The sequence below is a fragment of the Lactuca saligna genome, chromosome 7 (assembly GCF_052625555.1).
Source record: "Lactuca saligna cultivar CGN05327 chromosome 7, ASM5262555v1, whole genome shotgun sequence".
Lineage (NCBI taxonomy): Eukaryota > Viridiplantae > Streptophyta > Magnoliopsida > Asterales > Asteraceae > Lactuca > Lactuca saligna.
The window spans coordinates 122,708,917-122,781,005 of NC_136423.1; the positions used below are offsets into that span (position 1 = coordinate 122,708,917).

At 32.5% G+C, this 72,089-nt stretch overlaps 2 protein-coding genes across 5 annotated transcripts; one reads left to right on the top strand and one right to left on the bottom strand.

Annotated features, from left to right (window-relative positions):
* Positions 1 to 20,732: 20,732 nt before the first annotated feature.
* On the top strand, positions 20,733 to 27,602 carry LOC145004595 (putative serine/threonine-protein kinase At1g09600). 4 transcript variants are annotated; one of them, XM_078963542.1, is made up of 9 exons: positions 20,733 to 20,868; positions 20,963 to 21,250; positions 21,319 to 21,915; positions 22,017 to 22,301; positions 22,383 to 22,706; positions 25,591 to 25,818; positions 26,021 to 26,121; positions 26,205 to 26,490; positions 27,071 to 27,602. In XM_078963542.1, the coding sequence occupies exons 3-9, from the start codon at positions 21,445 to 21,447 to the stop codon at positions 27,266 to 27,268; spliced, it is 1,893 nt and encodes a 630-aa protein (XP_078819668.1). In that variant the 5' UTR covers positions 20,733 to 20,868; positions 20,963 to 21,250; positions 21,319 to 21,444; the 3' UTR covers positions 27,269 to 27,602. The 4 variants fall into 4 exon arrangements, with proteins under 4 accessions (XP_078819668.1, XP_078819669.1, XP_078819670.1 ...); XM_078963543.1 differs by adding an exon at positions 26,878 to 26,931 and having other exon boundaries at positions 20,733 to 21,250; positions 27,071 to 27,202; XM_078963544.1 differs by adding an exon at positions 26,878 to 26,939 and having other exon boundaries at positions 20,733 to 21,250; positions 27,071 to 27,199.
* Positions 27,603 to 54,682: 27,080 nt separating this feature from the next.
* Positions 54,683 to 56,529, bottom strand: LOC145004276 (ras-related protein RABA2a-like). Its single transcript, XM_078963169.1, has 2 exons — positions 56,232 to 56,529; positions 54,683 to 55,322 (listed from the first exon to the last, which is right to left on the bottom strand). Exons 1-2 carry the CDS (start codon positions 56,394 to 56,396, stop codon positions 54,837 to 54,839), a joined length of 651 nt encoding a protein of 216 aa, XP_078819295.1. The 5' UTR covers positions 56,397 to 56,529; the 3' UTR covers positions 54,683 to 54,836.
* Between the last annotated feature and the right edge of the window lie 15,560 nt (positions 56,530 to 72,089).

The window sequence follows — 72,089 nt, forward strand, 5'->3', positions numbered from 1 at the left end:
GGGGTGACAACACATGTTTCGGGGATTCCTCAGCAATATAAGTCAAATAAGGCAACCATGAGGGGGATGGAATACAACGAATGAACACCCAAGTTCATTAACACCTACAGGTTATGAGCCTGCTAGCGTTCCACTGGACTGTCTAGAAAAGCCCGTGGTCGTCATCTAAATTCCGCTAGATGACTGGATCAAAACAACATCGAGGCCTCTCATCTGTTTATTACACACCAACTATCTACCCATGTTCTACCCAACATATTAGTAGATAAAAATATATATTTTTATACATAGTTTAAAACCTGCATAGCATTCTCATTCAATACATACTCCAAAACAACAGATGAGACACATACACATACCACGTATTTCATAGAGAATAAATCATATCTATGAGATAGAAGAAAGTGAATATACATTCACGCATATAACAACAAAATATACACATAACACGTATTTTATATTAAATACTTGATAATTATGCGTTAGATGAAAGTAACCACACGCTCACACATATAAACAACAATATACTTAGTACACTCAAATCATACTTGTATTATTATCGTGTTTATGAAAGGTAGTATACACTCACATGATCAGAAGATGATCGGACAACACTACGACTTGCAAAAGAAGTAATCCTCAGCAGATCTGGAAGATCTCTACAAAAATCGAACTTCTCGCGGGCAGACCTTCGGCTCGGAAACCGCACTTCTCGGGATCTTCGGGATCTCGAGACTTGCTTCGGGACTCGGGAATGATACCGGGGCTTCGGGGTGGCTTCGGGGGTAAAAACGCAGAGCTTCGGCACGAAATGGAGGAGAAATGAGCAACTATGCCCGGACCCCTCGCATCCTATTTATAGGAGGCTGGGAGCTTCATTTACGCGGGGCGTACTGGCGTCCGGAATCATCACTGCATGCGTCATCCGAAGTGTCGACACTCTTCGCTGTACGTGGGGCGTACACGAGTACGCAGGGCGTACTCCGGATGAGCCCGGTGACTCGCCTTCGGATAAGGCCGGATTTAATAATTAAATTTAATTATTAATTATTTAATAAACTTCGGAAATTCATATCTTCTTCATACTAACTCCGTTTTCGACGTTCTTTATATCCACGCGAAGGTGAGACTACGCTCTACAACTTTTGTTTAGACTCTGTTGGCTAATTTTGAATTTATTTTTATTATTTATTTTTAATAGTCCGGAATAGAAAATTTCGTTATAAATTCATAACTTCTTCGTTTGACGTCCGTTCTCGCCTAACTTTTTGTCGCTTTGATACTAATAACGAGATCTTCGATTCTCGTTTAGATCACTAAGGCTAAATATCGCTCTAACGTAAATTTCACTTTTTACGTCATTCAGCATTGCCGGTTCTGTCGCGAAACTTCGACAGGTCATAACTTCTTCGTTATAACTCGGATTTCGGCATTCTTTATATCTTCAGAAACCTTGTTTCAACTACTACAACATTATCTAAAGATATCAAGTTTATTTTACACTTAAATTTTGACGTTTATTTTTATTCTTAATTAATCAAACCACATAATTAAGCAATTAAACACAAAACACATAATACTCAAATAATACGCTTCTATTATTTCAAAACGGGTTACAAAGGTTAACCTAGACTATTACATTGCTAAAAATGGCAAGCCCGAAAACACAAGCGTTACACAGCCGAATCTTCGACACCCATTTCTCCCCTATTTCCTCTTTTGAACACCTCTGTAACCCTAAAATTGCAATTTCGTTATTCACAGTTGCATATGAATATGGATATGGAGATGGAGGTTTCACCATTGGTGTACCTTTTTACGTAGATAGTGTAGTGTAGTGATTGATCTTTGTAACCATGATCGATTTATCTATCGGTGCCAAGAAGTGAGAACGAGGGAGACAAAGGTAGAGGACGTTGGAAAAAAGGAAGCATGATGGGTCGTTGGGGGTATGGGTATTTATTGCTTTTTACTTTTCTTTTTAATCTAAAAATAATAAAAATAATAATAGAAAATTAAAAAAATAAATGAATAAGGGAAAACTGGACTTTTTATGTCCGGAATGATGAAGCGTGTAAGTTTTAAACTAATGAGGGACGATCCGAGTTAATTTTTAAAATTTTGACTGAATATGCATTTTGGCCCCTACATGAGGGATGATTCGTGTAATTTATTCAAAGAAGTAAAAAATTTGTTGGCCCTTGGTCCACTACTATTTTCGAACAAAGAAAAGTAACACTAAAACTATAAGGGGTTGAAATTGTATATTTTAAATAAAAGAGGGACTAATTTTAGTTAATTTAAATAAAAGTTTTGGGAAATCCATTTTTTTTCTTCTGTTTGCATACACGGGTTGGGCAAGGAAAAATGAAAATCCATCAAAATAAATTATAAGTCTCTTGGTCGGCTGGTCACAAACGAAGGAACAACGAAAACAAAAAAAATACAATGGTGGTGGTGAAGGACTTACGTTGGTAGAGGGGTATCGATATGGTGGTAGTGGGCGGCAGTGATGGCAGGAGGGTGGCGGAGCTGCGATGGCAGCTTCATTGCCTTCGGTTCCTTTCTTTTCCGATGAGCTCGACGAGAAGGAGGGTAAGAAGGGTGTTTGGGTGGAGTTTCCTTGCCCAAAAGAATGGCTAAAGAATGGTATAATTGTGGTGGTGGTTGATGGTTCTTGGTGGTATCTCTAAACCAAAAATTAGAGAAGGAATAGAGAGTAAGAAATTGAGAGTAAGAGGCTAATGATTTTGTAGTGAGAATGAGGATTCTAATGGTTCCATTTTATACTCAAAAAACATAAACAAAGAAGATGAAAGTGGTGGTGGATGTGGGTATGCATGGTTGGTCCAGGTAGTGCTTGAATTCTTGGTCCAGGTAGAAAGTTTTAATCTGGACATACCCTCTAATACGTAGGTTTTGACTTTCACAAAAGTCCAAATATAACAACATGAGATAGAGAGGGAGAGAGATGAAAGGAAGTGATGGGTATGCATGGTTGGTCCAAAGTGGTTGTGACAACCCAAAGTTATTCCGTTACATTACCCCGTTACCGTTAACGGAATATTTCACTGTATAAAAGTTCCGTTAATTAGAGGTCGCCAATTAATGAATATTTTATTTATTTATGTCGTTAAGTCGTGATAAGAGAAATAAAAACTCGTAATACACATTTCCATTTAGTTGGAAAAGTTAGTTTTTAATATTACGACCACTAAATCGGGTGTGACCAAAAGCCACATTAAACGACAGTATCGGGTAGAATATCACTGAGCTCCAACTCCCACCCATATATAAGGGGGAGTAAACTTCATTTGAGCCTTTTCCACCCTCTCTCTCTATACTCTCTCTCTAGACTCGTTTTTGACCCGAATCCGCAACCAAACGCTTCCAAATCGTAAGTCCACTTACCCTAGCTTGTTCTAAACATTATGACTTGTGATTATACCCCAAAATTCGACCATATAAGCTGTCAAAGAGGAGTTTACGGCCCAGGAACACTCTAGGGCCGTAAACACCTTAAATGTGGCCAAAATGACCCGAACTTGTCCCATTGAGCCTAGGAACCAATTAAGGAATTTGTCCAGGAGTGTTTAATCATCAAAACATAGGTTTTTAGGGCATAAAAGAGAGTTTACAGCCCAAGCACATGCTTAGGCCGTAAACACCTCTTAAACTTGTCAAAATGCCCCAAAAACACTCCCAAACCACCCTTAGGCTTCATACATAATTTAGGGACTTGGTATTTTGGGTTTAGATCAATTAAACACAATGAAATGAAGGGGTAAAAGGAGTTTACGGCCCAAACATGTTTCAAGGCCGTAAACACCTTCAAACATGCCAAAATGTTGGTTTTTATTCCCCAAATGGCCTTAGACTATTACCATAAAATGCTAGGAGTGGTTTAAGGGCTTAAAACTTCATTTAACCCATGATATAGGAGTTCACGGCCGTGAACTCCCTTAGGGGTGGTTCATGGGCCGTAAACTCCATAATGGTGCCCTTAAAGACCTTAAACTCATTCATACTATATAGCTTTGGACCTAGAATAATTCCATGAACAAGATAGAGCCTTAAAACACACTAGAACCCCCTCACCATGAGTTTATGGCCGTAAACTCATGGTGAGTAGTCCCTGGGCCGTAAACTAAGCTTTGGGAGTTTACTCTGGGAGAGTAAACTCCATTCCTAAGCCATACACACCTTTAGACACTACCCGGGACACCCCAAACAGTTGACCAAAGTGTTTTTCCGCTCCTTAGAGTGCGTATACTTGTTTAATTAGTATTAAATATACTAATTGTATGTGAAAATATGTTATCATATGTTAAATAGGTCATTGAGTGTGTTCGAGTCTTTACGTGACACCGAACACCCAACCGGCACCTCCGTCAGACCTACTTACACCAGGTGAGTTCATACCCTTGAATGAACCTTTTAATGTTTTTACATGTTTTATAGGGGGGGAATACAAGTTAAACATGTCGGTTATCATATCAATCACATGTGATTGATAACCCGCATGCACGAGATTTTACCACACTGTACACTGTTTTACCGAGTAGGATACTATAATGGTTTTCAAAAAGGTTTTCAATTGTTTCAAAACTCTTACTTGTACTGTAGTATCTAAAATCATTTCAAACTGGTTTATAAAGGTTCCAAAGATTTCTACAGGTTTTCAAACTTATTTTACCAAAGAATACCAAAATGTGATTTTCCTAAGTATAAAGGTTTTCCAAGGTTTTCGTTAAATTTATCTTTCACGTCGTATACTTAAACTTGTTAGTTACCCCTGCTTCATTTTCACTTATTGTAAACTTCTACTTGATAACGCTTTCACTTCTTGATATGCTTATACCTGCTATTGCCTTTATTTCGCTTATACTTGTAGTCATTTATACTTGTTAGACGTTTCTACTGTTGGGTTTTAGCCATAAGAACTTTCCTATGTGCGCATGCAAAACCCTATTGCTTGGATCTAGGCTTTCTAATAAACATGCTTTTGAATCCAAGACTTCTAATAGCTAATTAGGTCAAATAACAATATTAAAACAGATCTAGAATCATACCTTTGAGTTCCTTGTTGATCTTGTTGTCTTGGAGCTTCTAGAGTCACAATTGTCACTCCTCTAATGGCTTACAAACACCAATAGCAAGCAAGATGATTTAGGAGAGTGGAGAGGGGAGGAATTCGGCCAGAGTATCCTTGCTTAAGGTTGTATCTCGAATTCCCTCACCCATAGGGTCTATTTATACTTGTAGACTCCTTAAGGGTTTCACCCTAAACCCTAATTGGATAATCTTCTCTTAAGGCTATCCAAATCCATTCCATAGATAACCATATGGACGATTTGAGCTATCCTAAAGCTCTTAGAATCCGTCCAAGGTCCATCTCAATGGATTTACAGTCTAAAGTCTAACTATCAAACAATTGACAGTTTATACCCTCTTATTTAATTAATCTCTTTAAGTCACCAAATTAATACCAATTAATTTATGACTTATATTAATCAAATAGCTAAATATTATTCCTTATAATATTTATCTCTCTTATACAAATCATCCTTCAAGTTGCTATGGTGAAGGCAACCCAAAAGGACCATGCACCACCGAATATAGTTATAGCCTTAGACACTATTCCAACATCTACGTATTGGATAAGTCTAGTAACTATACAAGTACAATACGGTTTGCAATCGTAGCTCTTCAAAGACGCTGTCAATTCTGATCTAATCAATCTTGTCCTTTAGATAAGGGATCGTACAGTCCTCTGTTAGATATCATGCTGACAATCCTATGGAATGGTTAGTCTAGCATTTAGATTTCTCGATCTTCGATTTATTTGACATAGAACTTAATCGAACACATCAATTCAGTTCTGACCGGGCCCGGCACATAAGTCAAATCAAATCATCGAGTGGCCAAGATATCTCTTCTATCCTCTTAGGATAAAATTTACAGATAAACTTCGACTTATATGCATTTACCTATTCATTAACCAACTATACACAACAATGCGTTTTATAACAACAGGTTACTGATGCGTTTTCGCATTATCAATGCACAATCAATTAACAAATAATAAACCCTATATCTAGGTTTTAAGACCATATGATATTATCGTCTTGCGATCACCTTTTATATCGTATTCCATAAGGTGATTCCAGCAAGCGCGGGTTTATTCCAATGCTCAAAACCAGTTCATAAGCACTCATGAACGTTGCAGCAACCCTTGCTATGTCTAACACCATTTAGACATTCTACACACCAATTCATGACAATCTTCATTCGTATCTACTCCCAACATATGAACGATTGTGGACCATTTGAATAATTCGATTATTCCTAATAAACTCAATTATTCTGGAAGTCAAAACATGCAAAGTGAAACAATAGTTAAACAACTAACATGTGATAGTAACTTTACTCATAAATGAAACTCCTTTATTTAATCATCAAATGTTAATTACATTGATCTATTATACGTTTCTAATACTATCTAATCTATGCTAATATCATCCTTCAGCCCAATGCTACTAGCATGCTGCAAGTGCTTAACCCTACTCAGTCCCTTCGTAAGCGGATCTGCTGGGTTATCTTCTGATGATATCCTCTTCACTACGAGTTGTCCTTCTTCTACACGATGTCTAATGAAGTGATATTTTCTGTCGATATGTCGAGATCTACCATGATCCCTCGGTTCCTTGGTCAAGGCAACCGCACCTTCGTTATCACAGAAAATCTCCATGGGCTCCTTTATGGCCGGCACAACTCCAAGATCACCGATGGAGTTCTTCAGCCATATTGCCTCCTTCGATGCTTCGCTCGCTGCGATGTACTCTGATTCGCACGTTGAATCAGCTACGGTTTCCTGCTTGGAACTTTTCCATGTTACTGCTCCTCCATTTAGGGTAAAAACCCAGCCCGACTGCGAACAGTAATTGTCCCTATCAGTCTGAAAGCTAGCGTCACTATACCCTCGCACCTTTAAGTCATCACTCCCTCCAAGGACTAAGAACCATTCTTTCATCCTCCGAAGGTACTTAAGGATGTTCTTCACCGCAATCTAATGTGCTTTGCCAGGGTTCCCTTGATATCTGCTAACCATGCTCAAAGCGAAGGCTACATCAGGGCGAGTACAAGTCATAGCGTACATGATTGAGCCAACTGCGGAAGCGTATGGTACTCGGCTCATTTCTGCTATCTCAGCTTCGGTACTCGGACTTTGAGTCTTACTCAACTTGGCATTTCCTTGTATCGGTAGTTCTCCCTTCTTTGAGTTTTCCATACTAAAACGTTTTAGTACCTTCTTCAAGTAAGTATTTTGACTAAGTCCAATTAGTCTCTTACTTCTTTCTCTTACTATCCTTATTCCCAAAATGTAAGAAGCCTCTCCGAGGTCCTTCATAGCGAAGCACTTCCCGAGCCAGGACTTAACCTCCTGCAAAGTCGGAATGTCGTTTCCTATGAGTAATATGTCATCGACATATAGAACGAGGAAGCTTACTATACTCCCACTGGCTTTGACATATACACAAGATTCGTCTTCGCTTCGTACAAATCCAAACTCTTTGACTTTCTCATCGAAGCAAAGATTCCATCTGTGAGACGCTTGCTTAAGTCCATAAATGGACTTCTCAAGCTTACACACTCTATTCGGATGCTTTGGATCCACAAACCCCTCTGGCTGAGCCATGTAAACATCCTCAGCCAACTTTCCGTTAAGGAAAGCGGTCTTGACATCCATTTGCCAAATCCCATAATCATGAAATGCGGCAATTGCTAGCATCACTCTAATAGATTTAATCTTCGCAACTGGTGAGAAGGTCTCATCATAGTCAACTCCGGGAGTTTGAGTAAAGCCCTTCGCAACCAATCGCGCCTTATATGTGTGTACATTCCCATCCACGTCGGTCTTCTTCTTGAAGATCCACTTGCACCCTACGGTCTTACGTTCTGGCACGTAATCAACCAAATTCCAAACTTGGTTATCGTACATGGATTGGATCTCGCTATCCATCGCCTCTTTCCATTTCGCAGACTCCGGGCCTGCCATGGCTTCCTTATAGCTATTAGGTTCATCAAGATTTACTAGTGTACCATCACTAATATACGTGTCCCCTTCGGTAGTAATATGAAAACCATAAAACTGGGGATGAACTCTAACTCTATCGGAACGTCTAAGAGGTAAGGATTCGTCAATCGGTTCAACCGGAGTTTCCTCCTCGGGTTGAATGCCAGCGGTAGAGGTTCCTTCATCTATCGATTCTCGAATCTCTTCAAGTTCAATTTGCCTCCCACTGTCTCCTTGGCTTATGAGTTCTCGCTCTCGGAAAACTCCTCTCCTCGCAACAAAGATAACATTATCTTTTGGTCTATAGAAGAGATATCCAAAGGAAGTTTGCGGGTAGCCGATGAAAATACATCGCTCACTTCGAGGTTCAAGCTTGTCGTGAGTATCTCGTCTTACGAAAGCCTCGCAACCCCAAACCTTGATATGTGCCAACGAGGGAGCTTTCCCCGTCCACATCTCGTGAGGTGTTTTGGCAACCTTCTTAGTTGGGACTCGGTTAAGGATATGGGCGGCAGTCTCTAAGGCATACCCCCAAAAGAAGATAGGTAGTGAAGCACGACTCATCATAGAGCGAACCATATCCAATAAGGTTCGATTACGCCTTTCTACCACACCATTCAACTGCGGTGTCCTATGAGGCGTCAATTGCGAAACTATTCCACACTCCTTGAGATAATCGTGGAATTCAAGACTTAGGTACTCTCCTCCTCGATCGGATCGAAGCATCTTGATTTTCCTGCCCAATTGATTCTCCACTTCATTCTTGAACTCTTTGAACCTTTCAAACGTTTCTAACTTTTGCTTGATTAAGTAGATATACCCATATCTACTATAGTCATCGGTAAAAGTCACATAGAAGCGGTTCCCATCCTTTGTGGTTGATCTAAAAGGTCCACATACATCGGTATGTATTAGGTCCAATAGTCCCTCACCCCTTTCACAAGTACTCGTGAAGGGTGACTTAGTCATCTTTCCAAGTAAACAAGACTCGCATGTGTCATCTTCCCTAAGGTCGAATGACTCCAACACTCCATCCTTTTGGAGTTGGGCTATGCGTTTCTTGTTGACATGTCCAAGACGACAATGCCACAAGGATGCTTTATCCATACTAGTGGAAGAATCAATATTCAAAACATCATTTCCTAAGTTATCAACAATCATAACAGTTTCATATATTCCATTACATGGTATAGCTTCAAAGTAAAAGACACCATTTAGATAAGCCAAAATAGAACCATTCTCATTATTAAAAGAAAATCTAAATCCTTGTCTATACAAACCATGAAATGAAATGATGTTTCTAGCCATTTCTGGCGAATAGCAACAATTGTTCAAATCTAAAACTAAACTATTCTTAAGCACTAAAGAATACACTCCAATCTTGGTCACAGGCGACGATCTTCTGTTCCCCATGATTAGATTGATCCTTCCTTGCTCCACATCCCTACTTCTTCTTAGTCCCTGCACATTAGAACAAATGTGATAACCACAACCGGTGTCAAGAACCCAAGAAATAGCATGATTAGAATCGTTAGATTTGATTGCATATATACCTGCGAAAGATGGCTTGATCTTTCCTTCCTTGATGGCTTGCAGGTAATCCGGGCAGCTTCTCTTCCAATGTCCTATCTTGCGGCAGTGGTGGAACCCTGCCTCCTTCGGGTTAGAGCAGGGCTTAGAGGGATCAACTTTGGTCCCACTAGAAGAGGAACCATCTCGGGCTTTCACCTTTCGATAGTTATTTGAAGAAGCTTTCCTCTTCTTTCCCTTCCCTTGACCAATAGCCAAGACAGGAGCAGCGGATGGATTGGGAGTTGGTGCAACAGACTTGTCCTTGAAATTGCTCTCAGCAACCCTCAAGAGACCTTGGAGTTTACTTAGAGTGACCTCCTCTTTGTTCATGTGGTAGGTCATCCTAAATTGATTGTACATCGGAGGCAAAGAGTGAAGCACCATGTCGATCGCCAAATCTTCGCCGAAGTCAACATTTAACTTGCGAAGGCGGTCGACATACCTTTGCATCTTTTGCAAGTGCATGGTAAGAGATTCTCCATGACCCATCTTGGCGGAAATCATGTTAGTGAAGATCTCGTAACGCTCTTGTCTCGCGTTTTGGTGGTACCTCTCCAACAAGTCTTGATGCATTTCATATGGATACATGTCCTCGTAGGACTTTTGGAATTCGGAGTTCATGGTGGCGATCATGATGCAATGTACCTTCGTTGCATCTCACTCATGAGTTTCAAAGGCGGTGATTTCGGCGGGAGTAGCAACTTCGGGGTTGATTTTGTCGAGCTTCTCGTCGAGGACATACTCTTTATCCTCATAGCGAGCAATGGTGCGAATGTATCTTATCCATTCGCCAAAGTTCGTTCCATCGAAGGTGACCTTTTGGCAAAGGCTCATCAACGTGAAAGAACTAGCAGCAGCGTTGTTTGCGTTTGACATCTATAGAAAGGACAAAGATTGATTAGAATAAGAATCCCTAATTATCACCCAATAAGAAAAATTAGGGCTAGGATCCAACAATAACATTTACATACTAGAAAAGGGATGCCGTAATCTAACATGCAAATAAATTGAAGGTAAGTGAATGACGATTCACTAATTCTCCATCACAAAACTTAAACTTTTAGTCCTAAGTGTTTTTGAGAATTCCTAGGTTCGGATGAGATTCATTGAACTATTCAATGGCATGTTTAAATCTCGATATGCCCCTCTTGTTTGTGACTGGGATGCCGAGGATCACAAAGCGGGTGTGAATTACCATGCAAATTCACATGGTGCCTTCATTGTAACGATCACCTATTCGATGTGCCGGTAAACCACACACGCTCCATCGAACTATGATGAACAATGAATCACCCTTTGCCACCTTCGCTTAGAACCAATTAGTGTGCCGGTAAACCACACACGCTCCACTAACATCTTAGCAAGGTGCAAAGTGTAATTTCATGGGATTGCATCAATTCACTTTTCCTAAAGTAACTAAGATTGGGAAATTTTAAAAATTTAGTTACTTCGTATTTCTTATTATACTTTTAATGCGAGGATGAGGTTGCCCTATCCTACCCGTTCGGCTAACGACCCTCCACCAATCAAGCAAGCGGTGGGTGTGAGTGTACACCCATTAAGCGCCATTTTATAGGCCGCAACCTTATACCCACCTTATAGATTGGCTTCGTGAATGAGGCCTACTAATGGTAAGACTAGCATTTAGTTATACATATATATATTATACTATTAATATCATATTAGTATAGGGTTGTATTTTAAACCTTTTAAAATCTAGGGATTGAAATTTAAGTTGTCTAAATTAAAACTTTTAATCACAAATATAAATTTCAAAACCTTAGGGTAGGTTTTAAACATTTAAAACATGGAGGATCAAATAACAAATAATTTCAATTAACAATTAGTATCATAATTATCTTTATTTGATTTATCTTTGATTTCTTTGAAGATAATTACCAAAATAATCAAAATAATTAATTAATTATCATATAAGGAAATTAAATATTTAATTAGTTGATAATTACCTTTAACTAGATCAAGATAACACTTATATTTATCAAAAAATCGGATTTATATTGATCTAATTAGTTTATGGAAAGTTTGGATAAGATAAACTCAAAGAAATCCCGAATCTAGCCATTCCTGACGCCTGGACTCGCCGAGTGCACAAGGGGACTCGCCGAGTCAGGCCTACTCGACGAGTCCACCTTGGAACTCGACGAGTCAGTGACTCAAAACCCAAAAATTCGAATTTTGCAGGTTTGTTTCAGTTATTCAAGCAACAATTTAAAGAAAACCAATCTAGGCTCTGATACCACTGTTGGGTTTTAGCCATAAGAACTTTCCTATATGCGCATGCAAAACCCTATTGCTTGGATCTAGGCTTTCTAATAAACATGCTTTTGAATCCAAGACTTCTAATAGCTAATTAGGTCAAATAACAATATTAAAACAGATCTAGAATCATACCTTTGAGTTCCTTGTTGATCTTGTTGTCTTGGAGCTTCTAGAGTCACAATTGTCACTCCTCTAATGGCTTACAAACACCAATAGCAAGCAAGATGATTTAGGAGAGTGGAGAGGGGAGGAATTCGGCCAGAGTATCCTTGCTTAAGGTTGTATCTCGAATTCCCTCACCCATAGGGTCTATTTATACTTGTAGACTCCTTAAGGGTTTCACCCTAAACCCTAATTGGATAATCTTCTCTTAAGGCTATCCAAATCCATTCCATAGATAACCATATGGACGATTTGAGCTATCCTAAAGCTCTTAGAATCCGTCCAAGGTCCATCTCAATGGATTTACAGTCTAAAGTCTAACTATCAAACAATTGACAGTTTATACCCTCTTATTTAATTAATCTCTTTAAGTCACCAAATTAATACCAATTAATTTATGACTTATATTAATCAAATAGCTAGTTGGTAACCAGAGTCTCCTGTAGGGAGAGCGGACATTGTGTGTATAGATCTATACGGGATTGACACCCCCGCACCCTGACTGCTAGCTACAGTCCACGGCCCACCAATCCAAGGGGTGAAATGTCATAATTTATAGACGCTTGTAGGGCGCAAGTACTATAGTGTCGGTTAGTATGGTTACGAGTATCCCAGGTTGCCTTATAATTCATGGCCTTAAGGTAATGGTATTTCACCAACAATTTACACTGTATGCTGGTAACTCATTTCAGAGTCACATTGTTTTGACCTTGCAAGATGTATCGTTCATTCGATATTGTCTGCGGTCTGTATTCTCTGTTTTGACCTTGCAAGATGTATCTTTCATTTGATACTGTCTGCGGTCTGTATTCTCTGTTTTGACCTTGCAAGATGTATCTCTCATTTGATACTGTCTGCGGTCTGTATTCTCTGTTTTGACCTTGCAAGATGTATCTTTCATTTGATACTGTCTGCGGTTGATACTGTCTGCGGTCTGTATTCTCTGTTTTGACCTTGCAAGATGTATCTTTCATTTGATACTGTCTGTGGTCTGTATTCACTATTTTAGACCTTACCAGTTGTACCTTCCATTTGGTACCTTCTGGGGTCTGTGTCTCCATTTGTCAGACGGAACCAGGCGTGTCGTACGTTCGATACTCTCTTAGAGTCTATGATTCCTTTACCTTAGTCTGTAGTCCTCACTGCTGAGGCATATGTTATTTCCCTGACTTCTCTTGCTTCCTTTAATAATCAAATTCAGTATTTTGATAATGATAACGATTAAGGGAAAACTACTTTTTACCATATAACTCCGTCCAGTCTTGGTAGAAGGCTGCTTTTATTAAAGAAAATATAAGATTTTCTGGAAGGAACTCTAATACACTGTAAACTCTTAAACTACTACATTATAAAGTTATTTGAATAAAATGTTATTAATTACTTATGAACTCACCAGCATTATAAAAATGCTAATACTCTCTTTTCAAATAACTTGTATTCTCAGGTCAGCATTAGACTGGTACAAACCCGGAGCTGTTGATGAAGATAGCTTAATACCATGCTGTTCTTATTACATTGTAAAAATGTGAACCATGTAAAACTATTACTATTAATGCAATGTTTTGTTGTACTTTGATTACTATAATTCATGTGTTGTGATACTTGACATGATGTCATCCACCCCAGAACGTTTCCGTCGTTCCAGTTTTGGGGTGTGACAGTGGTCCCACATGCCCAATTCTCTGAGTGTTAAAGTGTTTTTGGCATTAAAATGTTACAAAAAAATGGCTTCGATGTGCATGTCTAATTCCTGACATCAAATAATTTTTTCGAAGCCTACGAGTGACGGATTTTAGTTCAAGGATTCCAAAACCTCGAACATTTTAGTTTTTCAAATTGTAGATCTCTGGGATATCACGTTTAAAAACCCGCGTCTAATTGGTCTGAACGTCTGATTTTTTGACTTTTACAAATACTTTTACTAAATATATATCGAGTATGAAATCAAATGTTAGACCATAGTCTAAGTCCAAAAACGCTCTTGGAATTTCCACCTAAGGTATGCAAGTGCCTCAACAGATTAAAACGATTTATACAGATCGTGTAAAATCAGTGTTATGACAGTTTGGTTTATTAAAACAGTTGGATCTTTTGCATACAAACTCTATTTTGGACGTTCTTTATATTTCCGGACTCAGGTGAACATGTACTACGAGACTAGAGTGTTTGCTTCGCTTACAAACGCCTAATACGAAATTTTATTTTTTCAGACGTATTAACTAGGGTTATAGTTTGGTGTTTGAGATTTATTTGGGATCTCCCGCAACAAGAAGTAAGGTATCATTACATATTCTGTTGTAATTATAATGACACTGTATATCGGCCAAAACATTAATTAAAACTTAATAGGTCAAGTTACAAAGAGGTTTGCATGGAACTGACTGTTTGCATATTTAGACATAAATTCTAGGATATCACACATGCCTTATTTCCATCAGGGATAGACCCTTCCTCTTTTTAAAAGGATTTTAGAATATTCCAATTAATCTTTAGGAATTAAATAAAATTCTAGTCTTTGAATTAATTAAAACCTTTTAATTAGCTCCAAAATAATTTCCAATTTATTAATTGCTTTATAAATTAACAATCTATCTTCCTTCATTTCCTTATTGCTAATTTTGTTATGAGGCCAACCCAAAACGACCATATTATTATTAGAAATGTTACCAAACAACTAATGACCTTGGACATATATTCCAAAACATAATAGATTAGTTTACTTGATATTCAGTTCCCAAATTGTATATATGAAGAAGAAGCTTTCAATTCTCTCTAATATTATGTACAATGGGTTTACGTAAATTGGTTACAACACAAGAGTAAAAAGCAATGGTCCTAAATGGTCGCCTTGTTGAACCCTAATGGTTGACCATATATGCCTATCTTCCAAATATAACCCCGTTGCACGTCCATCAAAGATTTATACCCACAAAGAAATAATAGGGAACCTCATCCTGACCTCATGAAATAAGTTTGATTTGTTCACAAAATTAAAGCCACTCGAGAAAATTCACTATAACCATTGCTAGAAACCTATCGTCATGACGTTCACTCAACACCTTGTTAACATTATGTAATACACCCTCAGCGCCAACCGACATGCCTACCCCTTTCGTTACCAACACCTTTCATGGCAACCTTGGAAACCAAATGCCTCCATAGAGTGTTCTTTATAGATTCTGTCAAACACAACGACCATATTCCCTCTAGCCACAGATTAACCATTATGGTGATTTCACATAAGATATATGTGGCAACAACAAACTCCTCTCTAGATAGAGCATCCAAAATGTGTTGTGCTCTCAAGCCCCCTCTCCTATACGAGGTTCTTTTAGGAAACGATTTAGTACAACCATTAGCATTGTAAATCTCTGTTACAAGGGGATACTTGAAAAAAATAGTACTCAACATGGATGAGTGACTTGTATGAATGTTTAGACTCCAAAAGCCTTAGTGGTATCACCACTATATGGAGCAACACCCGAGAAATATAACATTTTCAAAGTTTTTACGGTTACATTAATTTTTCTTGATGCATTAACAAGTCACTTTGATTTTCTTCCGTTTGTATTTTAGCTACTTATTTCTTTCTTATACATGTAAACAAAGAAAAGGCGTATTGCGGAGACAAAGTGGATTACTTCGAGACCAAGTTTTGTTAGTTTCTTTTGAGAATTGAAGCCCATTCTTATTAAGTTTACGGGAGAACTGCAAAAAATAAATAAATAAATAAATAAATAAAATAAAAAAAATTATATATTAATCTCATAATCGATTTAATCATTATATATATATATATTCAATTAAGTTCCAAAAACCGGTAATTGTATTCAATTTGACCCTTTCACTCGGTCAACAAGTCATCTAACTTTTAAAAATTATACTTTTGGTACAGATTTCAATTTTTTTTACAAATTTGGCTCAAAATTTTCACTTTTTGCCCAAAATTTAAATTTTATTACAAATTTGATCTAAAATTTACCCTTTGGCCCAAATTTTGGAACTTTGTTATGAATTCATCATAAGTTAGTTTTTTTATAACATTTTTTTTTTATCAAAAACAAAATTGAATATATTTTTTCTTTATAAAATCATATTTAAACAAAAAAAATTATATATTTTCACATAAAAATCTTATATTTTCTAGGATTTAGGTCATTTTTGGTCACTTAACTTTTGGTTTTGTACTCATTTGGTCACTTCAATTTTTTAAGTTTTAAAAGATCATCAAACTTTATGCTTTGTGCTCATTTAGTCACATAACTTTTGGATTTGTGTTCATTTAGTTATCTAATTTTTAAAATTATGTTCATTTAGTCACTAAACTGTTAAAATAAAGCTATAAAAATGAGCATAATTTTAAAAGTTAGGTGACTAAATGAGTATAATTTTAAAAGTTAGCCAACTAAATGAGCACAAATCCGAAAGTTAAGTGACCAAACCAAAAGTTAAATCACTAAATGAGCACAAAGCCAAAATTTTGGTGACCTTTTAAAACTTCAAATAAATTAAGTGAACAAATAAGTACAATGTAAAAAGTGAAGTGACCAAAAATGACATAAACCCTATTTTTTATATAAAAACTTTTTAAAAATATTTTATGTATACGAAATACCTAATTATAAAAATAGGTGTATATATATATATATATATATATATATATATATATATATATATATATATATATATATATATATATATATATATATATATATACAAAATGTATTTTACAAGAAAACATGTATACGAACATATATTTTATTATAAATACATTCTGTAAAAGCATATTTATATGCACCCCAAATAAGTGTTTGTATACAGTTCTTTTGTAAAAACATATTTATATATTTTTTTTATAAACGCCTATTTTATAATAAATGCATTTTTATTCAAACACTATATAAAATGTATACAAAAACATATTTTATAAAATATATTCAAACATATTTTTATAAACAAATGTATACAAACATGTTATATATATATATATATATATATATATATATATATATATATATATATATATATATATATAATATATATATATATATATATATAACTTTAAATTTGGTCCATGTAGTATGTCAAAAATTGAAACTTTGGTACAAAAAGTTTTGAAGTTGCACCATGGTCCAAAATAAGAATTCTATTGCATGTTTGGTCCAAAATTGTTTGAAAATATTTCAAATGACGGATTTGCCCTTTTAATTTTGTTTTTTTTTTCATTTTCTTTTATTTCCAACAATTAAAGAAAATTATAAATTAAAATACACACACTCTCTCTCTCCACTAAAAAAAACATCTCAAAAATATGGCTCTCTCTCTCTATCCCCTTTTCTCTCTCGTTTATGGCCTTCTGAGGATGAATGCAAAACATGAATCTAAAAGATTTATAGAAAAAAAAAAGATGAATGAACAGAAGAACATGAATCTGAAAGATTTATATTAAAAGAAGTTGTTCTTGAGCAAAGAAAATGAAACCAAGAACCACAAACACACTCGATTTCAGAATTTACAAAAAATACAACTTAAACAACTACAAACATGAAGTCAAGAACCACAAAGAACATGAAAGATCTACCCCTTTTTGTCTATGTACCTAAGTCAAAATTTATTTCCCTTCATCCTTTCATCATTCATACAAACACACCCCGATCTCAGTTTTGATTCAAATTTAGGGTTTCGATCGGGCTCTCATCTATTTTTCATATTTCCTGGATAACAGGTTTGGTCCTCCTTTTCTAATTGATCACAATCCTTCAATCTTTTTGAATTTGATGTTGCAGATCTATCATTTCTGGAACTGAAGCTCTATCAAGAAAACAATGTGTGTATCTGTATGTTGTGTTCTTGGGTCACAAGAATCCTTTGTTCCACTACCACTAGAATTACCAAAGCCCCTTTGATCTGTTACCGATTTGGTAGGGGAATGAACAGAAACTATAGAATTTAACGTTAGTGCACCATCGATGGTGAGGGGATGATCACAGTGACGAAGATACAACTGTTTATTGGAAGAAAAACTTAAGAAACAACCACCATCTTCCGCCTCCATTACAATCTTCGGGTAATCCAACGACAAGGAGATCTCCTACGATGTCCCATTCCGTCACCAACCCAAAAAGGAAGGAAACCAATGACAACCTGCAAGTATTTCGAGGGTTGGTGAGGGATAATACCTTGGCTACAAACCCTTTTATTAGTTCTTCGATTATGAGATCGGGTGAGGAAGAAGATGGGGTTGGGAAAACGAGAGGATATTGGGTGTTATTTATTTCCAGACTTTTAGATATGAACGAGAAGATGAAGTTCAACCACTAGAGATTGATTGAGTGTCCAAATTGTGTATGTTCTTGAGAGAGATTTTATTTTTTATTTTTAAATTATTTAAATACCAAAATAAAGAAAGAAAATAGAAAAAAGAAATGAAAAGGGAAAAATCGACTTTTCAAATGTTCCAAGGACCAAAAACCCAAAAAAAAAAACCTCGATTTTGGACCTTCCTTGCAAGCTGGAAACTTTTTGGACCCTATCCAAAGTTTTATGAATACCACAATAACCAATCCTATAGTTTTGTCATATATATATATATATATATATATATATATATATATATATATATATATATATATATATATATATATATATATATATATATATATAAACATGCTTTTGATAAAAAAAAATCATTTGAGAAGTAAATTATCGATAACTAAATTATCCTTTTAAATGTATACTCTAAATAATAGTTATATAAGAATTAATACCATAAAATAATAACTCATTCAAAATTCAAAAGAAATTTTAATCACTGATAAAAAATGTTCGTCTTCAAATTAAAAAAAACAAAATTTATTGTTATACAAATTTTTTTTCAACTCACACAATATTATATTTTTGCTTTAAACCCAAAATAATATATCAAAATGGGTTAATTTCAAAGTTATAAGTTACCATCTTCCAAATCAAATTAGATTTCACTGTTAGGAGTTTACTCTTTTATTACATTCGTGTCAAAGTTGAATACTCAATCATATATGTTACCGAGTATAAATAATATTGAAAGAAACTATTCACACATATCGTTTGGCATGAGTAAAAGGCTATGTATGTTTGTATGTGTGTGTGTGTGTATATATATATATATATATATATATATGTGTGTGTGTGTGTGTGTGTGTTTGTTTGTATACAAATATATTTATAACAAAATAGGTGTTTGTATAGATTTTTTTTTGTAAAATATATGCTTGTATACATTTTTTTATAAAAAGGATTTTTTATATATTTATATACTTAATAAATACATATTTTTAAAAATAGGTATTTCATACACAAAAAAGTTTTTTTTTTAAAATAAGTTTTTATATAGAAAATATAAAATTTTTATGTGAAAATATGTTTTTTTGTATAAATATGTTTTTTTATAAGAAAAAGCATATTGGAATTTTTTTTTGAAAAAAAAAATTATAAAAAAAAAAAACTAAAGTTATGATGAATTTATAACAAAATTCTAAAATATAGGTCAAAATGGTAACTTTTGGACCATATTTATAATAAAATTTAAAATCTAAGTCAAAATTGTAAATTTTGGATTTAATTTGTAAAAAAAATAAAATTTAGACTAAAAGTGTAATTTTTAAAAGTTAGTTTATCTGTTGACTAGATAAAAAAATCAAATTGAATACGATTATTATTTTTTAGGAGTTAATTGAATAAAAAAATATAAGTATTAAATCAATTACGAAATTAATATATAAGAACTTTTTTATGGTTTACCTTAAATTTAGTAAGTAAATTTAATAAATTAAATACGGCGTCCAAAATATCGAGGATATTTTATTGAATGAGAACATAACACTCTTTCTTATATTTTAAGATTAAGGACTTGTTTGGTACAAAGCTTTTTTTTAAGTGTTTGGGAGTTTCTAGTTTTTAGTTTTTCATAAAACGCTTTAATTTAAACAAAAATTTTCATTTGACAGTACGAGCATTTAGTTTTTAGTTTTAACAAAACGTTCTGATTCTAAAAACTACTTCATGTAGCGTTTAACAAAACGCTCCTAAGCTTTTGAAATAAATTACCATTAAAAATATATTTATATATTTATTTATTTTTAATCAATTGTCATTTTATAAAATTTTATATATTTCAAAAGCTTCCAACTATTTTTACCAAACATTCATATAACAAATAAAAGCTACAGCTTCTAGCTACCAACTAACCGCTACCCGCTTCCAGTTTACAGCTATTTTTTATAAATACGCCCTGATGAAAAAGCACGGAATATATATTCCTCTATTATTTTTTGAATATATTAGTTTTAAGACTTAACACACACAATTTGCTCATGACCCCAAAACGTCAAACAATATAAGCTTTAAACACAAGTTGATTTGAAAATATAAATTTTACGCGTAATTCACCCATGTTTTAAATAAAAATGATAAAAACAATAAAATAAACATTGATCAAAAGCAATTGTTCGAGCATTGCATGTATAATGCTTTACATGGATTAAAAACTCGTGAAACAGGGAATTTTGGGGGAAAAGCTACAGAATTTTGACGCGTGTACAGGTCCCTACACATTGAAACCCCCATGCATAAACCTTCCTTCACCTTCACTAGTACACACACAGCGATATTCATTCATTTGCACACTGCTATACCAATCACTCACTCGCATTTCAAGGTTTTTTTTTCTCACAGATCCGAGAATCGCTCCTTCGCTTTTCCTCGAACTCAACGCTTTAATCTGAATCGCTCCATTTCAGGTCTTTTTTATCACGATTTATGATGAAATTGTGTCGGGGATTTCTCAATTTTCTCAATTTTAGTTTTTTGAGTTTTGACCCATTGAATTTGTAGAATTTTCCGGGTCATCCCCTCTGCAACCTCGTAATTCTCCATCATTCGTCTGAATTTCAACATTTCTTCAATTTTTTTGTCTGATCCGGGTTTCACTTGGATTTCCATCCAATGCGTCCACGTTATGATTGAAATTTCTTTGGAATTGGGGATCTCAAAGCGTTATGTGTAGGTTCATATCTGTTGGTTCATTTTAGTGAATCTAGGGTTTTGATCGGAAGGATTAACGATTCAAGCTGTTCCACTTTAAACATTCATTATGGAATTGGGAACTTTGGGGGTTTCAAGGTATGAATCACCTTTTCATTTAGAGATTCATGTATACATTTTATCTAAATGACTTGATTGGTTCTTAGGAGAATGCCTATCGGATCACAGACGTAGTTCCAAACTGATTAGAATTTGCGTATGGTATCCATTGAGGGTCTGAAGTGAAATCAAGTTTCCTGTTCGGAAGCAGGAAACTACAAATTCGACTTATCATGGGATGCATGTGCTCGAAAGGAGTTTCACCCAACGAGTATTCACACAAACACCCTAAGAAATCATCTAAACGGTGGTTTAGATCTTCAAGAAGGGGTGAAGTAGTGGTGGAGGTTGATAACGGTTACAATGGTGCTAGTGCTACTACTCGACTTATACCAGAGGGTAATGAAGAAAACGTAGCAGCTTCAGCACTAACATTGTGGGATGATGATGATGGTGAGAAGAAAGACGTAGCCTCTCAGAAGTCCAACATGCAATTAATTCAAAGACCCGAGAAGATTATTGAGGGAAATGGAGGAGGAGTACATGTACATCAGCCTGGAAATTACAAAATATATAGCATCAGATATGGAGTTGATGAAGTGCAAGCTGCTGGTGGATGGCCACCATGGCTGACTGCTGTAGCAGGGGATGCAATTAAAGGATTGTTACCAAGAAAAGCAGAGTCTTTTCAGAAAATGGACAAGGTCTGAATCCTGAAACCCTTCTCTCTTCTCTTCTTTACTTTAAATTGTCCCTGAAAAGAGTTAAAGAGTACATTCTTTTCTGTTACATGGGTTTATTGCAGATTGGACAGGGGACATACAGCAGTGTATACAGAGCACGTGACCTTGAAACTGGGAAAATCGTTGCACTAAAGAAAGTAAGATTTTTAAACAAAGATCCAGAAAGTGTTCGGTTTATGGCTAGAGAGATAAATGTTCTTCGTAAGCTGGATCATCCAAATGTGATGAAGCTTGAAGGTTTAGTCACATCAAGAATGTCTGATAATCTTTATCTTGTGTTTGAGTACATGGAGCATGATCTTGCTGGGATTTCAGCTTCCCCAATGATTGAACTTACTGAATCACAGGTATCTTATACTATTTGTGTACAAGAAATAGCAAATTATAATTCGGTAGTAAGAAATCAATAAATGAAATCATTCTTGCAGATAAAATGTTACATGCAGCAGTTGCTTCGTGGGCTTGAACATTGTCATAATCGTGGGGTTCTCCATCGTGACATTAAGGGATCAAATCTTTTAATCGACAACAATGGGAATCTTAAAATTGGTGATTTTGGGTTAGCGACTTGTTTTTGCATGAATCAAAATAATAAACAGCCATTAACAAGTCGAGTTGTTACTCTGTGGTATCGACCTCCTGAGCTTTTACTTGGAGCTACAGATTATGGAGTTGGTGTTGACTTGTGGAGTGCTGGTTGCATTCTTGCAGAACTTTTTGTTGGCAAGCCCATAATGCCCGGAAGGACAGAGGTATTTTTTATTCATTATATTCTCACTTTTGAAGGGTATTTTAGACATTTCATCACCCTTTTCAATTCCCAACACATTAGGTACACCATACTTTGTTCCAAAATCATAGAAATGGTGTAATATTTGGTACAAACAGTAATTGCTTTTCAATCCACTGCACCATATTTAACACCAAAAAAATATTTTTGATATATGTATTTCTAAAACAACCTCTTTTTTTTTTTTTTTTTTTTACATAGTAGACCCACTCCTTTGTTACAAACTTACAATAACTTTTTATACTTTTTATATTATATTATGAAGAGTAAATTACACGAATGGTCCCTATGGTTTGAGGTAATCTGCGTATTTGGTTCTTAATTTATTTTTTTTACTTGGAAAGTCCTTATTGTTTGTTTTTGTTACACACTTGGTTCATACTGTTTGTTTTTATTACGCGTTCGGTCCTTATTTTACCTAAAAAGACTGTTATTTAAATAGGAAAAAATTGTGGGGTAGGTAAGGTGAGGTGAGGGGTTGAGGTTGGGGTGTGTTTATTTAAATAAATTAAAAAATCAATGGTAAAATAGTTTTTTAGGTAAGACATGGACCAAACGCATAACAAAAACAATCAGTATGGACCTTTCGAATTAAAAAAATAAATTAGGGACCAAACGTATAAATTACCCTAAACCATAGGGACCATTCGTGCAATTTACTCTATCATGAAACAATTATAATCAAAACAAACCATTCGTATATAATTTGTTGTCTTAATATTAAAATAACCATCTAAATAGTTTTGAAACATAAAAATTAAAACATATTGCTATTGCATATTAGTAAATAAATTTTAACATAAAGATTAATTTTAGTATAAGCAAGTATGTAACAGTTTAATATCAATATAATATATGATATAACGTAACAAGTAATGTCACAAAGTAAAATCTTTTATTTTTTGGTTTTGGTGATGAAGATTATTTGTGTAAGACAAAATTACAAAAATGGTTCTTATGGTTTGCTAAAAGTCACAAAGTCAGTTCTTATTAATTTTTTTTGATGTAAATAGTCCTTGTGGTTTGAAAAACTTGCACGGATGACCCTTTTTACTAACGCCGTTAGTATTCAGCCGTTAGGGACTGAATTCGTAAGGGGATTTTCGTCTTTTCAAGTATAAAAGGACTGAATTTGTGATACTTGGTAAACCATAAGGACCATTTTTGTAATCCGTCTAAAAATAATTTAATTGAGTGGAGGAGGATTTGAACTTGGGACCTCCTCCCCTAATCCCAAACCAACCTAAGCCTTATACCAATAAGCTGCATCCAAATTTGGTTTATAATTCTGAAAAATAAATTATATTATTTAAAATCGCAAAAAAGGATAAATTACAATTTTTTTACATAATTTTTTTTAATAAAACAAATTGTACTTTTACCGTATTGAAGAAAAAATAAAATTTTACAATTAGTTTATATTTTTTTTACGTTTTTATTTTACGTAAACTATTTTTTATTTATTTGAAAATATGTTTTTGTACAATACGCTATTATGTTGTTATAATCTTATACTATACTTTTATGTTACGTTAACGTCTTTAATTGGTTTAAAGCAAAATTACAAGTATTTTTTTGCGTAAAAATATTAAGAACATGATAACATAACGTAAAAAAATACTTGAATATTCGCTTTAAATCAACTAAAGATGTTAAGATAACGTAAAAATATATTTTATGATTTTAACAACGTAATAATATATTATATAAATATGTATTTTTTTAAATACATAAAAAAACATAATTCACATATATATATATATATATATATATATATATATATATATATATATATATATATATATATATATATATATATATATATATATATATATATATATATATATATATATATATAAAAGAAAATGACACATTTTTAAGATTAAGTTTTTGTATAATATGTTATTACGTTTTTTTATGTATTTAAATATTACTAAAAAATGTGTAACTTTTTTTTTATATATTTATTTTACATGAAGTATGTTTTTATGTATTTAAAAAATACATTTTCATATAATACGTTATTACGTCGTTAAAATCATAAAATATACTTTTACGTTATCTTAACATCTTTAATTGATTTAAAGTGAATATTAAAGTATTTTTTTTTACGTTATGTTTTCATGTTCTTAATGTTTTTACGTAAAAAAAATACTTGTAGTTTTACTTTAAACCAATTAAAGACGTTAACATAACGTAAAAGTATACTATAAGATTATAACAACATAATAACGTATTTTACAAAACCGTATTTTTTAAATACGTAAAAAAATTATTTTACATAAAATAAAAACGTAAAAAAACATATAAACTAATTGTAAAATTTTATTTTTCTTCAATACGTAAAAGTACAATTTGTTTTATTTAAAAAAATTATGTAAAAAAAATGTAATTTATTTTGTTATTTTTTTTTTTTTTTTGCGATTTTACATAATGTAATTTATTTTTCGGAACTATAAACCAAGTTTTGTTGCAGCTTATTGGTATAAGGCATAGGTTGGTTTGGGATTAGGGGAGGTTCCAAGTTCGAATCCTCCTCCATTCATTTAAATTATTTTTAGAAGAATTACAAAAATGGTCCCTATGGTTTACCAAGTGTCACAAATTCAGTCCCTTTATACTTGAAAAGATGAAAATGCCCTTACGAATTCAGTCCCTAACAGCTGAATACTAATGACGTTAGTAAAAAAATACTAACGACGTTAGTAAAAAGGACCATCCGTGCAAGTTTTTCAAACCACAAGGACCATTTACATCAAAAAAAAATAATAGGGACTGATTTTGTGACTTTTGGCAAACCATAAAGGCCATTTTTGTAATTTTGTCTTTGTGTAAACTATTTACAGGTGGAACAAATGCATAAAATATTTAAACTTTGTGGTTCACCATGTGAGGAATATTGGAGAAAATCAAAGTTACCTCATGCCACTATTTTTAAACCAAAACATCCTTATAAACGATGTTTAGGAGACACATTTAAAGACTTGCCTCCATCTGCTTTGAATCTTTTGGATTCCCTTCTTGCAGTTGAGCCCAATAATCGTGGATCCACTTCTTCTGCACTACAGAGTGAGGTACAGTTGACCACTTTGACCTAAAATCTTCACTAAACTACAATTTTCATCCCTGTATTTACTTGATTTTTCGGTTTCAGTCCAAAAATGAATCTTTTTTCTTTTTTCTTTTTGGACCCTATTCATAATGTTTTTTCTCCCTCTCACCAAAATGTAGTTTACTCGGATTTTTGTATAATGTTTTATTTAATATTCAATGTAGTTCTTTACAACCAAGCCACTTCCTTGTGATCCTTCAAGTTTACCAAAATACCCTCCAAGTAAAGAATATGATGTCAAGCTACGAAATGATGAAAAAAGAAGGTAAATATAATTTCATTCTATTTAAGTTTTAACCAAACAGATGAAGATCCATGTTGATTTTTTTTTTTTTTTTTGGTTGGCAGGAATAAATTCGGTTCTACAAAAGCACGAGGATCAGAATCTTCTAGAAAAGATAGAATAAAATCAAGACCTTTTCCAGCACCCTATGCAAGAGAACAACATCATCAAAAACCTCATCATAGTAGTAATGTTAAAAACAGTCCTGAAGATACAGATAATGTCGATGATTATAATAAACACCACAAGGGATCCAATTTATCCAAGTTTTCGAATTCACATTCAGGAAAGTATCACCAATTAAACAATGCTGAATCATCTTGCAAGAAGCGTGAAAATCCCCCTGGAAAGGTATCTAAAACATCTCCCCTCTATGAATTCGCATGTAACTAGGGTTAGGTTCAAATGAGAATTACACAATTACACAAAGGTTTGATCATTTTAATTTTTAAATCCGAAAGCCCTGATTTGAGACTTTTGATATTATTACACATCGATTAAGGAACATTCTTTGAAAATCGAACCCTTGTTTTGGGAAAATATTACAACATTTGATTATTTTGATCGAGGGTTGAGATCACTTCTCACAGTTCTCAACATTTTATGCATTCTCATTTGAACATAAACCCTATGTTATGTATAAGTGTATTTATGCTATGAATATAAGGAATAGTGATTAAGTACATGTATGTGGTGTATACAAGCTTGTATATAAAACATGTTTGTACAATGTGACAGGGATCGAGATCATGCATCATGTTACATGGGAGACCTATTGGTATTTAACCATAAGTAAGAGGGTAAAAAGTGTAATATTATTCTTATTAGGTTAAAATTAAGACATTCTGAAGCCATAATAACATATTAACCCTCATTTTTTCCCCTATAGTAAGTAAGAGGATTTGATTTATTGAATTTGTTTTGATGGCAGGGATATGCTCCAAAGAAAACCCGGATCCATTACTCTGGGCCATTACTTCCACCTGGTGGCAATATGGAAGAAATGCTCAAAGAGCATGAGAAACATATTCAACATGCTGTGAGAAGGGCTCGTTTTGACAACAAGTATAGTAAAAGGGGGTATCATGAAAATTACAAAAATGATCAAAGGGAATTGTTACTTCAGTAAAGTTTCCCATGTGCCCTATTGTTCTATGCAATTTTGGTCAGGATTTGGGACTTCAAGTTATGGTTCATATGAGAATGAGAAATGATTTGAAGAGAAACAAGTTTTTTTTTTTAGAGTTTGTACAGATTTTACACGAAAGGTTATACTTGAGAGATATTCATGTAAATAATGAATGGGAGAATGCCCTAATGAGTAAATAAAGAGTATAGTGATTCATGGTTCACAAAGAACTATCATGAAAAGTGTTCTAGAGAGGTTTATTATTAGTTTAAGTATGAAGTTTACGATTACATTGAGATTTTTATATATAGAGCAGTGGTGATAAGGTCCAAAAGTAATCACTCTCCATAACTTAAGTGTTTTTTTTAATGGAGACTTGAATCTTCAACATTTTCCACAACTCAACAAGTATGTATTTTTAGAATGGTCAACTGAACTTGTAACCATTGGCTAATTTCTAACAACACATGAGATCGAAGGATCATAAATTCACATTGGTTTAACAAGACATGATATCGAAGGATCATAAATTCACATTGGTTGATCTTAAAATAATAGTATTAGTCATTCCTAATCCTAGCAATCAATTCCAATCCTTAATTTGTAACCCTAACCTAGTAAATTTAAAAGGAGATTTTGAGACCAAAAACTATTCATGGTGGAAGGTGGTCGACTATAATGAGAGTAAAATTCAAATGTTGATCCTACAAATTAACTCTACATGTTAAGCCAAATCATTAATCTTACCTCTCATAATCTTAATTGAATACTAGTTAGGGATAATCACTAAAATGATAAAAATGTGAGGTCACATATCATGAATGTCTATCTTTCTCGTATCTATCACCAAATAATTGTCCTTGCAAAAAACTTTAGTTTTGCTAATTTATGATATATCCATGGAAATCTTGTTTTTCTTCCAAAATTTTATATTTACTTTTGCAATTTTTTGTCACAAAACTAGTTTCTTTAAAAAATTTGCGATTTTTTTTTTTGCCAAACAAACAACAAATTTGATGTTAGAAAACCGAGGTATAGAATTATTTGGATCAATGAGAGTTGTGAAACACTTTGAGTTTAAAACATTTCGAGGATACACTCGAAAACTTCTAATCGAATAAAACTCATTGTTTGCAAGAAAAGAAAATGTAGAAGATGTTATGAAAAGTCTGGTAAATTTTGGAAAATCAAATTAACAACGGTTAGTAGCTTTGTCATTTTTTTAATTCTTAGCGAGACTAATAAAACTAAGGAGTTGTCTGATACGCCTCACATTAGGTCCGATAAGAAATTAGATTCAAACTGTTTGATACACCATTTAGAAGCCTCTGCTCAATCTTGTGATTTGCCTCTTACTAGGTCAATTTCAGGGCTTTAACTCAAGCAGCAACTATCAAACAATCTCTAAGACTAATTACAAATTTCTTTGCTACACTCTTTAAAGAGCCATGGATTTTTTCAAAATGTTTAATTATGGTACAGGTGGTCCATAAAACAATATTTTGTTGCATTTTTGTCCTTAGACCATCTAACTTGACGATTCAACCCTTAAAAAGAATCTTATACATCCATTTGATTAAATTCATAGATCTATAATCTTTCAAGAAAAATGAGTCTTTTTTAGGAATAAGAAATATAAAGGAGACGTCACAACCTTTACTATTTTTTCTGGTCACCTCAAAGTCTTTACTGACTTGAAGATATTTATTTTTAAGATTTCCCAAAACTCTTTTATGAGCTTGAACATAAATCCATTATGCCCAAGGATTTATCAACTCCACAACACCAAACCGCATATTGATTTCATCTAATGAATACTAGGCAACCAAGAAATCTCTATCATGTTAGGATAGTTCAATAAAATTTTGATGGATGAATTCTCATTTTCCTTTTAAAAATCCATGGATGTATCAATAAGATTCGTCGAATATTATCTCCCTTGTGATTACAATCTGGAATGAATGAAAAAAATCTGGAGATTTTATTAGACACACTCAATAATTACCTTTACCTTTGGGTTCTGAACTCTATTAGGTGAAAGAGAAACTCACGATATTACACATGGTTATCAACACCAACACCAAAATTTCATTTTATGAAGATTGACTTTTAATTCGGAATCAATGAAAAAACATCTAAGGAATCTATTAATGTTGATTAATTTTAGCTCCGACCATTTACTAATGAAAGTAATGGAGATACCTTGGAAAAGATGTTGCACACAAGATTCCTTCGTAGAAATGATCAAGGCTTCCATGGCAAGAACAAAAAGAAAGGATAAGAGAGGGTATCATCGACTAACTCCACATTTTTATTGGAAATTCAATAGTGCCAAAACCATTTACAAGAATGTAAGCACGACTAGAGGACAAACAACCCTTAATCCAATTTCTCCATTTCACAATAAAATCCATATATTCTAAAATGGAATCCACAAATCCCCAATTGAGCGATTCAAACAAACACCTTGTGAAAATCGACTTTAAAGATTAAAATATGTTTTCAACCTACAAATACAATTCATTTATAATAAGAGGACCATCAAGTATGCTCCTCCCTTTCTACATAAGTCGATTACTCCAGGCTCACCATTTTACCAATAAATTTCTTGAGATGCAATGTAATAGCCTTAGAAAGAATCTTATACATACATTTGATTAAATTCACAAGTCTATAAGCTTTCAGGACTCATTCAATGATTGCCTTTGGGTTCCGAACTCCATAAGTGAAAGGTAGACTCATGAGCTCACAACATAAAATGCTAGCAAAACTTACTAGCCTATCGTTATCAACGTCATCACCAAAAACTTTACTTTTATGAAGATAACTTTTATATCGATACCAATGAAAAAACATTTAAGGATTCTATTAAGGTTGATTAAGTTAAGCTTCCGCCATTCACCAATGAAAGTAACATCATCTGCGGAGATGAGATGAAAGAGGTCCGTTATTAGGAAAGGAGTTGAACAAAAGGTTCCTTCATAGAAATGCTCAAGGCTTCCATGGCAAAAACAAAAAGAAATCATGAGAGAGAGTCTCCTTATCTAATACCACACGCTGTAGGAAATTCGCTAATGGCAGAACCATTTGCAAGGATGGAAGCAAGATCGGGGCACAAACTAACCTTTAATCCATATTCTCCATTTCACACTAGAAAGCATTTGTTGCAATATGGAACAAAAAAAAGCCCCAGTTAAGCGAGTCAATTGCCATTTCAAAATCGAATTTAAAAGTTTAAATTCTTCTTTTTAGTCTTTTTAGCCCACGAATACAATTCATTTAAAATAAGAGGATCATCAAGTATGCTCCTCCTTTCTATATAAGCTGATTGCTCCAGGCTCACTACTTTGCCAATAACTTTCTTGAGATGCAATGCAATAGCCTTAGAATGAATATACATACATACAATTAAATATTTAAATTCACATGTCTATAACCTTTCTAGAAAAATGGGTCTTTATTTTTAGGAATAAGAGATATAAAGGAGGCATTAGAACCTTTATTGGTTTTGAGATGTAATGCAATAGTCTTTAATGAAATTAAAGACATTGATTTTTCAAAACTCTATAATGAGCTTGAACGTAAATCCATCTGGCCTAGAGACATTATCAACTCCACAACACCAAACTGTATTATTGATTTCATCCAACGAATATGAGGTAAAATCTCTATCATAATGGGACAGTTTCATAAAAATTTGATTGATGAATTCTCGTTTTCCTTTTAAAAAACCATAGATGTATCAATAAGCTTCGTGAATATCATCACCCTTTTAATTACAATCCGAATTGAAAAAAAATGGAGAATTTTATCATACCCACGCCATGTCATCCATGTGATAAATTCATATATTGCATTAGTAAGATAAATCATGTCTAAACAATGAATTGGTATTAGTCTAACAACATGTAAATCATCCAACGTTGCTTTTGGAGTCGGCTAAATTATGTTTTATAGCGGAAAGGCGTCCTAATTCGGTTTCTCATGGGCCTAGAGATCTTGCCCCAACACTCAATCAACTCTACAAGAACTTATGATGCTTTATTCAATTGTTACCAACTTTAAATTCTTACAGGGTCATGATTCATTCCTATGGGAAGTCAATCCAAACGGCGAATTTAGGGTCGATAACATTTGGCAACTGATTGATAGAAAAATTACTTTGACCGATGGAGATACAATAGTTTGGTTAAAAACAGTACCGCTAAAAGTGTTATGTTTTATATGGAAAGCGAAACTTAGAAGAATTATGTACCAGAGACCTTGATCAAAATAGGTGTTCGCATTCATCCCACTAGTTGTTTATGTGAATGTGAAGAAGAGACCATCAGCTGAAATTTTGTTCAATCGTCACTAGATTGGATCCTCAAGTGATGCGGGTTTACACAAAGACGTTTCACAAAGGTGGCGGAATTCCTCAACTTTGCTGTGGGATGGGGTAATTCTCCAAAAAAAAAAAAAAAAAAAGATCTTTCTAACTATCTTTTATGGATTCATATGGCGAGAATAAAATGTGAGAAACAAGAAAGTTTATAAAATTGTAGTGCAGTCCCCTATCTTTTATGGATTCATACGACGAAGATGGAACGCGAGAAATAAGAAAGTTTATAAAATGTTAGTGCGGTCCCCTATCTTTTATGGATTCATATGGCGAATACGGAAAGCGAGAAACAAGAAAGTTTATAAAATGGTAGTGCAGTCCCCTACTATTGTAACGGATAATGTAAGTTTTATTGGTGTATACATGGTATAAACCTAGGGGAAAGAATACAAACTATAGATGGACCGACTAGTGTTGCTCTAGGGATGTCAACGGGACCAAACGGGAACGGAAATAGCTGCCCCTGCTCCCGCCCCCGAAATCAGTTGTTGCCCCCGCTCCCGGTCCCGCCCCCAGCTCCCCCGTTTACATATCCCCCGGTCCCACCCCCATTCCCCCGGTTCCCCCGATTTATACGCTTAAAATTCGTTTTTTTTTTTTTTTTTGCTAAACAACTACTTTAGTTTAGGCTAAAAAGCTTATTTTTAATAACTTTAAAAGTTTAAAACATAATCTTTTAGAAACTAAAAATTAAAAATCCAACAGTAATAATTCAACATTACAAAAACGACAATTCCAACAATATTAAAAATATAAAATATGACAAATCCAATATTACAAATATAAAATACTTACATATCCAAAAAATATGATCAATTTACTACCTCTTCAATATCTATTAATTGGAAACGGGAAAATGAAACCTAACCTACACCTAAAATTAGAAAATCTATTTTGTATATGCATTTTATATTAAATATATATTTTTTTACATAATTGTACAACCGGGGCCCCCGCGGGAGTACAGGACGGAAATACCAACTCCCGACCCCGGTCCCGAAAATAAACGGGGTTTAATTCTGCCCCCGCTCCCGCTCCTGTTCTCGATTTTTTTAAAAATTTAGTCTCGTATAGGATCGGGGTCTCACAGGGGTTTTTGACATCCAGCTCTCATTTTATTTGTTTGCGTGTAATATGTACTAATTACCTTGTTTTGTTGCCCTCTTTTAGTTCCTTGCTAGTCGTGGGACCTGTTGTTTATATATATATATATATATATATATATATATATATATATATATATGGAAAAGTGAATATACTCTTAAGGGTATATAAGCTTAGATACCCAAACTCACCATACTACATTGTTTTGTATCATATATATACATTATAATTATCCAATATTCTTATTAATCAACTTCTAACTTGAGTTAACTCCAAGATTTTAAATAAAATTCATATTTATCTTCCTTTTACATAATTTTAACTTTCAACTATAATATATATAGCCTAATAGGTGTTCGGCAAAAAAAATGTGATCTAAGAGGAAGATAATAGTGAAAATTTGAGAATATTGAAAGTAAATCAAGTTATGGATTGAAGTTTAAGAAATTATGATGATTATATTAAAGAAAACGGCGTATTATGGTGGGTTAGGGTACCTAAACTTATATACCCTTAAGGGTATACTCACTTTTCCCATATATATATATATATATATATATATATATATATATATATATATATATATATATATATATATATATATCTATATATATATATATATATATATATATATATATATGGGTAAAGTGAATATATCTAACAACCTTATATAAACTTAGGTACCTAACTTCATAATACTACATCGATTTGTATCATATTTACAATGTAATTGTCTATGGTTCTTAAATTTCAACCCCATAACGTGATTACTTCCAAAATCTTTGGACTTTCACCAATATCTTTCGTTTACATCACGTCTTTCTATCGAATACCACCTGATGGGCTTCATATCATAGCGCTACAAATGAAAGGATGTAGGAGAAATATAATGATGAATTTCCGAATTTTTTTGAAGTAAATCAAGTTTAGGGATGAAGTTTAAGAACCTTAGATGATTGCAATGAAAATTTAATGTAAAATAATGTACTTTGATGAGGTTAGGTACCTAAGCTTATATAAGGTTGTTAGGTATATTCACTTTACCTAAGCTTATATATATATATATATATATATATATATACTAGCTGTATACCCGCGCAATGCGGCGGTAACAAATAATTTCTTTTGGCAATTAGTTTCATTCGACAACAATTTTTTTTTTTGCGTAATATTTTCAGGCAACGATTTTTTTTGGCACACCATTTTAGGTTAATAGTTTCCTTTCAACGAATATTTTCTTTTTAAGAAACATGTCATCGATTATTTAATTTCATTCGGAAATCAAACCATCAAATTCACTCCAAAACATAAATTAAAAACCAAACATTAGGGAACCTAAGTATTAGACAGGTGGGGAGAGAGATGAGAGGATTAGTTATCTTTCGATTTTGGTTCTTGTTTTTCCGGCACAACCATTTTATTTTTCGATGGGCGACAAATAGTTATATTTCAACATCTATATTATCTATTTATCATCAATATTTATTATGAATTAGAACCCGACATTCAATCCCCCTAACTTTTTTTTAGAACGGTGGGTTAGTATATGACACCTTGTTAGACACCTTGTTAGTCAAGATCTCTTTGTTAGTAACTCCTTGTTAGACACCTTGTTAGCCAAGTAGGTTAACCCAACTTGTCCCTAGCCATGCCTTATGAATAGTAAATTTTGTGACTTTAGGTTTTTGCCACAAATGTTTAGTGAATTTGACTTTATCATTGAAGTGAAAACTTTTACATTTTTGTGTTTTGATACTTATATATTAAAGTTAGCCATGCCTTATGAATAGTAAAACTTTTACATCTATAGCGACATTGGCACTTTTCGTCATTGCTATAAAAACTTTTACGTTTTGCCGTTTTTTCCATTAGGTTTTTGCCACAAATGTTTGGTGAATTTGACACTTTTCATCAGTGAAAATTATTACATTTTTGTGCGTTTTTGCCACAAGTTATTTTTTATGATTTTTTTTAGTCATTAAAAATTACAAAACCATATCGACATTGTATTTTTCAATTAGATCCATATACACTTCTACAACCCTTGGTTTTCTTTTCATCCTAGGTGGTAGTTATCGGCTTTACATATGTTTGTAGTATCATATGTGAGACAACTATCGAGAGTACTTATGTGCGGACGAAAACCAGAAATGTTATATCAACCCAACCATTTTCCATTTGCAAGTTGTGTGCCATATGCTGGAGATGGGGTAGATTTGTCTTTTGGTATTTTTTTTCATCAATGGAGTCTCCATGAGCTACTACCCTTTTATTGTATATGAGTCTCTTAATGAATCGGATGCAATGAGCAACAGAAAATTGGAAACATTTTATAGGCGAATAAGTTTGGTAGGATATTTATTTATTTACCCTTATGGTTATTTTTCCTTCTAGATATATAGCAACATGCTTACAATTATGTATCCATAATAGCGCACACACACATTACGCAGCATATAGACACACATGCACACCAAACATAAGAAAATTAGCAATGTACTTTGGATTATATGCCCATTTGTAGCACTCTACTTTCATTTTTCTATATTTGACAAAATAGAAAATGAAAGCATGATGTTATATTTGACAAAAAAATGAGTACATTGCTATTGGAAAAACATAAAATGGAAGTAGGTTCCTATATTTGACAAAAAAACAAAAGTATATTGCTATGAAAATAAAATTCTCTAAAGTACATTACATTTCGATTTTTTGCTTTCAAATCATAAAACTTATGCATAAAAGATAAAACTTCCTAGAAGAAAAAGTAATGGCAGTGATCATAGTGAGACTCATACATAATTACATGATGCTAGATTTGACAAAAAAAAAATGAGTGCATTGACTCTATGTGAAGCCCAATGGTTAAACCCTTTTTGTAGCAAGGTGGACTGCCTCAAGACCTGTTGAATAAGAAGAGTTAAAAAAAAAAAAAAAGAATGTACATAGGTTAAGAAAATAAAATAGGAACAAAAAATAGGATAACATTGAGAAAATAAAAACAATGTTAGAGTAAAGAGTTTTTTGTCCCTACCTAGCATGTGATCAATTATCATTATATGACTACAAAACCTTCCAAGATACCCTCAAGACCTGTTGAATAAGAAGAGTTAAAAAAATTAGAATGTACATAGGTTAAGAATAAATTAGCACATAAGAAACTAAAAAGAGACTTAAAAGTTAAATATAAAAGACTAAATTACAACAAATATATGCAAAAAAAAAACAAACAAACAAACAAACAAATAGGTTTTCCACTTTTGTGCAAATTTTTCGGATTTATAACGCTTGACTTGGAAATTACTGAGATTTAAGAAAAGTATTAACCACCATCAAGGCTTTTGTATGTTGTCCAAGTTAGAATCATAAACTATATTCCCTCAATGTAGATTAAACCTCTGTTTGAACCATTAACCAAACAATGATGTAAATGTGACAAAACGAACAGAAACAGAGTTTGGATGCTTTACAAAGAAAATAAAATCCAATGTTCTTTTAACATTTAAGCATTTTTCATATTAAACCATTATATTTTTAAAATCAAATTGGTCTTTCTAGAGGATAACTTCAAACAATCCATTGAGAGAGAAAAGAATAGATTAAAATCAAATCTTAATAGTTTTCTTTAATCTTGGTGATTTGAAAACTCAACGTTCAGGGTTAGATTTAAGATTAGTAAAAATGAGAAAAAGAACCTGGAGAGTTGAGCAATCTGAGAGTTCTGTTAGTCTCAATATTTGTTTATGATTCCCATTTTCATCAAAGAGTCGATTTTTTTTTCTGGATGTTTCCACCCATGGTTTAAGTTTTAAGATGTTATAGCATTAAAAACACAATAATTCCCTTTTCAACTTTTTTTTTTCTGAAAGCATAAATCAAGGTGACTTTCAATTCAAGTTGTCACCTACAAATTAAATATTACCAAATGTTAATTATTAACGAACAACAATGCAACCATGGGATTACTACTTTAGAGAAAAAAAAGCGTTTCAACTTGTTTTGTTCTTAAGTTACAGTTTGTTGGCAACACAAAATTGCACTTCATCTAGAGTAACCTGCATAAATTATAAAATAATTGAGTCAAATGAGGCTAAAATACACTTGACATTTACCTGTAAAAGATATAGAACAACATGATCAACTCAAGCTTGAAAATATATTCTTATTGTAAATAAATTATAAATACTTGTTTGCCAAAGCATAAAAATGAGTGTATTTTTTTTCTTATTTAAGATTTTTTTTTCTTACTAAAGCATAATAGTGACTGCAAATGTACTTTTTTTCGTATATAAGAATTTATTTTTTCATACCAAAAAATTTAATTCAAATTTATCTTTCTTATAAACACACATATATACAAATTCAAATTTAATTATAGTTTAGGCATCTGAAAAGTGCAGAGTATATCTCATACCTAGGTTGTTTAAACGTGAAGAAACGTGAAGGACTTATTGAATGAGTTCCACTGGCTAATTTCATTCACCCTTGCATATCAGATAATCATCACAAACACATAATCCTATGATGGACAAATATCTATAAAATTTAGAAATTTAAGAGAGTTAATCAATAATAACAGTTGTTTGTTTTACCTTTGTGACAAACAGATAAATCATTTTTGTGATGATTTTCCATGGTAGAGGAGTACAGGGGCCAACCAATAGACCTGTAATATCAAAACACACACACATGTATATCAGGGGGTTTGTGTGGTAACTTTAAGAGAGATGGACCTGCAAATTAAATCAACTTCTTCTTCAGAAAGAGATACCTGCAAATCGACTTCTTCTTCAAAATCGAACAAATTGGTGAAGAAATTATTTCCCTCCAGTTTCCAAGAAATACCAAATTAAAATATAAAATATGAAATCGGTTCTTGATATATGTTTGAGTTCGCAGTGGTTGTGAGAGTATACAAATGAGAGGGGTAGTGGTTGGGTTTTTGCACCATGAAAGCAATATCACGTTCATTAAATAATAATTAAAAAATAACGATGAAAGCAATTGAAAAGTAAGGAAAGAGGTATAAACTTACCTTTACTCCCACTGATTTGCACCAAGAATAGATGAAGTATAATAAACCAACTGAGATTGATAGGTAAGATAGAAAGAAATCATCTCCCCATAGCATATATTGGCTTTGAAGAAAGCATGATGTGTCCACATCTGAATATGACTAAAATTAATGATGTGTTAGAAGTAAGTTCACAAAACAAATCATATGTTCGTAACCTTATTTGAATTGGGAATCTATTTCTGTAAAGGGCTCAAATTCTCGTTTATCCTTCTTCATGGAAATAACAACAAAATCCATTCCTAATAAAAAAAAAATTAGAAAAAAACCATGTGAGGTGCAGTATTTTAACAGGGAACGGAAGAAAACGTGTTGTTTAGGACACTCACTGATGGGCTTGGTTATGTACGTCCAAAATTGAAAGCATTATCTCCAACTCTAAGTAATCGATTACAAACCCAGATCAATCCCGAGGTGGAGGAAGCACTTCAAACAAAGCAAGGGATGCTTCACCTGAAAATTAAGATTCACGAAAAATTAGGGTTCAAGACGCACGGGTGATCGAACAAAAAAAAACAAATACCTTCAAATCTTCTCAGCATATGTCAACCTAAAGTTTTTAGTTGTTTCTTCCCATATCTTTGAAACAGTCAATAGCATAATCTAGTAGTGGAGAATGCCTTCTTCGGATATAATAGCAATCTAAACCATCAAAAAAAAACAAAGAAATTAATAAGTAACTTCGCAGAGAGAGAGAGAGAACAGATCGAACTTTGTGTAAAGATTGACCCATAATCTAGCTAACGAAAACAACAAAACAGAAAATCCCTAATCATATAGCTTCGATTTGAGGACGAAATCACTCGCCCAAAGTAGTCTCGAGAGAGGTAGCAAAAAAATCGAAGAGAAAGAGAAGAAGGAGAAAGTCTGTATATAATGAAATCAATATAAAAAGATTACCTTTAAAAACACAGCAGGAGGTGGCGACCAGAGCTGTTAATAGAGGGTGACTCGGCAAAGCGTCACGATGAGGTATGTATGAAGGAAGGTTGAAGTAGGCAGGCAGCTTACCAGCAATTAACTCAAGTGTGAGGTCGGTGAGGAAGTGTCGACGTAGACACCCTGGTTATGCAGAAGAAGGTTTCACATATAGGTGCAAATTTGGATCGATAAGGAGATGGGGGCTAAATATTTGGGAATTTTGGGTTCAGTACGATTTTTGCCGAGATATTTGGATTCTAGAGGATTCAATACGACTCATCTAGGGCTAGGTCAAAAGCTTTAGTGAAATAAGGAAACTTATGCAGTGAGTAGTTGTATTATATGCTTAATCATTTGAATGACTTAACTTATAATATTATTATATTGATGGTAAGTTGTACATAAAGCTTAACAATTTGGATATCTTAAAAAAATAATATTATTATATTCAATCTATTTTTAGAAATAGTAGGATTTCTTTTATAAGATAGTAAAGATATATATATATATATATATATATATATATATATATATATATATATATATATATATATCCTAATTCTAATAAATAAGTAGAACTCTGCCACGTGTCAATCTATAAGACCTCCAAAATAGAGTTTTCCCGCTCATTTTATTCATCTATATTTACGTAAATGCCATACAATCCAAATTCAATAATTCCGGATAAATCTGCAAACAAATATGTTAATCAATCTTCAGATTCGAAAAACACGCATTAATTTTGAAAGTTTGTTTATTTTGATTGCAAATTAAATCCCTAAAAATCTGCAATATTATTCTTTTTCAAACGTAATCTTCTTAATTCTTATTCTTATTTATTCAAACGTAAATAGCATTCATACGGTTATTTTCTTTTTACCATTCTGCTCCAGACGAATTCTGCTCCATAGTAATATTTGCAAACGTATTCTTCTTCATTCTTCTTGATTCTGCAACGCTTCAAAAATTATAATATCAGGTTAGTGTATTAAAATATCAGCATTACTAATATTTCTAACCTCTTAATTGTCTTATTTACCAGTTTCTATCATTTTTCATTTTATTAGTGATGTTCTTCTTCTTCCTTTTGCTAATTCTTCTTAATCATGTTCTTCTTCTACCTTTTCAGTTTAAAAGACGTAAATGTTAATAAAAATGATTACAAAATACGAAATTAGTAATAAAAATGAGAACTTTATTTTCTTTAAAAAAAACTGTTCTTCAAAGCTTTAACTATTACAATATGTTTTTTTTGTTTTGCTGTTTCATTTACTTTGATTTGCTGTTAATTTAAAAGGTTGCTAATTTTCCTTACAATTCTATAATGATTAAATTTATTGCAGAAAATGGAATTCATATGCGAACCCAACTGATTGGCAATATGGTCATTAAATTTATTCTATAAAATCAAAACTTATCTGTTTTCATATGCGAACCCAACTGATTGGCTTTTCAAAATCAAATTCGAAACTCCAAATCGTTCGATTATTCGCCCCAATTCCAAAATCAAATAACAGATCCTTCGTATGATTCATTTAATAACCAAGGCTTCTTTTACTTCAAAATGACCATATTGCCCCTAACTTGATAAGTATTTCATATATCGCAATTAACAATTAAGACAAATCAATCAATCAATCAATTTGTATAATAAAAATGCGAAATTCTTAGCTTTCTTCCCCAATTCGCATTCTACTGTAAAATTCACATTCTTCATTCACCCTCTTTCTTCGCATGTTCCAGTAATTTTTTTTTTTAGTTCATTCGCATTTGAGTTGTTTGTCTCACCAAATACGAAATGAATATTAACCATAATCACCTTCGCATCTTTAGCCCCAATCCATACAACCTCATATGCGAAACCCAATTTTGATTTGTATTACCAAATGCGAACATTTTTGCTTTTACACGTGAACTGCATTTGACTCCAATATGCGAACATCTTTAACACCAATCCATACAACCTCAAAGCTTTAACTATTACAATATGTTTTTTTTTGTTTTGCTGTTTCATTTACTTTGATTTGCTGTTAATTTAAAAGGTTGCTAATTTTCCTTACAATTCTATAATGATTAAATTTATTGCAGAAAATGGAAATAGGAAATAAGGTTTACCTAAATAACATTGACCAGATAGATGAAAAATCGCATATCAAGGTTCGGGTGCTTGTCAGAAATAATAAAGTTTGTTCCATTGAAATGATCATCATGGATGAGGAGGTTTGTTGTATTTGATATATTTTTTATTCATCATTCAATATTAGACATGTTTCATGAACATAATAATTTTTAATTTTTTTTTTTAAACAGGGTACACAATACCAAGCTCGTGTCTTCAATCAGAATTTCTCCAGATTTCGTCATCTTTTAAAGGAAGATGAAAGTTATATAGTTATAAAACCCAACTAGCCGTTTACCCGCGCAAAGCGGCGGATGACAAATAGGGTGTTGAGTATTTATTTGGATGAAATGATCAAATTATAGGGTCTTGAGTATTTATTTGGATGAAAAAAGATCTGATCAAAACCTTGGGAGAGAAGATTTATAGGAGTTTGTTTAAATTTTAATATTATTTTATTAGTGATTAGTTGTACAATTAGCTTAATGATTTGGACGTCTTAAAAAAATATTATTATTTTATTCAATCTATTTTTAGAAATAGTGGGATTTGTTTTATAAGATAGTAAAGATATGGCTGCTGTTACTAATGGTTTTAGTTATACAGGTCATAAACAGACCTTAACTTTGGATTGGAAAAGCATCCTAAAAAAATGTGATGATTTCTCGGGTCCGGTCAATGGATTTATGTTTGTTGACTTTAATTCTATCAAAGAACAAACATGCCCAAAAGACACATTCTTTGGTTAGTCATAAAATATTAATAAAATCATTTTTTATCATTTGTTTTTTTGGTTATACATTTTATTATTTAAATATTACGAATTTAATCCTAAACTTTTATTTTTTTGTGGTATCTGTTGTGTAGATGTTATTGGACATATCGTGTCATTTAGGCCTCTTGAAACTTCAAATCCAGTACCATCCAAGCATTATATAAAAGTCACTCTTAGCAACCTAGAGTGAGATTACATTGTATTATTTATTTATTATTTATTATCTTTAATTAATCACAAATTAATATTAATATACTATTTTATGATTTATTTAGTTCTGTACATCTGAAGGTTACTATTTTTGGAAGTCAAGCATATCAAATTTCAGAATACCTAAAAAATAACCCGACTGTTAATTTTGTTGTTATCGTGATGCAGTTTTTGAAGCTAAACATTTGGAATGGTTTGTATTCAGTCTTTATATATAGATGTTTATAATTACTGTTTTTATATAAATTTTAATAATTGGATATACATTTTTTACAGGTCTTGGTGAAGCTAAAAGTCATTTTGAAGTAACGAAATTGTTCATAAATTCTGACATTTATGAAATAAATGAGTTTAAAAATAAGTTAGTTTCCAATTGTTTTTTATTTTTTTATAATGTATTTTAACTTAAAAAAAACACAAAACCTAATATTCATGAATCTAAATTAAACATTACAGGTTGAAATGTCATGACAATTTCGGTATAACTGAAAAAAGCATAACTACACTTCAAAGCTACTCTTCTTCATATACAGATGACTTTAAGGGAAATTTTCCATTAAAAACAATCTGTGAGATCACCGAACCAATTAAGGTATATTGCATTATTTTATATGTTTTACATTTTATTTTTGCATAATTTATTTTAATAATTTTTACATTTTATATGATACAGGAAATGAAGTTTTTATTAGTTGCTTCCATTGTTAATATAAGGCAGAATCTACCATGGTATTATGAAGCATGCAAAAAATGTGGAAAAAAAATTATCCCTGTTCCTAAAACCAATCATTCGTATACCAACCCTGAGGGAATTTCAGAAACTATGGTTGTCGAGTGTACAAATGCACAATGCAAAAAATCTGAATTTCAGTCAGTTATAAAGTATAGACATATTTATTTCTATTAATTTTGTCAATCTTAAAACAACACTAACAATGACATAATTATTTTTTGTTTTAGGTATATAATTCCAATTAACGTACAAGATTGTACTGGAACCATTGGATTGACTCTTTTTGATAGGGAAGCAAGGAGGTTGTTAAATATAAGTGCCTACGAATTGAAAAAGATACATGATGCGGTATATTATTCATACCTTTAAAATCAGAAGACATTTACTTAATTTTTTTAATTTATTAAAATATATCTTACAGGCCGGAGACAGTGGTGCCCTATTTCCAATGCAACTTAATGTGTTGAAAAACCGCAAGTTTGGTTTTGTTGTAGATATTACATAATACAATGTCAACAACTATAATAACATCTACACAGTTCTCAGAGTTACAGAAGATATGTCCATTGTTTGTGAATTGGAAAGTAAAATAGAACTTATGGTATGTAATTTTTTATTGTTGAAAATTTACAATTCTTTAATGTTGAAGTACATAACGATTAACATATTTCCATTTTATTTTTTAGAGTAATCAATCTGTCTCCTTAAATCAAGTTGCTTTGGAATCCGATGATGTTGTACAGCCTGTTCAAAAGGTTTTTCATTTTATTTTATAAACTTTTAATTATATTAGTTATTTTTTTTAGGAATCAAACATTTTTTTTTTTAAATTAGGATGTGATCTCACAAACAGACGAATGTTTTACACCCTCAACAGTTGATAAGTCAACCGCAACAAGTCCTTGCAAAATATCAGGTGATTTGAAGCGCAACCTCCAAGAAATTTATGATGTTGATTCTGGATATGATTTAAGTTCAACTAAGGCTAAAAGAAAGTCAACCGCAGAGGAAACTCCACTCTTGATTCCAAAAATTGAAAAGTGAGTTTCTATCGGTTATAAGACACATTTAATATATTTTGATCATTTGTTTTGGTTATAAAGATATTTTAATTGCTTGGTATGATTTTTATTTTGGGGTATTTAGGATGTCAAATAATATTGGTTTTGAATATTTTTGGATACTTTTATTGTTTTAAATTGGACAAGTTAGTTGATTTTGGTTATAACTCAAATAAAATATATTGCCCCTAACTTGATAAGTATTTCATATATCGCAATTAACAATTAAGACAAATCAATCAATCAATCAATTTGTATAATAAAAATGCGAAATTCTTAGCTTTCTTCCCCAATTCGCATTCTACTGTAAAATTCACATTCTTCATTCACCCTCTTTCTTCGCATGTTCCAGTCATTTTTTTTTTAGTTCATTCGCATTTGAGTTGTTTGTCCCACCAAATACGAAATGAATATTAACCATAATCACCTTCGCATCTTTAACCCCAATCCATACAACCTCATATGCGAAACCCAATTTTGATTTGTATTACCAAATGCGAACATTTTTGCTTTTACACGTGAACTGCATTTGACTCCAATATTGAACAAATCACATTTCACAGTCCTTCTTGACTTCGCATTTTTCTTCACGAATCGTCCCTCAATCAATAACCCAATTAATCCAATTGCTAATCCAAAATCAAAACTTATCTGTTTTCATATGCGAACCCAACTGATTGGCTTTTCAAAATCAAATTCGCAACTCCAAATCGTTCGATTATTCGCCCCAATTCCAAAATCAAATAACAGATCCTTCGTATGATTTGTTTAATAACCAAGGCTTCTTTTACTTCAAAATGACCATATTGCCCCTAACTTGATAAGTATTTCATATATCGCAATTAACAATTAAGACAAATCAATCAATCAATCAATTTGTATAATAAAAATGCGAAATTCTTAGCTTTCTTCCCCAATTCGCATTCTACTGTAAAATTCACATTCTTCATTCACCCTCTTTCTTCGCATGTTCCAGTCATTTTTTTTTTTAGTTCATTGGCATTTGAGTTGTTTGTCTCACCAAATACGAAATGAATATTAACCATAATCACCTTCGCATCTTTAACCCCAATCCATACAACCTCATATGCGAAACCCAATTTTGATTTGTATTACCAAATGCGAACATTTTTGCTTTTACACATGAACTGCATTTGACTCCAATATTGAACAAATCACATTTCACAATCCTTCTTGACTTCGCATTTTTCTTCACGAATCGTCCCTCAATCAATAACCCAATTAATCCAATTGCTAATCCAAAATCAAAACTTATCTGTTTTCATATGCGAACCCAACTGATTGGCTTTTCAAAATCAAATTCGCAACTCCAAATGGTTCGATTATTCGCCCCAATTCGAAAATCAAATAACAGATCCTTCGTATGATTCATTTAATAACCAAGGCTTCTTTTACTTCAAAATGACCATATTGCCCCTAACTTGATAAGTATTTCATATATCGCAATTAACAATTAAGACAAATCAATCAATCAATCAATTTGTATAATAAAAATGCGAAATTCTTAGCTTTCTTCCCCAATTCGCATTCTACTGTAAAATTCACATTCTTCATTCACCCTCTTTCTTCGCATGTTCCAGTCATTTTTTTTTTAGTTCATTGGCATTTGAGTTGTTTGTCTCACCAAATACGAAATGAATATTAACCATAATCACCTTCGCATCTTTAACCCCAATCCATACAACCTCATATGCGAAACCCAATTTTGATTTGTATTACCAAATGCGAACATTTTTGCTTTTACACATGAACTGCATTTGACTCCAATATTGAACAAATCACATTTCACAATCCTTCTTGACTTCGCATTTTTCTTCACGAATCGTCCCTCAATCAATAACCCAATTAATCCAATTGCTAATCCAAAATCAAAACTTATCTGTTTTCATATGCGAACCCAACTGATTGGCTTTTCAAAATCAAATTCGCAACTCCAAATGGTTCGATTATTCGCCCCAATTCGAAAATCAAATAACAGATCCTTCGTATGATTCATTTAATAACCAAGGCTTCTTTTACTTCAAAATGACCATATTGCCCCTAACTTGATAAGTATTTCATATATCGCAATTAACAATTAAGACAAATCAATCAATCAATCAATTTGTATAATAAAAATGCGAAATTCTTAGCTTTCTTCCCCAATTCGCATTCTACTGTAAAATTCACATTCTTCATTCACCCTCTTTCTTCGCATGTTCCAGTCATTTTTTTTTTAGTTCATTCGCATTTGAGTTGTTTGTCTCACCAAATACGAAATGAATATTAACCATAATTACCTTCGCATCTTTAACCCCAATCCATACAACCTCATATGCGAAACCCAATTTTGATTTGTATTACCAAATGCGAACATTTTTGCTTTTACACGTGAACTGCATTTGACTCCAATAATGAATATTAACCATAATCACCTTCGCATCTTTATGTTGATTATTTTAAACATGGAACATTTATGTCTATTATTTAGAATAACTATTATTTTTGTCACGATAAATATGTTATTTTTAATAAATAATCAATAACCAATTGTAAACAAATTTTATATCTTTGATTCTCTAAAATTAATTCATATATTTTTGTAATGGTTGCAGCATATTTACTTATCTTCTGTAAATAACCTATATTCAACCAACTATTTCCTAATATTCTATACTCCTTTTTTAGATGAAATTTGAATATTAAACTAATTTTTAGTTGTAATCTTTTAAATTCCAAAAAATCAGGAAGAAAATTATATCTAATAAAGATCCAACAACAATAAAATCATATAATCGTAATCGTTGTCAAAGGTTGGTCTGTTTCTGAAAGATCCAGTTTTTTCACATGGACAATTGTATGTTGCCTTATCTAGAGTTCAGAGTAGAGAGGGATTAAAATTATTAATTTTAGATAAAGATGGCAAACTCACAAATAAAACTTCCAATGTTGTTTATAAGGAAGTTTTTCGAAATTTGTAGCCAACTTTTTTGTAACGTCGTTTTATTCAATTTTAGGAAATCACACTTAATCCATCATATTACTGTATTTTTTTATAATTACGTATTGTTGTATTTTATGTTAATTTCATTACACACATTGGTATTGTATCATCTGCATGTGTCCAATTAGAATGATGAATAAAAAAAAATAGTTTTAAAAAATCTTCATTCCTAATTAAATACTTCCCATTTAGTTAGTAATTAAATAATTACCAATAAAAAAAATTATTTAAATATTCAATATTACAATTTATAAGTTATCAGAATTATTGATATAATATTTTATTAAATAATTAATTTTTAAATTCAATTCAAAAATAGCACCCGTGGGTTCCACGGGTTTTAACCTAGTATATATATATATATATATATATATATATATATATATATATATATATATATATATATCTTTACTACTTATAAAAGAAATCTAACTATTTCTATAAATAGATTGAATATAATAATATTATTTTTTAAGACGTCCAAACTATTAAGCTTGAAGTACAACCCATTTATAATATAATAATATTAAAACTTTAACCTTATCCTTTATTCCCTAAAAATCTCGTATCAAATTAATAGAAAAATTAATTTGCAAATTGAACCCGTCAATCTCAACACTTCAGCCATTTGAAGCGGTCAATGTCAACAACTTATAAAGGATCTTTTTTCTCACATTGGTAACAAGCCATCTCATAATATTTATCTTCGTAATCCCTTCAAAGTAAGAAATATATGCACACTCTTTCGAAGAACCCTAACCAGTAACCAAGACAGTATAACCACCACCACCACAGCCGCTCTGCCTCTTTCCGGCTTCAACCAACCACTATCACGACTACCGCCATTCCTCTCACCCACGGCATGAACTTTCTTTTGGAACATAACATTTTTCTTTAAAAAAATATCGTTGAAAGAAACTATTTGTCCCCGCTGCTGTGCGCGGGTAACGGCTAGTATATATATATATATATATATATATATATATATATATATATATATATATATATATATTGTTTGTCATTTCAAAAAAAAAAATTAACCGTTGCGTAAATTACTCTGATAAGGTTAACACATTCGAAGATTCTAATATATATTCCGATTCTTCTACTGGCAATTTGTTTATGATAAAAATATTCTAGAGATCGTGGAATTCGTTTCTAACATATAATATCGTGTGGAATAAATAATAATTACCTAATTCCACATGGATCGATGAGAATTTGTGTATTTTGACTATGGCAGAATAATGCGGCAGATCTCACACAAATATTAAAGCATAATAAAGTAAGTTATTAAATATTACTAATTTATAACTCGTGGAATCATGGATTATAAAATTAATTAAACATTCATAATAAAATTTATAATTATTAATTAATTATTTTAAATAAATTATTAATTAAGAGATATATCAAAAATTTAAAGTTATTATAACTTCAAATTTAACATATAATTAGAAAATATAAATTTGAATTTTAAAATGAATTATCCTAATAAATAAAGACCATTTTGTCAAATGTCATCTTCTCATTAAATTTATTACATATAATTTTATAAATTTTTTGATTAAATTTAAATCTACATGTTATTTTGTGGTTTTTTTTAATTAAATCAATTAATATGCCACATAATACTAAATTTATATATGTAAAGTCTTAAATATATTTAATGTGATAATAAATGCAAAAAATCTTAAAAAATATATAAGATATATTCAAATACATTGAATATGATAACAAATTTAATGAATATGATAAAACAATTATTGATATTATGGATGATCTTCTTAATAGTGTTTTTATTTATTCATTAGTTGAATAAATCTATTTATTTCGAAATTTTATTTTAAAAAAATTCTTAATATTTAAACTTTGATATATTTTTTTTAATCAACCCGTGTAATATACGGGTTTGATATCTAATTGTCTAATATATCTATATGACACATGACATAATATTAATGAGAAGTTGTATTAGAGTGACTTATTAAAAAAAGATTAAAACTATTCATTTATTAGAATAGAGATTTTTAGGAGAAATTTAAAAAAAAAAAAATCAACGCTTTCTCATGAATTTTTAAAAAGCTAATATATTGTTTTTTAATACGTTAAACTCTATTTTCTGAAACTATCTAATGTAATTTTATTACTAGTAAACCTAGACAGTCACAAATACCATGTAACCAGCTTTTAAGAGTTTGTTGGTTACAATAAGGGGTGTTTGTTTGAATAGATTTGTCTGATCCAATCTGATTTGATCAAGTGAATCCAAATTTATTTCAGTTTTCAAAACATAATCCAAATAATCCAAATTAAAATCAAATACGATCTGATCCACCAAATTACAATTTGGTTGGATCAACTTTTATGATTCGGTTTTCAAGTAACTATAAAAGAAAAACTAAAGCAATATCATCGATTGTACCAAACATTTTGTCACAAAATCAGCTTGTACTATAAGCAATGTCTCTTATCATAGTTATTTAATGTCATATAACTCCTATCAAAAATAGCATATGATTGATTTTAAGCATCCAATTTCTTTCATAACTAACAAACGTAATTTAAAATTGAACACATTACATTCATAGCAAGAAAATATTAAAATTAAATACTAAATTACAATTTTTGTTCCTATACTATCTTAAAATGTATAAATTTGGTCAAAAATATTTGATTTATTGTATAGATGGTTGATAAAATATAGTTTTATTACATCTTTTGTCCACATAACATCTATCTTATTAGTTCAATCGTTACATTTATGAAAATCACTATTTTATCCTTATATTCTCTCTTTTCTCCATTTCCTTTAGCAAACTCCAAAAATTAAACACAATTTAACCATATCTCAAAAATCAAATAAAAAATTAAAAGTTATATAGGAAAAGATCATTTCACCCTTATCTTATTTAAAATCTACAATATTTATCACTTTTAACATTATTCATCTATTTTAACATGAGAGAAGTTGAGGGTATAAAAGTAGGAAGGGAAAATACATAGATGGCTAGTGTCTTAATACAATAAGCAAGTTTTATGGTTAACCTATTAAGTCATTTTGTCCGGATCAAGTTAAAAAGAAACAACCATATATATAGTGTTCAATCTATTAAATTGGGTAAAAAAAAAAGATCCACATATAGTTGTAGCAATTAATTTCTGAACTCATTAACCCATTAAGTCAAAAACAAACAACACATTCCCTTAAGACAATATCTAGCAACAGAATTTAAAGTCAAAACCTCTCAATGTGTATGGATGTTAGAAAGTCAACCATACCATCAACAACAAGAAACTAAGAAATTATGTCGTCATGTAAAGATCAATTCTTGTATAACTTGTAATCTAAGTTGATGTCAAGTACTATGCTCATTCAAAATCATCCATTTGAACCAAATTTCTTGAGTGAAGTTTAAAACCTAATTCAATACATCTCATATACTCAGCTATAGGTTTGAAACCGTAATAACCCGGTTCAAACTCAGAGTGGACCAGGATCCTCATGTTGGGCCTAATGGGCCAGTAAACTCTCAATTGGACTATTTTGGGTCGAGGAACCCTATATGGACCTTAAATAGACCCATATACATGAAATAATAGCATTTTGGGCCATAAGACTTCTCATGGACCTTATTGGGCCTAAAATGTCTCACCTTGTCATCATGTGTCTTAATGGGTCGTAAATGGGTTAATAAGCCCTATTGGGCCGTAAACCCATAAGAAGGACCCAATGGGCCGTGAACCACTCTCTTGAACAGTGATGGGACTTAAACCCATCTCTTTAATGTAATTGGGACGTAAACCCATCTCTTCAATGTAATTAGGCCGTAAACCCCATCCCTCTTCATTCACAGCCCATGATCAAAAATAAAAAAAAAATGTTGAGTTAATTCCATGGATGACACATAATATTTGCATGGAGGATATCCATGCAAATTATCCCACAAATATTTATGCAATCTCAAGTATCTCTGCAACCATCACATCTCACTACTCTCTTCTCTTCTCTCTTCTTCTTATTCTCGGCCTAAGCAACTCACCACCATCTTCATTCTGACTTCAAACTCTCTAAGAAATTCTCTCTGATCTCTCAAGGAAACAAAGAAATATCCTCCCCTTTCCTCTCTAAAAATCGTGATTTGTGTGGGTTAGCTAAAGGTGGATTATTTCAAGATCACATACTAGGTAAGTTACTTCACTATTAAGTGGGTAAATCCATCCTATGTTTAAATCCTCATCAAAACATCTCAAATATAAAGATCACGGAAAGGCGCCGGCATGATTGTACACACATCAGCGATTGAGTTATGATTTATAAGATCCTAGAGTTTGAAATACAAATAGTTTTTGTTGTGAAATTTGATGATTTGACATCATGATATTTTGTGTTTTACAAATGTGTTTTTTGAAATTTGAAAAAAAAAAATTGGTTGGAATTTCACGTTGTTACATAAAGGGATGAACCCCATTTTCGTTTCTTGCTATTATCAAAACTATTTTCATTCAGAATTGATTGGTTTTTGCAGGGTAAGAATTATATACGTGAATTTGGTGTGACTGTTTAAATAGGACGACAAGAAGAAAAGAAGGCTAACTAAAAATATCCAGGTTCTACCTATCAAATCCATTACTATGCTCTTAGTCTTTAGTTTCATCTCATTTCATTGGAACTATTGGTGTATCATACTTTGCTTTCTTCTTACATCTTTAATGGTTTAACTACCTATATTTTCTAATTTATTAGTTTGGGATTTGTAGTATGGTCAGGTTTGAGTATTTACACTTTTGATTTTGCAAACTAACTCATGTCCAAATAGAACTTCATAATAATCACTTTATTCATTCTAAATATGTAAGTTTTTGTTTGATGGTGTTTAGAGGTCTATAATCTTTTTAAGATCTTAACTTTATGATAAGGATGATAGATTTTTAGCACGTGATCCTTAAAAAAATCAGGGATCTTGATCTTCTAAGATTGTGAGAATTTGATTGATTTCTTCCATCAATATACTATTTTCAGTTGCGTGCAAATCTATACATAGCTTAAAGTATTCTTCATCATCTTCAGAATCTGAACTGGATGCAGAAGCATCAGTACACACAGATGATGAAGAAGAAGAAAATAATGACAACATGGTCATGGAATCAAGAAAGAAAGACCAACATTCCTCCTCATCTTCTAGTATATTAGTAATATAATTATATTTCACTTCATGATTTTGTAAATCCTCAAATTAATTTCTTATAAAATCTTGTGTTTTAGGATATGAAAGTGAAGATGGGTCAGCAGATGAAACTACTCTTGACTCTTCAAGTTGAGTTATTTGTATTTAGTTTATATAATTATGTTTATATAATTATATTTCAACTGTTATAAATTTTGTTCCTTTTGTCTTCTGAAAACAATTTAGATATGAATAACACACACAATATCAACAAAGAGGCAATCAAAAATGATCTTATTGATTGTGTCTTGAAAAGTAAATCGGTTTTCAAGTGCAAGTTATGCCCAAGAATCGTTTGTATAATAGAAGAAACATTAAAGGCTCATCTTCAATCCAATGTTTATAAAATATAAACAATGCTTAATTTTTTTATACAACAAAATGTATTAAATCTTTTAGTTATTAATGTAGAGGCATAGTCGATCTGTGAAACTATTGAAGGAAGGAAGGCTTAAGATGATGCTAGATAGTGATGGAGAAATAGAAGGAGAAACTCACCAAGAAAGACATGCTGCAACTTTAGCTCTTGCAATGGTTTGTAATTTGTTATTTGTTATGTGATTATTGCGAATATTGTGTTAATATGTCGGTCCCATTCAGGTTTTCTTTTATAGAAATTTGACAAATTTTGAATTGTTTTATACTCTAAGAAGAATGAAGGACAAGATTTGAAGAAAAATAAAGGGAGACAGAGACAGAAGAAGAGGTTAAAGATGGTAAATTACTTTGTTTTATTACATATGAATTATGATGTTGGAAATTAAAAGTTATGTAAAGTTGGTTGCTATTTTTCGGTGCAGAAGAAGTCTGATGATTTGGTGTCTACAAAAATAAATAAATAAATAAATAAAATAAAAACCAGCTAAAAGGAGGCCCAAAAGTGATGTTTGAAGAGAGTGGAATGAACGATTCTTTTTGTGGAAGCTAAGGATAATTTACAGAAAACAACACAATGTTGGTTTTGTTTTTTTTTCCCCTAATGTTTATTGGTTTTCGGTTTTGCTAATCGAAATATAATCCATTAAATTTTATGTACCATGTTGTTTTTGGTTTTAACAATGAGAAGTGGAACTATTTTGTTTTGTTTTACATTTAGATCCGACAAACAACAAAGGTGTTGTGATGGGTTTTATGGATTCAAACCCGGCAGCGCTGGGTTTCTTCTCTAGTTTTTTTGTAATTAAATAGTTTTTATCTTATTTTCTTGATTTTTTATAAATATGTTAACCGTAGATGGTCAAAACAAAAAGTAAATCTAAACACATAATTTACTCTTTTATAATTCGGTTAACAAAATTTTAAAAATAAATCAAAATATACATTTGAAAGAAAGAATTTACCTTTAGTGAAATATAGAATTTGTCACTATTAAAACACTTTTCTCAAAAAAAAATAAAGTCATGTACCCGAAACCAAAATCTAAAGATGAAACTGAAGGTCAAGCTGATCCAACCAATTTAAGGCCCAATATAAGATTTTCATTTTAATGATAAACGTACATTTAATAGCTACATACTTTCATTTATTTTCTTGCACCTCTATGTTGTAAAATTTCATTTAAATACTAAACATACATTTAATAGCTATTTCATTTATTTTCTTGCACTTGTACATTGTAAAATTTCATTTAGATGCAAACATACATTGCTACTTTTAGATTTAATTATTTTCTATGAAAATTGCATCTATAAACATAAAGATTTTCTATTTCTTAAAATTTATTTTTTGTGACCACCTCTTGACAAGTTTGAGTGATAAAAAAATTTTGTTAATTTTCTTAAAAGGAAACTTTGGTTTTAGGGTTTTGGACATTGTTGTAATATAACACAATAAATGATCTATTTTGGACTTAAATGTTTATAATACATAACATAAAAGAATAAATGCACACGATAGACTTTAGGGTTTTGGACTTAGATATTTATAATATATTTTTTGTTCTCTGAAATCAAATATGTTATCATGAAATAGAAAAAATCTATGAAAAAATTATTTAGACCCATCACTTGATAATTATTTAGATGTAGTAACTTATTTGCGTAAAAGAACTAATCGTCTGTAGAAACTAATTTTGGAAAAAAAAACTATTCGCACCCGTCACTTGGCGCGACTAAACGGTTAGTGTATGTGTGTGTGTCTATATATATATATATATATATATATATATATATATATATATATATATATATATATATATATATATATATATATATATATATATATATATATATAATGTGTCCTTATTTCTAAATGCCTCTTATTTACAACACTTTTTTTTCTATACTCATTACTGACTTATCATCGGTTGTACTAAACATTTTGTCACGAAAACAACTTGTACTATAAGCAACACTATCAACCAGATCTTGCATTGGAATCAAAGTTTAGCATAATTACTTGATTTTATAAAAATTCTATCGAAAATAGCATCTGATTGATTTTAAGCATCCAATTTCTTTCATAATTAACAAATATAATTTAAAAGTAAACACATTACATTCACAGCAAGGAAAAATAATAAAATTAAACACTAAATTACAATTTTGTCCACAAACCATTCAGCCGTTAAATTTATAAAAATGATGATTTTAACATATCTCTCGCCTTCAACAATCCTTATCTTCTTTAAAATCTACAATATGTCATTTTCAACATCAAAGAAGTTTTAGGGAAAAAATAGAAAGGTAAATACCTAGATGGCTGATGTCTTAATACATTCCACATTTCCACCATGTTTTTGTGGCTTAATCCATTAAGTCAAAAACAAACAACACATTCCCTTAAGACAATATCTAGCAACAGAATTTAAAGTCAAAACCTCTCAATATGTATGTATGTTAGAAAGTCAACCATACCATCAACAACAAGAATCAAATACTACTAGTAATCATAATTCATAAATTCAAAACACAAACAAATCTCTCTCGATTCCAATTTTTTTTCTCCAAAACTTAAAAACTAAGAACAACAAGCCTTTTTTGCATTAACTTCCTGTGACCCCACCTCAAGTGTCTCCCCTTGTTTAACACTACTCCCAATTCCACCTCCCGAATTCCCAATCGCAAGTGATTTCTTACTTATAATCCTATAAATCTCTCCAAGAATCGTCTGAAACGCCTTCTCAACATTTACAGCTTCTAATGCAGACGTTTCAATGAACGAAAGCCCTTCTTTTTCAGCAAATGTTTGAGCATCTTCTGATGTAACAGCTCTTAGATGTTTCAAATCTGTTTTGTTTCCAATTAGCATGATTACTATGTTTGAATCCGCATGGTCTCTAAGTTCTTTTAGCCATCGGCTTACATTTTCAAAAGTTGTTGGTTTTGTTGTGTCATATACCAAAAGTGCCCCTAGGGCCCCACGATAATACGCACTTGTTATAGCTCGGTATCGTTCTTGTCCTGCTGTGTCCCATATTTGAGCCTTCACTGTCTTTCCCTCTACCTAAAATAAGATTTAAATTTCTTATGTAAAAGTTTAAGTTGATGGAGAGAATTTAGAGTTATTGATATAAAATCTTGAATAGTTAGATTTTAGTTTCTACAATCTTACGGAAGGTTAGTTGTGTCAATGGGAATGAATTGAATCGTTTAATCCTTTTATGAAAATTCAATTTGTTTGTTTTTTAAGACTTCAATGGTTTTATATGCAAAGATTTACTTCAATAGTCAGTCAAGTCAACTACATAATGATGTTATGTGTGCTATCTGAAATTCGAGGCTGAAATTTGTACTTGTGCGAAAGTTGGATCCTGAAATTCAGCATCGTTTGTAACTTGTGAAATCTAGAATTAGTTCAAAAATTCAAGAGTTCAGTCATGTTAATGCTCCTCGTTGTCAAATTAAGGGAGAAAGGCTACAATAATTGATATGGAAAGCAATGAAATTGGTGTAACACATCAGACAGAATCGGAATTTTAGACCATTTGAAAGCCTGGAACGAAAAACGATTAACATGAGTACATGACATAGGCCTTCAAACGCTAACTTACTTTAACTACAGATAGAAAAACAGTTAAGGAAAACTGATCTGGTGAATTACTTATCGAATGTTTAAATCTGTACTTAACTTCTCTACAAAGATCATGACGCAAACAATTAACTTGTGAAAACCGTGTACAATTCAAATTCAATCAACTACCTACAACAGTAGCACCCCCAAATCAACTCTAACGAACAGATCAAGCAATAAAATGAGTAAATGACCATTGATATCGGAGTCAACTTATAGTTTCTTAAGATTCAGTAACCGTAACTCATAATTGAGATCAAATAAGTCGAACACAAGTAATTTCATGAATCAAATCATAAGCAGAGAGAGAGAGAGAGAGAGAGAGAGAGAGAGAGAGAGTACTTGGAGGGTACGAGTAGCGAATTCAACACCTATGGTGGATTTGGATTCCAAACAAAACTCATTTCGAGTGAATCGAGAGAGAAGATTGGATTTACCGACGCCTGAATCTCCGATCAGTACGACCTTGAACAAGTAATCGTACTCGTCGTCCGGTCTCCTCGCCATCTCCTTCTCCCCAGCTCTCTATTCACACACAGAGAGAGAAAGTCGTCGTTGCTGCAGGAGAGAGAAATATATAGATAGCAGGAGACGAGAATTTGAAAACAGAAAAGCGGTGTTGTTTGCGATTTTGCGTGAAACGAGAATGATTGATTGATTAATTAATTGGGAGTGGGGGATAGGGATTGTGCGTGTGGGCGCTATTCCCAAAATACCCTCAAACGTGTGGAGGTTAATGTTTTTCAATTAATGCCCCCAATTGCGCAAACATAAATTCTCAACACATCCTTTTTGATTTTTGTGGCTATCTTATATTATAATATTTTCAACTACATGAATGTTTCAAGTAGCAACTCCAAATCACATTGTGTAGCAAAACACAAATCGTTGTGTGAAAATTCCAACCACAAAACATTCTTATTATTAAACTTGAAATTCTTTTACCTTTTTACTACTTATATTTCTATCGATTTAAAATATAACATTCATATTTATATTTCTATCCATTTAAAATATAATAAGTGTATTAAAATATAATTAATATTATCCAAATGATTTCTAGTCCAGCGGTATCCGATGTTATCCTCCCTTGTTAAGGATGAGGGTTCAAATTTCGTCGTTGATATTTGTGAATTTAAGGATTACTTTAATAATAGGCTATATATATATATATATATATATATATATATATATATATATATATATATATACACTCCAAATATAATATTTGTCACTATTTTATATGGATATAAATATAAATAAAAAGAAAATATAAGAGGATATTTAATTTCTCTTAGACTTGTAAAAGGGAAGTGAATTTTCTACGGAAATTTTTTTATTCATCTACGGAAAATACTATCTATTATTGCCATTTATACCCGTTTATAAAATTAATAAATAATAGAAAGAAGATTGCATGTTTCCTTTTTATATGCTTAATTATTCTTCCATTTAAGATTTTCCTCTACAAATCACAACAAAGAAATAGTCATAACAAACAAATGTTTCAATCCATCCTGTAATTTCAGAGATACATCATACTTTAATTATCCATTGCAAAGTGTTTCTTTCAAAGGTTCGTAATATTATAAATTTACCACTACAAAATAACCACAATAAATGCACAACATTAAAAAAACATTTATAAGAACCACTGTAGAGTGATTGAAACATGCAATAAGTCAACTAAGAATAACAATTAGATACTAAAAAAGACTTTCAAATAATCAAAGAACAACCTATCAAATGACCTTTAGATGAACATGCAAAGATACATAAATATTGGTTGGTAATTGCAGGTTAACACGCACCGACGGAAATTATAGAGTCATGTCAACGAGTATTCTAGGTCAAGAAGGGGCCTTCGATTAAAGCATACTCACAAGAATTACAAATGAACACATACATACATCGGTCGATTTTTGGATGAACGACTGGAGGAAAGTGTCAATTTTTGGAGCATACTGATGAGAATTCTAGGTCAATGAGTAGTGTTGGAGCGAGAGGAACAAACAACAAGAGATGTATTAAGTTCACTTAGCATTTCAAAGTAAGAGGAAAAAGCAGGCTAGAGAGTGAAGAGCAGTGACGGATGAAGAAGGATCGGCGAAAGATGAATGGTTTTCATTCGTAGCACGCCGTTTGGAAATTGGCTTTCTCTCTCTATTAGTTATTTATTAATTAAATAAAAGGTTATTAATCTATCTATTAATTATTTATTAATTAAATTAAAGGGTATCTATGTCAATATATAAATTTTTCAGTTGAAAAATGAAAACTTTCTGTGGCAAAATCACGACCTCTTGTAAAACTCGATAAGATGCAAGTAGATACAGATGTATAAATCATTTGTTGGAAGGAAGGAAAATAATGATGAAATGAATGAACAGAAAAGAAACTAATATGTTTTATAAATAGATAACACATAGGTTGCTCCATGTGAATTCTTTCTTCCAAATCACCATGTAATAAAGAGATTTTCACAACAAAATTTTTATGCTCTAAACCTACATTACAACAATGCTAAGCAATTTTGGATCAATCGTGTGCTCCACTTGAATCTAAGCAATCTCATATCAATGGGCTTGGGATAAGCATCACATGAATCAGTAACAATTTGCAATTAATCATGTTGAGATCAACTTTTCTTTTGGAACAGAAAGTGTAACGTCCCAAAAATAAGACCCAAAAAAAATCATTTTTGAATTAATGAAACCAATACCCCAAAAACACCATCATAAAAATCCAGAATCGATCATCATATCACATCAGAATAAATCAAGAAAATATGGCACGAGGGGGTGTGTGTGCTCTGCAATCATCTCGAGCTCTTCCCTTTGGAACTGGAAGTACCTGAAACATAAAGTGAAAATCGTAAGCACAAAGTTTAGTGAGTTCTCCAAGATACCACATACCATACATAATAAACACATAATGGGCCCCGCCCGGTATCGAACCCCGCTCGATATACAAATCGGGCCCCACCCGGTATACATATAAATGTATAAGATATAAATACATACACATGCAATAATCATAAAGATACATAGCATACAAAATGGTCATTGAGCCCCGCCCGGTAAGCATACGAGTACATAACACATGCAAGAGTTATGCAGACATCTAGCATCCTAACATAATAAAATCATGGGTTGACATTAGTGCCTTCGAACCGCTAAGCACAATGAGGAAACTCACATCGAACTACTGAATCACACTGATCAATCTTTGGCTATTGGTCCAACAAATCTCCAGTCTATCAATACTAAATAACATCCAATTAATAATTGGATTGTAATTGATAACCATCAATCCAAAATTAGGGTAAAAATACTATGTTACCCCTTACCTAGTTTGGTCCAAGCCTAAGGCCTAAACCTATAATCCAAAAGGCCCAATTACCAATATAATCATCCAAGGTGCAATCATGGCCCAATTTTCCAAATTGGACCCAAATCCCTTTCATAGGACTTTTCCAAGAGAACCCAAAACAGGCATCAACCTAAAAACTTGATGGCCCAACAAGGCCCTAAGCATCTAAGTCTAAATATGGCCCAAACCAAAGCCCACAACATCTGAAGCCCAATTGGCTGAGTACACGGGGCGTACTCAACACGTATGCATAACATACTCGCTTTAGGGATTGCATGCTAAGCGTACCTGCTTATACGCCCAATGTACTCCTCTATCTAGCCATTTTCCATTTTCTAGCTCTTAATCCATTAAGACTTCACTCCAAAACTAATATCTGACTTCCTTGAGATGGTTTATCACGTAAAGTTGCCAACTTTACGTGCATGCATGGATTAATGAAGATCTTGAAGCTCAAAAGGACTTAATGGATGAGTTAATGCATGCATGATACCATAAACCCCATAAAGTTTGCACCTTTAAGCTTAAGAAAGTCATAATATGCCCAAATCTAAAAGGATAAGCTCCACAAACGACTTAACTCATCAAACTAACCCAAAAGGGACCAAAAGCATAAAAACCATGACATGCCGAGATCTAAGCATACAAGGATCAAGGTTGGGACTTTATACCTCAAAAGTCACCAAAAGATGGACCTAAATCTGGATCTCTAAGCTTCCTTCAAATGAATGGGTCTTCTAGCTTCTTCTTCTTTCACTTCAAGGAGCATAAACCACCAAAGTCAAGACCAAGGCTCGGGCTCAGGAACACTCAAAAATGCTATTATGGTTAAAGATTAGGGTTTTAGGACAATGAAGGTTGGTAAAGAGGCCAACCCTAGGGACTTAAGGAACTTATATAGGGTGCAACACCACTAAATTAGGGATTTCATTAACCCCTCATACGCCCTGCTTAATCCTCATACGTCCAACATATGAGGCTTTGGTCTCGTGATCAACCGCACTTAGTACGCTAAGCGTACCATGTGGTACGCACCGTGTACTAACCCTAAGGTCCAAATTGCAATATTTTGAAATGAAAAAATCTAAAAGGAAACATAACCCGATTCAAGTGTTACACAAATACATCACAATTTCGTTGAAAACAATGTTTCAACTAATAATCACTTTACTCATCTCGAGATCCGAAAGCTTATACCATTTCACCTCTAATCTGTAGCAAAAAAAAAGCATGCTTCAAAGCTCAAGTATATAATATGAGCATATGCAATACAATGAAAAATCCATAGCTCATTTAAGTTTATGGGCAAACTAGACCAAACATCAACCAAACTCTTTGTATCCAATAGAATTAGGGGCAGATGATTAATAAAACAGCATGCCATGTAAGTGATGGGTTTTTGCCTTAAGAACATCCTATGTGCTCATACAAACCCTAATGCTTCGATCTAGGTTTCTCTATTGTACATGCAATGTATCCAAGACTTACAATCTTAGATCTAACATATTATAAACTGAAATTAGGATTTAGAGAATTACCTTTGATTGTTATGTAGCAATAACAATCTCAAATCCTCCTTGTAATGACTTTAGAAAGCTTAGAGTCACAAATGTCACTCCTCTAATGGCTCATAAACACCAAGAGCAAGAGGATGAAGAATAAGGAGAGAGGAGGTTGCCCAAAACGTCCAGAAACCCTAATGGAACTATTAGCCCCGTTTTTGGGGCTTAAGGGTACTATATATACATGTAGGCTATTAGGGTTTTCAATTAGGAAACCCTAATTTGACTGCTTAAGCCCTAAGCAGCCCATGGACCCTTTTAGAATAACCCTTGGACGATTTCTAATGGGTTTCCCCATAGAATTCATTCAACCTATTATTCCAAGGTAAGCCATAGCCCAAATGCAATTATCTTGTAATTACAATTCTAGTCCCTTAAGTTTAATTAATCTCTTTTAGCCACAAAATTAATTATCAATTAATTCTTGACGAATATTAATTAAACAATATGATTTCTTCTTTAATATATTATTCTCATAATATATTAACAAATCATAATTAATCTTCTCTCTCCATAATTCATCCTATCAAGTTGCTTTGGTGAAGGCAACCCAAAAAGACCATGCACCATCGGGTCAAGTACATACTAAAATAGTTATGGACTTAGACACTAATCCAACAGTCTCCCACTTGGATAAGTCTAATAACTATTCTGCGTATGACTTCAGATCCTGATCTGCAATCGTAGCTTTCAAAAGTCGTTGTCAACTCTGATCTTATCAGATATGCGTCCTTTAGATAAGGGATCATATATTCCTCCATTATAGATATCGTATAGACGTGAGACATGGATTGAAATCTTTCTCTCAGTCTATATGTTGTTTCCTGATTTCCGATTTATGATGACTGACAACAGACTACAATTGAACACATCAAATTAGTCCCGGCTTGGCCAAGCGCTTAGGGTGTCATCACTAAATCATCTAGGGGGCCAAAGATATCGCTTTCATCCTATTTTGTATAAAAGGAACGAATAAACTTTGATTAAATGCTTGCTTGTACTCACTCACCGAATCACACACAACAATATTTTTTATGACACCAAGTTACTGGTGCGTTTACATATTATCAATGTGTAACCGACTCGCAAGATACAACTCACACATCTCGGTTTCAAGAATATAAGATATTATCACCAATCACTCGTGATAAAATCCATAAAGTGATCCAAGTGAGCGTAGGTTTAATCCAATGCTCAAATCATATTCATAAGCACTCATGAACATTGCAACAAACATTTGCTTATGTCTAATACACTTTAGACAATCCACACACCAATTCACGACAGTCTTCATTCATACCTACTTCCAACATATGAACGACTGTGGTCCGTTCGAATAATTTGATTGTTCTGAATCAATTTAATTATTCAGGAAATCAAAACATGCAAAGTGAAACACAATAATACTAATCCCATATGGCCCCAAACTATGGGTATAAATAAAACATTTTATTTAATCACCATATTGATTACTCATGATTTGTTGTTTCGGGTAATCAACTTCTTACTTGAATTATAACAACAATTGTCCCATGCTCTTAGCATGCACACAATGTTTACCTACGCTCCTTACTTTGTGAAATAGATCAAATGAACACATTTCCAATCATACTCATTTCACAACTCCCAATCCTTATCATAAGTATAAGAATATCAAATTCTTGCCACTTATAGAATATGCTAGATTCTAACATTTTATGCAATGATCCTTTCGTAAATTCATAGCTCAAAATCATCAAGACTTGGCCATTCTCTATCAAAATCAATTCTATAGATATGATGTCTCTCATTCAAAGTACATTCCTTTGAACATCCTTCTTGCATAAAAGTTTCTAATCCAGACATAGATTCTCAATATCCAACTCCTAATATGGAAACATTTCCATATTTTGCCATACGACAACTTATTCTTAATAGAATCTTATCTATTCATAATAATGTCGATATGGTCCATCCAATACCATACTTCTAACTACTCACAAGCGACCAATCCTCAGCGAGCTTTTGATCGTCCTTTGATAGTTGTTTAATTATTTTAGTCAAAACCGATTCTAGTCCTTTTTCCCTCTAAATGCGCTAGACATTTGGAAAATTTTAGAATGGCCAAATATAATAGCACTAGCAATCAATCCTATATCCGAAGCGTATGGGATACGATGCATAATGTCTTACATAAATATATGATACTTTATCAATCTTCTGCCATAATATTTAATGTGCCACGTTCTCACAATTCGAACAATGTCATAACACTATGTATCCTTGACTAAATTTATTAACATTCCACAACCTAAGCCTTTAGATTAGAAATGAAGCATAATATTCTCTCCCTTAATTATAGCAAAACACTATTCAACCCTTACGACTTTGCAAAGTATAACTCTTGTTTTCTATAATTAATATTGCTAACTTGCGATACTTGTTTTAATAATCATACAAGCACAACATTTATGCTCCCACTATCATGATGATTATTATCAAATAAGCATAACACTTATGCTCCCACTAGCTTTGACATGATAATCCTTTATCTAAGCTTCTTAAACTTATACACCTTTGCCTTAGATAGCTCATATGTGTGTCTAAACAATTCAGACTAATTGCTAAATCTCACAATTCGAATTATGGAAAGGGATACCGTAACCATAATCGAATTCGAGAATACAATTTCACAATCATTATCTTCTTAAAATCTCTCTTAGTGAAAGCATTTCCTCATAGTCATTTTCATGAAGGAGGGAATCTTATGACACTTAGATTTTAATGGTGTATGTGTTCCTATCCATGCGAATTTTCCCAAAACCAAAGTTTGCGACAAATCCAAACTCATATGGACCGAACTTTCTTAATCTTGATTTCTTGCCTTATGGTAACATGAGTGCCCACCATGTCTTCCAAGTAGTTAAGAAGCTCATCCTTTCTTATCAATGTACTTTTCATTGATCAAGGTCCTTGCCTTTTATGCATTCAAATGAGAACTCATAGAACTTACATGCATAATTAACTCAATTGGAACGGCACAGAAACAAGATAGTGTCAACACGATAGGTTGTAAACCTCAAGTCGTGTGCTAGTGATGATTGATAAGGTTTATTCTTTATTAGTTCTTGAAACCTTTCAAGACCATTAAGACTCCCACTGACTCCTTGACATATAAGATTCTCTTGTCAATAAACATTTCTCGACAAACAAATATTCAAGAGTTAGTGTAGCTTTTATCAAGACAAAACACTTCAGAAAATTGGTCCTAGTTGGTCTTTGTCATCCAAGACATCACAATTTTCGATATTTGATGAATGTTACAAAACTTCTTAAGACTTGTCACTCAATGTCACAATCTTAACTCTAAGACTTGGTTTTGGAACGAAGTATGATTGACTTCTTGATTTAACCATTTCTTTAATTCTTGATTCCTCTTCTCAGACATACAATTGCACTAAGACTCACTTAGAGGATCAATTGAGATATGGTTCTTAATCATTAAGACCTATCATAAAACATACTAAAAGGTACTCTCCCTTCTTCTTAGAATAGAGAAACTTTTATCTTTCCGCCTACTTGATTCTTCTTTATTCATTCTGCTATTGATTGATACTCTTTCAATCAACTGAGAATTACACTTAATCTCATAAGTATAATCATATTTACTTAACCTTAGTAAATCATGATGAATATCTTTGTTACTCTTGTGGTGGAATTGATCAACACACAACCTTGTGTACTCGATCTCCTAGTCCTTCACTTGACACTTTGTCAACTAATTAGTATAATTTCCAAATATGAAATTTCTCATTCATCATGCAACCAAGTTGTATGATTCCAAGTTTCTATCCAATTGAAACTTGGGCGATGAGAAACTTTCCCTATTTGGTAAATTCTTGACATTTCCACAAATAACATAATTAAGAATCAAATCCATTATTGCTAATAATAGAAACTTACAAACATCAATTTTTCATACACGCCATTGCAAGGATAAATAAATAATATAAAATCAAAATTTATTTTATTGCCGAAAAAATTTATCCTTATAATGCAATTTAATTGAAAAACTGTGTTAATACATATTTCTTAGCAATCTTATTCTAACTCCAAGTAGTAGCTCAAGATTCTAATCTTCAAGTAATGCGATTGAAATCCATTTCTTCACGATTAGATTCCGCTCACTTCTTCCCTTAAGCTTCCTTTCTTTTCTTTGATCCTACAAAACATCAAAATGCAATCTTATCACATCATGTATTAAGAATCTAGAATATGAACTTAAAAGAGTTAGTTAATGGAATTTACCTAAAGTAGAGCCATACATTTTGACTCTCTCATCTCTTAGATCTCTTAGGTAAATAGGGCAGCTTCGTCTCCAATGCCCATTCTCTTGGCAATAAAAGCAAATTGACTCTTTTGGAACATCACATGGAACTACTTCTGACTTTGCCTTTATCTTATGATCAAACTTTTCGATCATGGCATGCCTTTCGTTGCCATTGCCTATATCCATAGAGGTATCGAAGGCAGATCCACCAATCAACTTTGCTTTTCCAGTGTGCCAAATCATTGCTGATTCAACAGCAATAAGCATATAGGTGAGATCGATGATGGTTACGTCGTGGCTCATCATATAGTACTCTCTTACGAACTCACTAGATGAGTCAGGAAGTAACTAAAGAACCCAATCAACAGCTAGCTCCTCATAGACAACAGATCCCAACATTCTTAACCTACCAATGTGTGACTTCATCTCTAGGATGTGTGCACACACTGACTTTCCTTCTACATGTTTTCTTGCCAAAAGGGCTTGAGTGAGTTTGAATTTTTCAATCTTATGAACTTGTGGGTTAGGGAGAACAATAGGAGGAGGTGGAGGAAGTGAAGCATGATCTCGTGTTCCTCGATCGAATCGTGGAATATCATCTTCATGTGAAATGCTTGTTCCACGGGATTTAGGAGGACTATAGTCGTCATACTTTGACATCTACAAAACGGGAGAAAAATTAAATTCAAGTTAGTTGATTGATTGAGTCCTTAATAAATCACCCAAATGAGATATTAAGGCTAGGACCCAACACAATACTCTACAACCTAGAAAAGGGACGTCGTAATCTAGTTGCAGAATATTTGAAGGTAAGTGAATGATGATTCACTAATTTCCACCATGAAAAACGAAAAAGAAATTTAAGTTTTAAATATATTGAAAATTCCTAGATCTTTTGAGATTCATTGAACTTTTCAATGGCATGTTTAAATCTCGATATGCCCCTCTAGTTTGTGACTAGGATACTGAGGATCACAAAGCGGGTGTGAATAACCATGCAGACTTACATGGTGCCCCCACATGTTACAGTCACCTATTTGATGTGCCGGTTAACCACACACGCTCAATCGAACTATGACAAACATTGAGTCACCCTTTGCTACCTTTTCTTAGAACCATTTAGTGTGCCGGTTAACCACACACGCTCCACTAACATCTTCGCAAGGGCACAAAGTGTAATTTCATGGAATTGCATCAATTCACTTTTGCCTAAAGTAACTAAGATTGGGAATCTGTAAAAGCATTTAGTTACTTTTGTACTTCATTATACTTATAATGGAATGTTTCTGTCCTATCCTAACCGTTCGGCTAACGACCCTCCACTAGTCAAGAGTGCGGTGGGTAAGAGTGGATACCCATTCAATCACCATTTTATAGGCAATTTCCTTGAACACCCCTTATAGACCAGCTTCGTGAATGAGGCCTACTAACGGTAAGACTGACTTTTACTCATACATATATATTAGACTTTTAATGTTATATATAGTATAGCGTGTATTTTATACTTTTAAAATACTAGGTGGTCAAAATTTAATAATTATACACTTTAATTAATTAATGAAACCATAAGGGTGTGATTTGAACTTTTCAAAACAATACTAGGGTTTTAGAATTTATCATTTCTAAATTAAACTTTTGATCAACTTTTAAATTTCAAAACTTGAGGGCAAGTTTTGAAACATTTGAAAACATTAGGGTTTCAACAATTTAAATTTCAAAACAAAACCTTTAAGTTCAAATTTAAACCATAAAACTTACATGGACACAAATGAAAGTTTTTCACAGCACAAGGATCAAATAATAAATAATAGAAATTAAACAATTAATTTTGTCATTATCTATATTTAACCTAATTTCAATTTCTTGCAAGATAAGTTACCCAATTAATACAAATAATCAATCTTTAATCATATAAGGAAGTTATTATATAATCAATTGGTAATTATCTTGTTACCCTATTTATACTCTAAGTCTTCACACCAAATCCTAGATGACATATCACCACAACAAAACATATAATAGACGATAATGCCTAGTGAGTCATATAAACAATACATACACAAAATATTCAAAATATGTTTCTTTTAGCTTATTCATTTATCATGTCCCATATGGAGTTGGTAATGTTTCATGATCCAAAACGTTAACCCTATTAGAGAACGAATTATCCAGACAAGGCCCCCTAACTTGATACCCTCCCAGTAGAGTCTATTTGTGTGACATCCCCATTTTTACGGCCAGAAAAGACCGATTTGTTTATGCTTGTTTTTAAAATCAGAGTACTCTTTTAAAGAAAACAGTTGCAGAATTTGTTCCCAAAACAAAATATAATAAAAATTATCAAAGCATTTCTCGAAGAGAATGTATTTTCATTTAATAATAAAACCTCGGGATGTCATGTTCCGATACAAACATATAAGCATAAACAGAACTTACATTTAATTACACAATTGATTTATATCTCCTTTAAATCTCTCTGTGAAATATGTCTTCATATTAATACTGCCAGGATTACGACATTCACTATTAGGCGCATCTGCCAATATTATCTTTAAGCGCATCTACTAATATTATGATATTTTCTATTTGGTGCATCTACTAATAGTATTCCTAAGTGCATCTACTAGTATTATGTCATTCTCTATTTGGTGCATCTACCAATACTATGCTTAAGCGCATCTGCTAGCATTATGACATTCTCTAATTGGTGCATCTACCAATATTCTTCTTAATCATCTATCATACCTCATCATTTTATCACATACTAACTATCTCATCTACCCATGTTCTACCCAACATATTTGTAGATATAAATACATATACAATTTAACTCATTTAAAAACTATATAAAACATCCATTCCACCCTCATCTCAAATAAACAACAATATATAAAACCATAGCACGTGTTTTATAACAAATACTTCATATTTATGTGTTAGAAGAAAGTAACCATACACTCACCCAAACATATACTTAATACATTCATACAATACTCGTATTATACCCGTGTTTATGAAAGGGACTATACACCCACACATATAAACAACTTTATATTATACACATAGCACGTATTTCATAGAAAATACTTAATATTTATGTGTTAGAAGAAAGTAACCACACACTCACTTGATTAGAAGATGATCGGGCAGCACTACGACTTGTAGAAGTAGTATTCTTCGGTAGATCTGGAAGATCTTCACAAAAACCGGGCTCCTCGCGGGCAGAGCTTCGGCTCGGGAATCGCACTTCTCGGGATCTTTGGGGCCTCGGGACTTGCTTCGGGGCTCGGGAATGATACCGGGGCTTCGGGATATTTCTTGCATGAAAAACGATGCAAAAATGCGAGAAAACGGGAAGAAATGAGCAAAGAAGTCGGTTGCCCTCGACACCCTTTTATAGGGGGCTGAAACATGAATTACGTTGGGCGTAACTTCACATTACGCTGGGCGTAATGTGGATCAGATCGCTAACTCCCCCCATGCATAATATCGGTTAATTTATAATTAAATTAAATATCGAAAATATTTAATAAAATTCAAAAATTCATATCTTCCTCATATGAACTCCGTTTTTGACGTTCTTTATATTCCCACGTAGGTGAGACTACGCTCTACAACTTTTGTTTAGACTCCATCGGCTAATTTTGACTTTATTTTTATTATTTATTTTTAGTAGGCCGGGATAGGAAAACTCCGTTATAAAATCATAACTTCTTTATCCGACGTCCGTTTTCGCCTATCTTTTTATCGTTTTACTCCTATTAACGAGACCTTCGATTCTCATTTAGATTTTTCGGCTAAAAACCGCTCGGTCTCAAATCGAGCATTCGGGCTGCATACCGCTAAGTCGAAACTTTGAAAAATTATAACTTCCTCATACGAAGTCAGATTTGGGCGTTCTTTTTATGCACGCTCATGGTTTAACGTATTCTACGACTTTCATTTAGATTTCTAAGGCTAAATATCGCTCTAACGTAAATTCACTTTTTACATCGCGCTGTGTCGTGCCGGTTCTGTCGCGAAACTTCGAAATGTCATAACTTCTTCGTTATAACTCGGATTTCGGCGTTCTTTATATGCACGGAAACCTTGTAACATATACTATAACTTAATTAAGATTATTCCTTCAAAATAATCTTCCATCAAAAAGTCATTTTTGACGCTTAACGTCTCTAATTGACTAGCCCGGATCTACGGGCGTTACAATTTGGTCCCCATGCATACCCCTAGACAACTGAAAATTACTTTCACTTTATCATCATTTACTCATTATATTGTATTTTCATATATATAATAATAATAATTAACATAATCACATTGAGTAATACCATAATCACATAAGCATTAAGCATAATTCGATATCAATTAATTACTAAATTCATTTAGTACTAAGCCATGTATTCCTACAATAACACATATAATTTGCCTTGTAAGTTAGTGACAACTAACTTTCACTTTAGCTTTATATTATTTACTTGGTGTATTTGCTTAGTTTCCTTTTGAAAACCTATTCAACTAGCGTATTAATCTCTTTAAAATTCATGTTAATACCTTAAGAGCTTAATTACAATCCACTATTAAATTTTATCATTCACTTGATCACCAAATCATACATTTCAACTTTTTATCACCAAAGCAATTAAATTCCACAAATTTAGCTTCCATAGTACCTAATTCATGAAGTCTTGAACTCAATTTAACAATTTCATCATTTTTATCAATTAGGTTTTATAACCCTAGGTACCTTAACTACAAATTTATACATGGATTTACCAAATAAATCTTGTAACCTTAGTTTAAACATCTATACCATCATCCTATCCAAGATTTATAACATTAAAACTGAATTTCAAGCTAGTTTCATAACTTAATCATAAGTGCTCTTAAACTCAATCAATAAGGAAAATAATACTTTTGTGTGTTTCTTAGAGCTATAGTTCATAATACTTTGTTCTCGCTACATCAAGGTACCTTCAAACCTTCAAAATTACCATGTAGAGGCTCTGGAACGAATGTAAGAGGTGAATGACAGACTAAACTGGATTTCACAGCTTATACATTTGATCTATTCTCAGCAGTTACGAGTCGCGTAACTAACATGGATGCGCCACATTCACATAAGTCGTGATGCATTCCTTGATATGATGATTTGTGCTTGTTCTTTTATCGTAACTCCTACTTTCAACATGCCACGTACAACTATTCTACTCATTGTGTTTCATCCGTGTATATTACCCTTCCAAAAATAGCAATCTCAATCATCGTGTTATGTCAAATAATGGTCAATACATTACCTACCTTCGTTTGATGAAATCAGAGGACGTTACTAGGTTAAAAGGATTAACAACAAATCAAGGGAATAACACTTACAATCTTGAAGATCTAGGATGAAAATTGGACAGTAGTTGAGAGAGAAGTCGAGTTTTTGGCTTAGGAGGGTGAAAAGAGGTAAAGGAAAGCTAAGTCCTACCTATATATTCGAGACTGTGCTGCCAGGAGAGGGGTGTGTGGCCGCACACTCAAGTGTACGACCGTACACTCCTCATGTTGGAGTGTAAGGCTTGATTTCAGTGCTAGAAGTGTACGCGACCCAATCCTATACTCAATGCTTGAATGTACTGAGCTTTGAACCTTTAAACGGACTCTAAACAAGGCTAAATGATAGCTGAAGTTGAATTGACTGGCTGGGCTTTACAAGGCAAAAAAATTTGGGTTGTCACAGAATACAAGTAGAAACATTATAGTTATTGTCTCAATCACATGTGATTAATAACTATCAAACAAGTGTATTTCTTATACTTCAAACTGTGTTATCAAACAAACTATTTCAAAGCATTTTACCAAACTCTTTTATATGCTAAACTCTTTACCAAACTCTTTTTGAAACTTCTATATTGTCAAAATCATGTCTATACAGATATAGTTATATAAATAAGGTTGAAAGCGCTTAGGACTGATAACTCGCTTTATTTCATGTTCCTTGTTTGGTTGTGGACTTAGGGTATCAGTTGTTTGTCCGAGTGTTGTTTGGATCTTAGTTATATATTATGTATATGTGTATAGATATAAAAGTTCTTACATCAGTTCAACACCTTTGGGTAGCAAAGGTGTACAAACATACTTAGTCATTCAAACAACATTGCTAGTAAACTATAATAGGTATATTTTAAAGGACTACTACTAACTATTTCTAGTACAATGAAACATACAAGAGTCAATTCATACGTGAGTCAGTACAAACATACTATAACGAGAAACAGAAAGAACATACTATAATGAGAAACAAGGAGGAACATACTATACAAATAGAACATACAATACACTAGAATAGATAGAGTAGACTTTATAAATACTATACTTCATGGCATGGCAATATACTGTTGTGTCACGTTTTGTAACCAGAGTCTCCTAGAGGGAGATCGTGAATTTGTGTATAGATCTATACTGGATTGACCATCCTACACCTTGCTGCTAGCTATAGTGGGACCTGCAGGTCTACGGGTGAAGAATGTCATATCATTTCGACGTCTTAGGACGTCATGTTTTCTTAGTTAATCAAGCATGGTTACAATCTCATCACATTTTACCTTAATTAACAATTGGTTTAAGGCTGTTAGTACAACAGTAGTTACTATATACAATACTACAGTACATCATTATTTTCCCATTGCATTCACATTGTGATCTTCTCACATAAACGAAAATGTAAACTATATTTTGGTAATGATAGTCATACTTGGGAAAAACACTCACTTTTACAAACAAACAACATGCATAACGTTCAGATCTTGGTAGAAGGCTACGTTTCATGATAAGTAGAAAATATAGGATTCTCTAGGAGATACAAACATTTACAACAAACATTTACAAATACTTTCATCAAACTTATACAAACTTTTGACACTAAAATACTTATGAACTCACCAACTTAAATGCTGATCCTCTCTTTCAAAATAA

Bases quoted from the DNA above. Each gene is read 5' to 3' on its own strand.
- LOC145004595 (XM_078963541.1), top strand. From the start codon at position 21,445: ATGGGATGCATGTGCTCGAAAGGAGTTTCACCCAACGAGTATTCACAC. The intron at 26,122-26,204 runs GTAAATATAATT...TTTGGTTGGCAG, and splicing joins CGAAATGATGAAAAAAGAAG to GAATAAATTCGGTTCTACAA. The intron at 26,491-27,070 runs GTATCTAAAACA...TTTTGATGGCAG, and splicing joins GTGAAAATCCCCCTGGAAAG to GGATATGCTCCAAAGAAAAC.
- LOC145004276 (XM_078963169.1), bottom strand. From the start codon at position 56,396: ATGGCGAGGAGACCGGACGACGAGTACGATTACTTGTTCAAGGTCGTA. The intron at 55,323-56,231 runs GTACTCTCTCTC...ATCTTATTTTAG, and splicing joins TCGCTACTCGTACCCTCCAA to GTAGAGGGAAAGACAGTGAA.